Source organism: Capsicum annuum, chromosome 6 (assembly GCF_002878395.1).
Source record: "Capsicum annuum cultivar UCD-10X-F1 chromosome 6, UCD10Xv1.1, whole genome shotgun sequence".
Lineage (NCBI taxonomy): Eukaryota > Viridiplantae > Streptophyta > Magnoliopsida > Solanales > Solanaceae > Capsicum > Capsicum annuum.
The window spans coordinates 116,452,462-116,524,550 of record NC_061116.1 but is presented as its reverse complement, the minus strand read 5'-3'; the positions used below and the strand labels follow the sequence as shown (position 1 = coordinate 116,524,550).

Sequence of the window (72,089 nt, the reverse complement as noted above, 5' to 3'; positions counted from 1 at the left end):
GCCTTTCTCGGGATCCACTCACTTTTCACTCTTTTTATTTATGACCTTATGTCTCCCTTTTTCTTTTAAGAACATTCTAATTGGGCTAGGTGTGGTTTTCTTGAACTTGTTTTTCTTATTCTTTTTCTTTTGATTTTCATTGCAACTTTTCTTTCTTTTCTTTTCAACACACCTATTCAGGTTTCAAAAATTTTCCTTCTACCCTTTTTTTCATACTCGATTTACTCTTATGAACCCCTATAATGGCCACTCTCAACCTAGGCAATTTGCCTGAGTTGAAATACATAGTGTCCAAAGGAGGACCAAGGACAAAACAGGTTCATTGTAAGTTAAATGGGAAGGTGATAGGTGTAACAAGAAAAATTGGTCTATGAAGGCTCAGCTATTTAGATCATTCATTCATTTAGTTAGGGCATTTTAGGCTCAGTTTGACTCACACAAAAAGGGCCTATGATCATCTGCTACATAACTATCCCAAACCTAGGTAAAAGCAACCAGGCAAGTTCTAGATTCTAACACATCGAGAACTCATATATCTCACACATACTTACATAGGGCTATATTACTAAGTACTAGTTATCTAACTATGCAATTGTTTTATCTGTAAATATTCTATCCCTAATCCTAATGCCATTTTCAAATTCACAACAGTCTCACACAAGTATACCAATCACCCAATTATTTAAACAAACTTTTTTGAAGGGTCTTCAACTTTTTTCTTCGATTTAAGCATAACTTTTCACAATAGCATTTCAAATCAGCAGTGTTTCTATAATCACAAATTAAAAATCAAAACAAAATCTTTCAATACAACTGAAAATTTCAAAATTCTCCAAAATCATAATAAAAAAATCATCCGCTGCTATAGACGCGCTGATCTATTCCCTATCTCAACTGCCTGCATCAAACCTATAAGTCATAACAGACTTTCAGTTTTAGCTACATCTTTCTTTTCAACTGCTCCTAAATTTTTTGGAATAACCCTACCCCTAACTAAAAATCATTGCACTGTCCCCAGTGCTACAAAAATTAAAATAGAGTAAGAATAAAGTTCATACCTACGCGCTCGACGCGCTGGCTGAACAATATCCAACACGTGGGCCTACATATTGGGTCCCACTCTTATTACCTACCATCTTATTAACCGAGACTGAATTAATAGTATATGGGGGCAAAATATCAATCCCTACAGTATCAACAACTAGAGCTCTTAATCCACCAGCTCCCATGGCCATCTCATGGACCTTTGTATTATGGTCTCATTCATTCTGAATATTCTCAGCACGAGCCCTCTTCTAAGCTTCTTTGGTTTTCTTTCTCTTTCTCTTTATCTCATTTCCTTACTTTTTAGTCTCCACTATAGGTGCATCATCCAAGTCTAACCAGATATTAGCCACATGGATGGTAAAAAGCACTGTCTCTACAATGGGCTCAGCAACCACCGGTCTTTTATAAAGATATGAGAGCATTTTCTTGATTTATGCAACCTTGATTTTGATATCAAAAACATGGGTGTCTACCCTCATCTCAACTATCGAGTGATCCTTAACTCAGAAGCATCTAAGCACACTTCGACTCGACTATCCTGCTCCTCAAATTTCCTTTCAATCCAGCAGTCATAACCTTGGTCCATGCAGCTTGGGAGATCATCATAATACCAGGAGGCATACCTTGTGTCCTAGGTGGCTTAGAATGGACTGGTGGTGGGGGTACTAGAAGTACCCACTGTATCTATATATGCGTTCTCTATCTGTGACTCTATTTCAGTAGCCACAGATATAGTAGGGGTTTCAGTTTGATCATCCTGAGGGAATAATCCTGCTATAATATTTACAGTATCTCTTATTGGTTGGGCTAGAGGGTTGGCCGCATATCTGCCAATGTTAAATATCCTCCTGACGTCAATCATCTAGTCTATTCTAGGGAGTTCCAACTCTCCCACAGCCAGACGAATCTATGTAATCATGCAGGGGTAGGCCAACAATGCCTTTTGACTCCCAACTAGCCTGTCCCTAAACTCTCAGGACAAGAACTCACCGATATCAAACTCATAACTGACTATGAAGCTAACTATCATAGCAGTCTAGACCAGGATCAGAACATCATCACCTGTCGTAGGACATAATCGATGTCAAGCTAGTGTCTACTAAGCCTTACCCTCAAAGTTGAGGGTACTCTTTTTTATCTGCTGTGAGACCACCCCGAGGCCTCTTACAACCCAAACTAAATTCATGCTAATTGAAGCAATATGCTCTATAATCCACCTAAAAATTTCTATTTTATCTTCATAACCCAATATCCTCTTAGTTATCTTCCTTATCTCTTCTATCCTATATTCCATCTTTGTTATGTTGGTCAAAGCCTGATATTTTGGTCCATATAAGAACTCCCAATGGTTCAGGGATAAATATCAACCCAAACTCTAGGAATCATAAAGAAGGTAATAGGATTACCTCCCTTCCACAATTGGCCCTGTGAATATTGCCTTTGCAGCTCACCTTTGTATGTTACGTAGAACTCACGAACAAGGGCTTAACTATATTTGTTGGGTGCTCTTATCATCTTTTCAAACTTGTACTTCTAGAAGCGCTCTTCAAACTAAGGTAACTCTGACATCCCTGTGGTAGTCATTCTTCTCTCCTAATATAGTATTCTCCTTATCTTGCCACTTGAAGGCTTGAACAACCCACTATTAAATATATCCTATGTTCTAGGGTATCCCTATTATTCAACAATAGGCATCGGGGTAGTGGTCAGTGTAAGTGAGGGGTCATGTCGGGCTATTAGAGGCACTTTATTCATATTCTCCGCATTTTCAGTATGCTCAAAATTTATCTCTTCCAAAGTGGATTCATCCTCATCATCATTATCATCATCAGTAGTAGTATTATCATCTTTGAAAGGTGGTTTAGGTGTGTGGGAAGGAGATACAAAAGATTCTTCCTTTGTGTGCCCTTTAGGGAGATTTTGAGTTTTGGGGAACTACCTTCTTCCCCTTAGCTTTCACAGCTACCTTGCTCTTTTGAAAAACTTTCTATTTAGACGTTCCATCATAAAATTCCTCTCTACTTTTAGATGAATTCTCAAACTCAAAATCACCGATTCTGCACTAGCCATTGGTGCTTGCTTAGCGTCCTTCTTCAGAACTTGCTTGGATGAGGAAGCATTCTTTGGAGGAATAGTTCCTGAAAATACACCATTATTAGTAACTATATAAAGAAAATAAAAGAAAAATTTAAAAATAAAGTTCAATGTGTTTGTTTTGATTCAGGTACGAGTGATGGGTAGGGTCGTACAGTTAGGTATGACTCGTGTAGTCGAGTCGTATTTGTTTAGTGCATAACCTTTGTTCACTGGTTGGCTTATGACTCCTCCTAAACCATCATACCAGAAGGGTATGACTTGTTACCAATAGTTATAAGTTGTTCACAAAAATTTATTCTAACCTAAATTATCCCAAGTGGGTACGACTAAGTGTATACGAGTCGTATGGTCCGGGTACGGCTCATAAGGTTGAGTTGTATCCATTATAGAACATTAAATTTGTTAAAAATCCATGTTTTTAGTGGGTAAGAGTCTTATTACGACTCCGTACAGGTGGGTACGATTCGTAAGAGGTCTCATATCCACTCTAACATAGAAGTCCAATTTTAAAGTTTGAATCCATATCAATTTCCTAAAATATCCACTACAAATTTCAGCTATATCCATCATCTTAGTCCATACAAACAAAGCAAATTCATTTTCCAAACCCTAGTTCTACGCCAATCTTCAATTTCCAACAAAAATACCTAAGCTAGGGTACCAACAATTTAATATTTGTATAAATATAACTCAACTCATGTTCATAATAATGAATACTACTTCATTCCAACTTGAAAAGTCGATAAAATGAGTTTAGGAAATTACTTGATGCTTGAAGAAGTTAAGTTCTTGAGGTCAATGTCTATTTCTTCCTAAATTTGAGTTTAAATCTCACAAATTAAAAGATTTAGAGTTGTTGGTTGTTTGATCAGTTGAATACAAATTGATTTTATAGATTAATAGTTGAAATTAGGGTGAAGAATGAAGTGGATACAAGTAGTTTCAATCAGGTGCCGATCATGTATCCTTTTTTTTTTAATCGAAGAATGGGCTAGGTCAACCCGAGATTTAACCTAGTAAGCATGGGTACGAGTTGTGCATACGACTTGAATACAGGCTTACGAGTCATTTCTTTGAATCATATAGCCCTGTAACTTACCTAGGTTTCTGGAGTGGGTACGACTCAAGGTTATGAATTGTACCTTGAGGGTATGACTTATTCTGAGAATCGTATCCATCCCAGAAACTTTTTTTGAATTTTGATTTTGTTTCTAAGTCAATACAACTCCTACTTATGAGTAGTACCATGTAGATACAACTCCTAAAGAGTCTGTATGACTATTTTTCACCTTCTTTTGTTTTTTCTGTATTCCTTTGTAATACCCCGTACTTTTCCTACCTTGAAAAGATTCCCCAAGAATGTTAGAAGCTTTATTTGAAAGATGAATATACTTTTGTACACATTTTATTTTCAAGATTTTCACTTTTTATCATGTGGGGAATTGAATAATCTTTCCATCGATACCAAATTCACCCAAATCCGACACCCGGGTAAAGAGTTAGAGCCTTTTTAGTGAGACAGTGTATTACTTGAGCCTATAGCGCGTCGCAGAGATAGCTCAAATGGAAATTGTAAATTTCCAGTGTTTCTCTACGATATTGGCACATTGCTCTAAACTTCTAGGTCATATAAAAGGTGGAAACACGATAGCTCCGCGTCGCTCCACCGTGCAATTTCCCATTTGTCACTTTCCAGTTACTTGGCACGATAGTGGCGTGTCACACCAAAGATGGAAACCGGGAAATTTTTTCAAAGATTAAAGATGTGTCCTAGGGTTAAAAAGGTCAATTTCCCACCCTATATAAGCCTTGTAACACAATATTTGGCCATAATTTAGCAGCTTATACTCAATTACTCTCAAAAACTCTCAAGAACAAGCCCTAGGGTTTTCATAGAAGGTTCAATTCCAAGAGAATTCACTATCAAATTTCAAGAATCTCTCCATCAATCTTCATAGAATCACTAGCGAAGGTACGCACAATGTTCATTCATGGACTCCTTTCGTCCATGAAGTCCAAGATTACCTTTTCTAAATTCAAGTTATGGATTTTCTTTGTGAATTTCATGAATAGATTGCTCTTGTTCATGTTGATAATGACTAATTGCATTCTAATCCATGTTTGTTGATAAATTGCATATGTAATCGATTAGTAATGATGTAGATTCATGTAAACCTAGGATTAAAACCCATGGATGTTCAAATTAGAGATGAATCATGATGTTTGATTGTTGTATAATGTAGTTTACACATTCTATGCCTATAATATGTATGATTAAATGCCTAGATGAAGGAACAATTCCCAACTAGTATGATATCATAAAATCCCCATGTATGTACAAGCTTATGCATATCACATATTTGATGAAGTGCTTCAATATATGAATTATGAATTATGTTGTTGGTCATGAGTTCAAGTAAGCCATGCTATGTCAGTTTCCTCTCATCGAGTCCTGGGGGTACTTGTACCCGAACATTTAGCTGTGTGCTTAGAGCCATGTCATATTTTCATGATCTCCTCAGTCAAGCTATGATCCATAGAACTCAGTGAGTCATGTGACTCAGGAAATTTCAGTAGCTCAGTAATCTCAGTAACCTCAGTATTGCCATTCAATCTCAGTAACTTCAGTATTCTCAGACAGTCCTCAAAACTCAGTATATTCCATCAGTCAATGGAACTCAGTAAATTCAGTTTAGCTCCACTAGAAAATACCACTAGTATCCGTTCAGTTTAGTTAATCAGCTCAGTTCAGTTCAGCCAATCATTTCAGTTCAGTGTCTTTCAGATGGGAGTAGGATTCAATACCGAGCGATCCTAGGGATGGGGACTTACCCGCTAGATAGGACTGAGATCCCTAGAAGCAATCCCTAAGTTCCAAAACTATGTAGCCAGCGTAGGTATGAGATATCACCCGATAGATAGGACTGACATACTTAGGGATCACCCATTAGCACATTTAAATGTATAGTCTTGATCCCAGGGGTCACCCGCTAGATTAGGACTGAGTCCACAATAGTTGTCTTTACTAGTGGCACGGTACTGACACCTTTCCAGCTGGGGTTACAGGTTGGACCCCAGTTAGCTTAGTATAGAGCATGTCAGTTAGATGAATACATCCCACAATTTCAGTTACAGAAATCAAGACTGTCAGATACAATCAATTCAGCTCAGTAATACAGATTTAGAACTGTCAGATATAGTCAATCCTTGTCATTATAAATAGACTGAAAGATCACCCATTAGATAGGACTGATCCCAACTATGGTCAATCAGTAGCAGTATAATCAGATTCAGAGATCACCCGCTAGGTAGGACTGATCTCAGACTAAGTCAAATCTTTTTTATTACCAGTATACTCAGAGATCCCTTACTAGATAGGACTAATCTCAGATTCAGTTACTCAGATACAGTATGGAACTCAGCTAGTTCCATCAGATTCAGGACTACCAGATATAGTCACTTATGTTATCAGTTATCAGAATATATGTAATCACTCTTCATCTTCAGGACTGTCAGATATAGTCAACCAGACTAGTTTTTCATAATCAAAACTATTAGACACAGTTATCCATGTATTAGTAACATATTATCATTCCCTCAGTATTCAGTAATATAGTATTCAGTCCCAACACGATCTCAGTTACAGTTACATAGTCATGCATGTATTCTCACATTTATGTAATTCAGTCAGTTATATTTGTTCATGTATATGAACCCCATGCATTTAGCCTACCTCACTTGCATACCTGTATATTCAAAGTACTGACGCATTTGCACTATGGTGTCTTATACCATAGGTTTAGAGACATGAGCTCCAGATCAGTAGTAGATTCCAGTCTCAGTAGTCATAGTTAGAAGTGAGTCCTCATCTTGTAAGGACATGATGATTATATTACTATTTCAGTTTCCAGTTTATTTCAATAGATGGAGTTAGTTGGGGACATGTCCCATTAGCTTCTTATTTAGACAGTTTAGAGGCTTTCAGACTGCAGCATGTCAGGCAGTTATTTTAGATTTGTTTTGGTATTGTTATACTATTTTCAGACATTGTGTTATCATATGATTGTTCAGTATTGAATCTTATGGCTCAGTCCATATTTCTACATTATCATGTTATATTATGCAGTGTACAGGTACAGTTATCAGTCATGGGTTAGCTTGTGGTCCTTCAGGGTCATGAGCACCATGTAGTTTTCCGGTTCAGAAAATCGGCGCATTACATCCTTAGTCCTGCACATTGAACAAACATATTACCCTAAAAATGAAATAAGTAAAAAAAATATGGGTTGCCTCCCAAGAAGAGCTTGATTTAATGTCACAACATGATGCAATTGCCTTGATTACTCATCCTTTATCAAGGTCAATCTCAGATACTTCATTCACACTTTCTATATTTCCCATATAGTGCTTCACTCTTTTTCTATTTACCTTGAACGGGTGGTCACCATTCCTCTTTAGTTCTAAAGCACCATAGGGATAAACTCTTATAATTATGAATGGACCATGCCACCTCAACCTTAGCTTACCTGGAAACAAATGAATCTTGGAATTATATAGTAGCACCTAGTCACCTTTTTTAAATACCCTCTTCTCAATCTTGTGATCGTGATGCAACTTCATTTTTTTTCTTGTAAAGAGATGAACTTTCATATGCCTGGAGCTGAAATATATCCAACTCATTAGTGCTATTCATCCTTGACTTTGCTTCAAACTTCAACTTTAGATTCAGCTTCTTTAACGCCTATAGTGCTTTATTCTCAAGCTCAATTAGTAAATGGCAAAATTTGCCATACACAAGCTGATAAGGTGAAGCACCTATGGGGGTTATGTAAACTGTATGGTAAGCCCACAATTCATCATATAACTTTTTTGTCCAATCTGTCCTATTGGCATTCATAGTCTTCACCAATATGGATTTGATTTCTCTAATAGATACTTTAACCTATCCACTAGATTTGATTTCTCTAATAGATACTTTAACCTATCCACTAGATTTGATTTCTCTAATAGATACTTCACTCCATATTTTTCTAGAAGACTTCTGAATAGATAATTCCATAAATGTGACCCTTCATCACTAATAATAGCACATGACATACTAAATCGAGAAAATATGTTCTTTCTAAAAAATGGAGTGACATTACAAGCTTCATTGTTTGGAAGTGCAATTGCTTCCACCCATTTCAAAACATAATCTACAGCCACAAGTATAAATTTCATGCCAAATGAACTCACAAAAGGTCCCATGAAATCTATGCCCCATACATCAAACACTTTCAATACTAAAATAGGAGTCATAGATAGTTTATGTCTTTTAGAAATAGTACCTTGTCACTGACATTGATCACAAACAAAAGTGAAATCATGAGCATGTTTGTATATGGTTGGCCAATAGTAGCCGCATTATAGAATTTTGTGATCTATTCTGGACATTCCATGATAGTCCCCAACTGGCGATGAGCGACAAGCCTCAAGTACTCTCATCATCTCCGCTTCAGGTACACACCTACAAATGGTTCCATATGTACAAATTTTGAAAAAATAAGGTTCATCCCAGTAAAATTTCCTCACTTCATGCATGAACTTCTTCCTTTGCTGATATAAAAGATCTTTTGGGACTAGATCACTTGCTAAGTAATTTGCATAGTCTATAAACCATGGAATTAGATCTTGCCAAGCTGCTAATATCTGCTCTTCTAGAAAACTGTCATCTATCTCCAACCTCATAGCAACCTTCATCATAGCTTCCTCCTCCAGTCTAGAAAAGTGATCTGTAACTTGATTTTCTGTGTCTTTTCTGTCCTTCACCTCAAAGTCAAATTCTTACAATAATATCACTCACCAAACAAGCCCTGTATTTTCATCATTTCTATCCATTAGGTACCGAAATGCATCATGATCAATGTGTATAATTACCTTTGTCCCAATCATGTAAAATTTGAACATTTCAAAGGCAAAAACCACTGCCAGTAACTCTTACCCCATAATGATTTAGTTTTTTTTAGCAAGATTTAGTGCCTTACTAGCCTAGTAAATGGGATGAAGGATTTTTTATTTTTGTTGGTCTAGTACAACCCTTAAGGCTAATCCACTAGCATCATACATAATCTTGAAAGGTAGGGACCAATCAGGAAATACAATGATTAGAGTAGTCACTAAGTTCTCTTTTATGCTTTTAAAAGCCTTCTTACATGCATTATCAAAACTAAATTTTACCTCCTTCTCGAGAAGCTTGCAAAGAGAATTAGCAATCTTTGAGAAGTCCTTGATAAATCTCCTGTAAAAACTTATATGCCCTAGAAAACTTTGAATTCCCTTTACAGAAATTGGGTGAGGTAATTTTTCAATTACCTCAATCTTCATTCGATCAACCTCTATGCCCCTCTTTGAAATCTTGTACCCAAGGACAATTCCTTCTTTAACCATAAAATAGAACTTTTCCCAATTAAGTACCAAGTTGCATTTTGCGCACCTTTGTAGAGACTTTGCTAAGTGAATGAGACAGTATTCAAAAGAGCCACCAACAACCAAAAAATCATCCATAAAAAACTTCAATGGTGTCTTCAACCGTATTAGAGAAAATAGCTATCATACATCTTTGAAATGTTGTTGGGGCATTGCATAGCCCAAATGGTATTTGATTGAATGCAAAGGTCCTATAAGGACATGTAAAAGTAGTCTTCTCTTGGTCTTCAGGTACAATAATGATCTGATTGTAGCCTGGCTACCCTTCAAGAAAATAATACCATCCTCTTCCTGCTAACCTGTCTAACATCTGATCCATGAAAGGCATAGAAAAATGGTCCTTTAGAGTACATGCATTCAATTTTCTATAATCTATGCATGCTCTTCATCCAATGACTAGCCTCATAGGCACTAGATCATTATTCTTGTTAGGCACAATAATTTTCCACCTTTCTTCGAAACATATTATACCAGACTAACCCACTTGCTATAAGCAATGGGATACATTACACCAGTATCCAACCACTTGATTATTTCTTTCTTAACCACCTCCTTCATAGAAGGATTGAGTCGACGCTGATGTTCAATAGATGAAACACATTCTAGTTCAAGTTGTATTTTGTGAGTATATAAACCAGGTGGAATACCAACAATATCTACAATAGATTATCTGATTACCCTCTTAAATCTCCACAATACTAAAAATAATGCTTCTACTTCTGACTGACTCAGATCACTTGCAATAATAACCAGCAAAGTTTTGTTGGCCCCTAAAAATACATATTGCAAATGAGATGGGAGGGCCTTTAATTCTAACGCTAGTGGTTCCTCAATGGATGCGCGAGCATGTGGAGTAGTTCTATTTCTTAAGTCTATATCAAAATTCTTTGCAAACTTATAACTACTCCCATACAGTGCAATTACTAACTCCTCATACTTTTCGATACTATTAGAGTTAAAAATTTTTATTACGGCTGCCAGTGCTTCGACACCTAGTCTATCTTCAATAGGAACAACTATATCAGAACCATCATCCCACAGATTTACTGCATCAACATCATAGAATGAATCTATTACTTCATCATATACATCAATCACAGATACCACTCTCAATTTATCAAGCTGCTTCATAGATTTGCATACGTTGAATGTCGCTTGTTCATCATTGAGTCTCAGCATTAGATGTCCCTTATCTAGATCAATCAACGTCCCAATGTAGTAAAAAATGGTCTTCCCAAAATCATTGGGACCTAAAAGTCCACTTCACAATCTAATATAACAAAATTAGCAAAAAAATAAAAGAAGACACTTTTACCAAAACATTATAAAGGATACTAACAAGCTTTTTTATCATTCTGTCATCCATCACTAGTCGCATGTTACTTGGTTTGGTAGCTCCCAACCCCAACTGCTTAAATACAACAAAAGGCATGCGGTTGATTCTAGCCCCCTAGTCATATAATGCTCGAGTGAAGTTGAATGACTCAATAGTGTAAGGTATTATGAAAGTGCTACGATCCTCCACCTTCTCTACCAATGATCTAGTAACTATAACACTGCAATGATGAATATTATTGATGGGCTCATAGACGACTGACCTCTTCTTGATGATCTAATCCTTTTTATATTTTTCATATCTTGGCATCTTCTCCTATGCCTCTGTAAGTGGTATATTGAAAGTCAACTCTTAGAACATAGAGAAAAATTTATGATACTTACCATCTTCTTATTTTCTTTTCATTCTTTATGGATAAGGAGGAAGAGGTCTTGGATTGGACTTCAACCCAGGATATGTAGCCTTCTCTTCTCCTTCATTCTTCTTGATGCTGCTCCTAATATCAACTGGCTCATCCTTATTATTCTGCTCATTAACAGTGGGTACTGGTAGGTTTGTAGTAGCCTTTCCACTCTGAGTGGTAATGGCATAATATTAACTATTGTTTATGAGATTTACCACTATATTGCTTAGAAGAGTGCCAGGTTATCTCTGATTTACTGTGGCTAACATTGGGCCAAATTGTTCCTCCAATTGCTTGATTGCTGTAACATGTGACTCAACTTTTTGGTTCAATCTTGACAGATCAACTTTCATATACTTCAGGCAGTTTTTTTGACTTTTTTTCCCTTTGACTAGCTTAGACAATAGGTCCTCCATTCTGGACTCTGTATCTCGACTACCTGGAGGAATATACTTATCACTCTTCTCCTTATAGTTGTCTTTAATCCACCAATCACCATCTCTTTCTCTACACCTATCTCTGTATCTATCATTTTAATAGTTTTAACCTTGGTTCTCTTTCCCTTGGGCTCGGAGATCCACCAATCTACTATCAAGATACTTTGTATTTTCCTTAGATTTAATCTCAAATGGTTTGGAAGCAGATCCCTTTGCCGTACTACATTTACTTTCTCCGCAATCATTGATGCAAATTATTTCGTACACAACCCAATATCTGTTGAAGCTGTACAACCTCTTGTGCTACCATATCATTCGTTGCTCCATAGGTGTTTGTTTATCCAATAGCATATGTACCACCACCACATTTTGAATCTATAGTATGCCATCCCCTGTTTATCATAACGATGTCATCTAGCATTTCCTGCGCAGCATACCAATGAAGACGTAATAATGCTCCTCCTGAAATAGTATCTACCATAGCTCTCGAACTAACGTTCACTGACCTATATAAGATCTCTAACAAGTTAAATCCTTTGATTCTGTGATTTGGTACCATGCTTACCTTCTTCTTGAATTGAAACGATGCTTCATACATAGACTCTGCAGGTAGCTGTTTGAAGTTGTAAATTTTATCCTTCATCTGTAATATCCATGCAGGAGGGAAAAATATACTCAGAAACTATGTCTTCAAATCATTCCAAGTAGTGATACGTCTTCTTGGAAGTTCCCCTAACTATAGTGATACTTCACATGTCAAAGAGAATAAGAACAACCTTAACCTCAATGCTTTCTGATTAACCCCAAGAATAGTATAAGATGTGAAGATCCCTAGAAATTTACAAGGTGCATGTTTATGTCATCCTTAGTTGCACCTAAAAATACACCCTTTAGATTCAACAATTGGATCATAGCACTAGTGATATGAAACTTCACATTAGGGGATAATGTAGGAGGAACAATGGTTCTAGACTCTGTAGGCTCAATATAACCCAGAGTTTCATCATCCTTCTTATATGGGTCTAAGTTTTGATATGACAAAATAAATGGATCTCTGCCTCTTTGAACCCAATAATCAAAAACCTGTCTAAGCTTGACTAGTCTACCTTGCTGAGCTAACTCTACCTCTGCAACAAGTCTAGCCTCTTTGAATTCTCTACGTTTGTGCTCTAACAGTTGTTATATCTATAAATCTGCAATATCCTGTGGATCTAATGAAGAACGTGGGAGTGTCGTATTCAGATCAAAAGGTAAGGGATTTTGAACCATTTCACAGATTTGTGCCGACATCCTTCTCAATGTTTAAAGAATTCTCTCTGGTTTTGGATCAAAATGGAGTAAGGGGTTGCCTCTTCTCCTAGTACTTGGCATATGACAATGTATGCCAATTTAAAAATATAAAAATAAAACCACAAACTTTAGCACTTCAATTCACTACTCAAATTGTCTTTCCTAGCAACAACGCCAAAATTTGATGTCGCCCAAAACTACACTCCAATTAGAAGTATGATGCGGTTGATTTCAAATATAATAATCCAACTAGGTTGGAGTCGACCCCACAGGGAAAATATTAAAATTTGCTTGACTTGATGTAATGCTCGAGTAATACAGGAAAGTAAATAGGGGATTGTGGTATTAATCGTAAGTAGTAACCAAATCTTGAGTGCTTTTGTGTCGTATATAATATGAGATGAACACTAGGTTTGTGCTCCCCCTGGCTTCTCAACGCCACAAATTTCTCGTGATCAACCTAACTATTCTGTTGTTCTATATACAAAGTTGACAAGAGAGGTATTATCAGCTGCCTGGTAAGCATGAAGATAAATTTCACCCTTTACCAAGTATGTCTTAAGGTGTCACCTTGTAGCTCCTTGCTATGACCTCAATTTACTATCACGAGGTAGGATCAAGTGATGAGATGAGATGGCAAGAACTAACAGGTAGAGGTGAATCCCAAATCACTGTCCTAATCTTCTTTTCCCAATAACAAGCTCCTTTGTGAGGATGGATGCGATACAAGCTATCTCGAGTTACTGCAGATACTCGAGATTAGTTATCGTGAAGAAGATTAAGATATATGCAGAAACCCTAGAATAAATGAGTTTCCCACTTTTTCTACTTAGCTAATCTACCAGGATTCCTATAACCCTAGTTAAGAAGATTAGCCGCTCATCTTTGTGCAAGAAACCATGATAATCAATGAACAACACATAAAATCAATTGCACAAGAATAAGATGCTTAAACTCCAAAGTCTTTAATTGAATAAACCCTCAAATCTCAAGAGAAATTATAAAACTATTGTAATAATATGTAAAAGAGTGTAACCTAATAAAAGATAAACCCTAGGGTATTTATAGTATCTCAAAATAACATAAAAATCCTAATAAAAATGAGAAAGGTTAAGTTATGCCGGCAGTCTGTATGACTAGGTCTTCACTCTTATCAGTATCATACGAGTCATATCCTGCCTTCTCGTATCCATTCTAGTGTCTCATCTCCCAAGTATTCAACTTCCTTTTCAACTTAGGACTTCTTCTTATGAGTCATACATTAGTGTACGACTCATGTCCTTCACTCGTATCTACCTGAGATTTTTGTCCTTCCAAGTATTGAACACTAGTTTGTATACGACTTTCCTATAACAGTCATACTCAGACTTCCAACTCGTATACTTCTGACACTTAAATCTTTGAACAACATCTTAGGTTCTATTATGTTTATGACTTCTCTGTAAGACTTGTATCCTGTCTCACGACTCAAATACTTGAGTCGTATCTTCCCCATAGTTGACTATATAGGTTGACCCATGGTTCTGTTGTAAGTATCGTTCAATATACGAGTCATATTGGATGGTTACAATTCAAGCGGTGACTCGTGTATTGCTCAAAGTTGGTTTTTTTCTTTTTTTTTGTTCAAACACTATTATAGACCTGTTTTACCTGCAATTCACACCAAAATGTATCATATCCAACAAAATATTGTAAGTTCATGCATAACTTTTCGGTTTTATGCATCAAAAGTGTCGTGTTTCCATGCCATATCAGGCTTAAAAACTTGAGCAACAACGTACAATTGTGTGTGCGATAGGACACAACAAGTTGGAAGCACAATTGTTGGGGACTTAAAAATTGATAACTTTATAATTTTTAGTTTTGATATTTTGTTTTATGAGCACTGACAACTTGGTATTAGCTTCTAAACTTATAGGTACAGGTATGAATTTCAACTACTCTAGAAAGGAAAAGAAATTTGGTTGAACCATATCCCAAACTTGAGTGATGCTTGCTTTAATTAAGGAGAGAATCAACACTTATCTCCCCATCCCCAAGTTCAAATAAGTGAAGCCATTCTTGCAATCACAGTTGAAGTACAACTAGTCTGCAGGATAGTATCCAAAGTGATAATCCCACTAGCAACTAATATCACCTCTAGCATCTGCAGATCGGAGCCTGTGAGTAGATTTGAGCTAAAGTAGAACATGGTGCAATTGTCACATGAGGATCCACAGGTTCATCTATAGAAATTCTTAGATATTAGTGACACTTTCATTACCACTGGAGTCTTCACTGATTACATAAGGAACACTTTTTTCCCCTTCTCACTTTTGGGGGAAACGAAGAAATGGTTGGAGATAGAACCTTCAAACTCCATCATAACTCTATAGACTTAGCAAAGAAGTTCCTCATCCAATTTTTTCCTTCTGGAAAAAACTGCAAGATTGACTAGTGAGATCTTGACTTTCAAATATAAGCCAAATAAGAATCTCTATCAAACACAGTAGAGATTCAAGTCTCTTCTCAGGGATTGTCCACATCACCAATGGACGAACGAGGTATTAGCTAATACTTTTGTTGAAGATCTTGGCTATAATACAAAAAAATTGCTAGATTCAATTTCAGGTGGTCAAGCTTTGGAGAAAACTTATGATTAGTTTTATACTCTCCTAAATTAAATTGCACAAGGTAATCCCAATTGGGATTGTGATATTTCCAGAAGTGCAGTGAAGAAGCCAACTGGTATTATTAAGGATGACAGTGTCACAATATTGGCCGCTCAGTTAAACTCCTTTAAGAATAAAATAATGACACAATTCAGTAAGTTAAGTGTAAATCAACACCAGGCTCAAGAAAATGTAGTTCAATAGGCTCATTCTTGGTGTGCGATTTGTGGAAATGTTGGTCACTCTGCAAACCTGTGTGGAGAAAATCTAGAGTTGGTTAGTTTTATGGGAAATGCACAAAAGGATAACAAGAATTATGGTAATGCTAATAATCACAATAGAAAGAGTCAACCAATTACCCATAGGGAAATAACCTGGCTCACACTTAGAAATTTCAGCAAACAACATGGTATCCAAAATAACACTCAGGCTAGTAATATTAAAGAGACATTGAAAAAAATCCTGACCAACCAACAACAAATGACTTCATCTATCAAAAATAAACAACTGACTCAAAATAATTTCAAGATACAGTTGGGGCAGTTGGCTCTAGCATAAAAGACTAGAACTTAAGTGGGTTTGCCTAGTGATAGATAAAATCCAAAGTCATGACAATCACCTTGAGGCATGGTAGAGACCTAATTGATAGGCCTCCGAAGAATATTCATGACGTACCGTCCAAGTTGGTCCCACATCAAGCAAATAAGAAACAAGTCCCAACCAAAGAATTTGAAAATTTGTGGATATCTGAATACCCAAAAGCAAAGGCAGTTGAGCAAACACCGAAGAGATTACCACCACCATTCCCTCAGAGGCTTAAAAAGACTAAAAAAGATGCATATTTTAAGAAATTATTTAACCCATTTTAGAGAACTTCACGTTAACCTTTATTTATGATATATGTAGTTTTGATGATGAGTAGATGACTACAAGGGACCAGGTCCCTGGATGTTTGATGCAATAGTATAGTTTGCACGCGTCTGCACAACTTTGTCTATTTGTGTAACAAACTGGACGGTTTTGTTTGTACTAATTAGGACACCTGGTCTAATGAATTTTTAGCCCTAATCATCACTCATCTATAAAAGGAAAAAAATTTTCTTTATCAAAAATTTCTTGCAAAGACAAAAAAAGAGTGCTAAAGAGAGTTATCTGATATTGCTCAAGCTTTTTTACCATATGTGTGTGGTTAATTAGAGAGTGTTTTGAGTGAGTACTAATTTGTAATTGAATTACTCATGATATAAGAGTAATGATCTTTTCTCTTTGATTAGAGAGTGCTTAGGTAGAGTTGCCTATGTTTGATATTGATTAGAGTTAATAAGTTAAGGGAGTGCCTTGGTAGAGTTATCAAGATGATCTTGTAGTAGACGTATTACAAGTGAGAGGAACCTAGAGTTAGGTTCCAATTTGAGTCTATAATCAAGAGGTTGATTGTAGTGAACTTTTGATGTGCTTGTGAGGGAAAACCATGGTTTTTACTCCCTTGAGTAGGGATGTTTCCATGTTAAATTGTTGCATTTTCCTGCACAACCGTTAGTTTTCCTGCACTTTATGGTTTGATTGGTTGTGATTGCCTTTAAAGGACCTGGTTCCGCACTATGTGGTGCAACCACCAAGGGTTCCAACAATTGGTTTTAGAGCCAAAACAGTTTAAAATGTTCACACCGAGAGTAATTTGGTCAGCATAGCTACTCCACTTAACCTTGAAGAAGGGAAATCTACGACTAGACCACCTAGATTTAATTGATAGTACTATGAATGATAGAAAACAAGGATGTTTGACTTCAATATGGCTAAGGATAGTGAACTGATGGATATAATTATTGATGGTCCTAATGTACCTATAAGAGAAGTCAAAAAAGGAGATATTATAAGATTGGTTATCAAAAGCAGGAGGGAGTTCAATGATGAAGACAGGAAAACAATTGAGAAGAACTACAATGCAAACAAAATTGCTAGTTTGTGGTATATGTCTAGAAGAATACAACAGATCCAAGTCAAGTCACTAAGTTACTGATTTAGTTAAGGATCGTCCTAATGACCCATCACAACCCCTAATAACTCATACCACCAAGTCATTACCAAGACCAAAAACCTAATTACCAACCACTGGACACCTAATGACTAGGGTCACCTAACCCGTACCCACCCAATATGACTCATATGGTTAAGTTATCAATAGGACAGTAAGCTCAAAGCTCAAGAAATTTTCAATGGCTAAAACCCAGGGTGTTTCAATTCTCCTCCACTTGGATTATTTGTCATCGAATGATGGGACAAGGAAATGACTAGCATTATTAAATCCCCAAACACCCTTACTCTTAACTTTAAAACAAAAATATAGAATACCAAGGAATTCACAATCTACCTTTAACAAAGACATAGAACAAAGATTTTTAGATCAACACATACCTTAAGCATGATATTTTGGAATGAGAAATAGGAATGGATACTTAGACTTCATGTCCTCTTCAGCTTCCTTGTAGCATCTTCCAACTTGTGGTTCCTCCATAGAACCTTTACCAATGATACATCCTTGGTTCGTAACTGTCAGACCTGCCAATCCAAGATTTCAACAGGGACATCTTCATAAGATAGGGAATCTGAAATACCAATATCTTTGATAGGAACAATTTACAATGAATCACTCTCACACTTCCCTAACATAGAAAACATGGAACAACTGGTGAATGGAGCTCAAACTAGAAGGCAACTCCAACCCCTACACAACATTGCCAACCCTTCTAAAAACCAAGTATGGACCAACATATCAGGGACTGAGCTTCTCATTTTTCCCAAACGATATCACTCCCATCATGGGAGACACTTTTTAGAACACTCTATCACCAACCTCAAACTCTAACTTCCCATGTCTCACATCTGCATAGGACTTTTGGCGACTCTGGACAATGTTAAGCCTATCTCGAATCACCTTCACCTTCTTCATGGCTTGGTGAACCAAATCTGCCTCACCAACCTCGAACCACCTAATGGGAGACCTACATCTCCTACCATACAAGGCCTCAAATGAGACCATCCCAATGCTAGAGTAGTAGCTATTATTATATGCAAACTTAATAAGAGGCAAATTCTAAAAACCACTACCACCATAGTTTATCACGTAAGCTCGAAGCATAGCTTCGAATATCTGAATAGTCCTTTTTGTTTTCCCATCTGACTGTGGGTGGAAAGCAGTACTAAGACTTATCTTAGTTCCCAAACCTTCATGAAACGACCACCAAAAGTGAGATAAAAACTGCATACCACAATCTGAGATAATAGAAATAGGTACCCCATAAAACTTCACAATCTCTTGGAGGTACAACCTTGCATAATCCTCTACAAAAAAAATTGTCCTTACTGGCAAGAAATGCGTAAACTTCTTTATCCTATCCATGATGACCCAAACTGAATCAAACTATTTCTGAGATCGAGGAAGACCGATAATGAAATCCATGTTGATCACTTCCCACTTCCACACAAGCAAATCAATCTCTTAATATAACTCTTCGGGCCTCATGTGCTCAACTTTCATTTATCGGTACACCATGCACATAGCTACAAAACTAGCCACACTCCGCTTTATACTATTTTTTCAATACATCACCATAAGGTTATGATACATTTTTGTTAAACAAGGATAAATATCATAGCATTAATCATGTGCCTCAGCCAAGATCCTCTCTCATAATCCATCAATATCAGGAATGCACAATCTTTCTTGGTACTGCAAGGTACCATTCTACTAACCTCAAAATACATTACTTTCTTCCCACCTATATTACCCTTGATCCTCATCAAGATATGATTGAACACTTGTTTTTCCTTCACCTCAATACCCAAGGACGACTCCGCCATTTTCTGCACAAGTACACCACCATCCTCAAAGTCCAAGAGGCAAACTCCAAGGTTATCCAAATGGTGAACATTTTTCACCTATTCTCACTTTCCCTTACACACATGAGCTAGACTCCTCTTGGATAACCTGCTAATAGCATCAAAAACCATATTATCTTTACCTGGATGGTAGTGAAGACTCATATTATAATCCTTGAGTAGCTTAAGCCATCTCCTTTTCCTGAGGTTCAACTCTTTCTGAGTAAACACATATTGCAGGCTCTTATGATCTGACAAGATATCCACATGCACTTCATACAAATAGTGACACTAGATATTCAATGCGAATACCATAACCAGTAGCTCTAAGTCATTAGTTGGATAATTCTTCTCATACACCTTTAACTGTGTAGAGGCATAAGCTATCACCATACGGGATGCATCACAATAGACTATAAACCCATTAGTGCCTTCGAGTAGAGTCAAGATAGGTGCCAAAGTTAGCTTATTCTTCAGCTTCTCAAAGATACCTTAACAAGCATCAGACCATAAGAACTTTACCTTCTTCTAAGTTAACTTAGTCAATAGGGCAGCTATAGAAGAGAAACTTTCCAAAAACCTTCTATAATAACTATCTAAATTCAAAATGCTATGAATATTGGTTGGAGTCATGGGTCTAGGACAATTGCTAACCACTGCAGCCTTTTGCGGGTCTACCATGATCCTTTCACTAGAAATGACATGACCCAGAGAAGTGATAGTGTTCAACTAAAATTCATATATCAAATATTTAGCATAGAACCACTAATTTTTGAAGGTATGAAACATAATACAAAGGTGATAAACGTGATACACCTCGCTTTTAGAGTACTCCAAAATATCATTTATGAACACAATGATAAATAAATCCAAAAACTAAAGAAAGACTCTATTCATTAAGTCTTGAATACTGCAGGGGCAATATCCAAACAAAAAGACATAATCAGGAACTCAAAATGCCCATACCAGGTATAAAAATCAGTCTTAAGGATATCCACCTCCTTAATATTTAACTGATGATATCTTGATCATATCTTAATCTTGGAGAAAAATATAGCAGCCTGAAGCTGATCAAACAAATCATCTATCCTTAGGAGAGAGTACTTATTCTTTACAATTACCTTATTCAATTATTGATAATCAATACACATCTACAGGGAACCATCCTTTTTATGAACGAATAAAACCAGTGCACCCCATGGAGACATACTAGAATGGATAAAACCCTTGCCTAAAAGATCCTTTAGTTTCCCTTCATGCTCCTTCAACTCAACTGGATCCAATTTATACGGGGGAATAGAAATAGTATGAGTGTTTGGAATAACATTAATCCCAAAATTAATCTCCTTATTGGGAGGAAAGTCAGGAAGGTCATTAGGGAAGACCTCAGGAAATTCATTCACTATCAGGACAGAATGTAAAGAAGGACCCTAGAGTTAGAATCTTTAACCCAGACCATATAATAGAGTCATCCCTTGGATATTAATCTCTGAGCTCTGTGATATAATATGAACCTCTCCTTAAGAGCTAGGGAACTACCCTCCCATTAAATAATTGGCTCATTTGGGAATTTAAAGATAATCTTACAGGTTCGACAGTGTAGAGAAGTATAGCATGAATGCAACCAATCCATCCCTAACATAACATCAAAATCAACCATTTCTAATTCAAACAGATCCACCAAAGTCTTCCGACCACCCACAAATACCACACAACCCCAATAGACTCTCCTAGAAACCACAGAGTCATCCATCAAGGTAGAAATATGAAAAGAGTCCAAAATACACTCGAGAACAAATCCAAAATGCACAACCATAAATTGGATCACATATGAAATAGTAGACCCAAATCAAGTAATTAGTACACATCATGGGAAAAAAGTTTCAACATATCGATAATGACTTCAGGTGATGCCTCAAAATCCTGACGGGTAGTGAGAGCATGGAGTCAGTTTAGACCATTCCCAGAATTAGATGGTGTACCCTTTAGTGTCGGAGCTGAAGAAGAGGCAACAAGAACCTTATTTGCCCCAGTGGCAACCTTACCAACAACACAAATTTTAAGCATATGCACTAGCTGACCATATTTGAAGCACTTTTTCTTTTCTTTATCACAATAAACCCAATGCAATCGACCATAAAATCTATAATGAGAATAGGATAGAGCTGATTGGTCCCTACTAGCCTGAGATTGGGTACCCTATGCCCTATAATTATCGCCACCATTAAAATGCCTGTCACCCAACGACTTTGGGTAGGGAGCATTTGCCATCGAGTAAGACGTAGAATTATCCCACTTATTCTTGGTCCACTTTCTACCATCCCTTCCACTCTACTGTTAGCCACCATCCTACTAAAAATTCTAAACTTATTGCTCTGTCTCTTCTCTATCTTTGCCTACTTCTTCTTCTCTTCCTCAACATATTGTATGTACATAAATAACCTGGAGATGTCCATGTCCTTTTCAACAAGGCAGCCTTACTCCCTAAAATTAAGTCTCGGGATAACCTAAAAGAAAACTTCCTTATTCTAAAAACCAACTCTAGAGCGTACCGAGATAACCAGTGAAACTTTAAGGCATACTCTTTGATTGACATCTTGCCTTGCTTTAATTTAATAAACTCTTTTTCCTTCACCTTCCTTAACTCTCGAGGAAATAATGGTCCAAAAAACCACTAGAGAAATTATCCCATAGGGTTGACTCAACATCATCACCCCTTAACTATTCCTATTTCTCATACCATTGGTATGCTACATCTTTTATCTGGTACATAGCAAACTTCTCACCATTCATGATAGTATCATGCATAACGCAGAATATCTACTCTATCTCATTAATAAAATCTTTAGGATCCTCCTCAACCTTAACACCAGTAAAGGTTGGAAGGTTCAACCTCATAAACTGGTCAATCCTTGTGGCCTCAGATGATGGAGTAAAAGAAAAACCATACTCATCTTGGAAAGCTACTAATTGATCTAATATATGAATAGACTGATGAAACTCAACATTCGTCATATCAGCTTGAGGAGCTCGAGAAGGGTGGAGGGGATCAATGGAACTTTAGGAAGGAACTCAAGAACTAGACCCCCACATTAGGTCTGGACCCCATAAGTAAGACATGTTCCATCAATATTGTCCTCAGGTTAGACAAAGAAGTTTTCTTAAACTTTAGATCATCTAGGTGGAATGGACCAAAAAGCAAATAAACAGGTATTAGAGAAGATTTCAGTACCTTAAACCCTAAATCTCAAAAATAAAACATAAGAAAGAGAAATATTTCTAAATGCCTCGTCGCCTCTCTATTATGAGTGTGGCGCACTACACACCTTTAAAAGAGACCATACTCGACACGACTTTGTTGGAAACCCAATTAACATGAACCTAGGGCACCTGACATACCCAAACCAGGGCCTAGTCATGTTGAGTATCTCAAGTCCAACCATGTTCGGAGACCACCCCTAATACCCAATCATTACCTGCCCTACACCCTTATATTAGGTAAACACCGACCTATACAAGATATGGTAATTTTAAATTAAAGACATGATAGTAATCTTAAATCCAAAGTAAAAAACTACAACTAATTAAACATCCATTACCAATCCCAATGCCACTACCAATACCAATGTTAAAAATAATACCGACACGCCCATGCCCATAGTAGTCTAAAAAAGCCTCTAACCAAAGTTAAAGAATATTAAGTCTAGACATGCCCCCTACCATAGCCAAAACCAAAACCAAAGAAATAACAATATTGAAAAAAAGTTTATAACTTGAATGGGGTCTTCTAGAGTATGAAAGCTCACCACTTCAATCTGACTCAAAAGTTATCCCTGAATCCAAGTCACTAAGTAAGAGTAATAGTATGGCCAGTCCTGCATTGCATGGGGATAAAATACCCAAATATGGTTAGCAGAGTGAACGTAAGCATATACTCAAGGATAAAGATAAAATAATGGCATCATTTAAAATGAAATCAAATAACCATATGTAATCACATGTATACATATATATAGTACAGGGATAGATAACAAGTTAGCATGCATTAAATTCTTAACTTGAGTTGTAGGTTAACCATCATAAAATCTACCCATGGGCTATATGGGTTCAGCTCTTCCTGCTGAATGGGCCCCGGTGCATGTTCGCCTCACGAACAAGGGAAAATCCTGGGATAACTAGTACATCCCCCAAAATATAAGTGTGACATCATGTACATAATCACCTTGACCAAACCTCACATCGACAAACATTAGTTTCTAGTGTCCTTCCATCGGAGTCACACCTTCATGGCTAGCTATCACAACCCACCATTATTGCCCAATTAAACCTTTTACACATAACCAAACCACCAATTCCAGGATTTAATTATTAAGGCATTACAAAGTCATATTGTCATACCAACTATAGATGCACGCAATGTCATTAGCCAACCCTTAGGGGATTCCCATGTACCCCACAGACTTTATTGTTAAAATCACTTGGGGGAATCTTATGTACCCTGCAATATTTTCAATCCAATTCAATTTATACCATCAAAGCCTTTATAAGTCCTTCACTTGTTATTACCAAGGTTATGCCAAAACTTTATTGAAAAACACAATTTTAAATTGGTGAAATTATTATTCTCATTGAAAATTTAACTTTAATCTAATATAATTTATACCATCAAAGCCTTTATAAGTCCGTCATTTGTCATTACCAAGGTTATGCAAAAACTTTAATTCAAAAACACAAATTTATAGTGGTGACTATCATTCTCATTGACAATTTCACAAACAAGTTGAGGGAATACCATTATCAAAATCAAAATCATCTAATTTGGGGCTCAACCATAACCCCTCAATTTAATCACCATTACCATGCACCCACATGTGCAAAACTATAATTTAAAAAAGAAAACCATAATTAAACCATGAGAAATAATATTTATCCATGAACAACCAAAACCCCCAATCTTTATATCAAAGCAATAACAATACGATTAAAACCATACAGTAAACATATTCCTTGAGTGAAATAACAATGAGGGAGGAGTAACATGCCTTAGATACCAAGAAGTATGGAGAGAAACCACCCTTGAAAGCATTAATTGATTATCTTAATGAAACCCTAACTATTGCATGAACAGAGAGTTTGAGAGAGAATTTGAGAGTACTTCAGTAGGAATAATGTGTTAATGAAGTCCCAAAGGGTGTTTTAAGTCGTGGTATCAAAGGGAGTTAAAGGGGGAATTATCCAGAATGTCCCTAACTTAAAATTGTAAAAAGGTCACAAGTAGTTACGAGTCAACCTCTTTGACTCGTGACCACAATATATGACTCGTACCCTTGAGTCGTCACCAAGATAGTGAGTTGGACACCAATACACTATACATCATACAACTCCATGATCCCATATATTACTAGACTATACGATTCGTATGGTCTAATCATATCCAAGATAAAACCCAAAGGGACTTGATACTGGACAACATATGACTCAACCCTACAACTTGTAACCTATCCTCATGGCTCTTAGTGATCCACTCTTACTCAGAGCCAAGTCAAGTAACTAAGTTACTAATTTTGTTAAGGATCATCCTAACGGCCTATCACCACCCCTAATGACTCATACCACCAAGTCATTACCAAGATCGAAAACCCAACCACCACCACTGGACACCTAATAACTAAGGTTACCTAAACAATACCCACACCATATGACTCATATGGTTAAGTCCTCAATAGGACAGTGATCTCAAAGCTCAGGAAATTTCTATGGGTTAAAAACCTAGGGTGATTCAAAGTCTATTCTACTTAGATCACAAAAAAAAAACATTGCCCCAACCACTGATTTGTATGTGATAGAATTACTTAGTAGCTTTGAATTTATTCATCTACCTGCTTTAATGATGGAATATATTCACATATTCATTCATGGAAAAAATTGAAAATATTGCATGCCTTATGGATATTGGTTTAACAAAGTATTTGACCAATTTGGTATTGTCTATGAAAATGGAACCCAAGGACTTGTGCTACAAATTCTTAGCATGAAGACACTGGTCAAAACTGAATGTGTTAAATTAGGTAGCATTTCTCCAAGGGAGATCATTAAGTAAATAAAAGAAATTAAATTAACCTAGCTGCGAAGGATGAAAAATTTAGCAAGCTCTAGGTGACAATTCAATATCTCTCCAAAAAAAGACCATGTATCTCTGAAATACTTAGAATTAAGAATGTTAAACTGAAGAAGAGGGTTTAATCTTAAATGATGAGGTCCTTATCCTTAATGTACAGATAAGACATCTCAATAACCATTTGACCCTACTCCTTCAAAATCTTTTTCCCAGTCCTTCACTTATTAATACTTCTTGATTCCTATGGATTTTCCATTAGAACATTTAAATTATGAACTATAATGATACTTATCCACTACTTATGAATAAATCTTTGTTTTTTGTGTTATATTTGTTCCCTTTAAATTGCAAAGTTATTCTTCATGTTAGTGTTTCCCCAGTGGCTATGAGTTAACTAACCTGTACTTATATTTACCCTTGGCTTACCATTATTCCTTTTCAAGGATAATAAAAGGGAGAATACTGACTTTATGTGTACGGAAAAAGTGTAGTGTAACTGATGAATATGGTTATTATAAGTTGAGTTGAAGATTTAAATGGTATGCTAATAGAGGGAAGTAAGTGATATGCTAAATAGATGAATAAATAATGGCATAATGATAAAGGAAGTGTGTAAATGAATTAAATGAATAATGGTGTGTGATGATAGGGGGAAGAAATTGAATCTTTATAAGCAAATAACAACAAGGGACCAGGTCCCTATGTTACATGATGGTGGAAACATGATAATATGGGAAAATCATCTTTAGTAGTGGTACTCACATTTATTAAATGTGATGAATGCACATTGATTCTCAAAGCTTTGAGGTTGGTTTGTCATCATTAAAAAGGAGAAAAATTTCTATATGTAGTTTAGATGATGAGAAAATAACTGCAAAGGACCAGGTCCCTAGATGTTTGAGGCAATAGTATAGCTAGTACGCATCTGCATAGCTTTGTCTGTTTGTATAAAATATTAGCAGGTATTGCTTGTACTAATTTGGACACCTGTTCCAATGACATTTCATCCCTAATCATCACTCATCTATAAAAGGACAAAGATGCTTCTTCATCAAATAGTTTTTAAAAATACAAAAAAAGTGCTAAAGAGAGAGAAAGGCAAAAACTCCTATTTGATACTGATCAAGCTCTTTTTCCATATGTGTGTGGTGAATTAGAGAGCATCTTGAGTGAATCCTAATTTGTAAACTAATTAATCATAATATAAGAGTAATTATATTTTCTCTTTGCTTATAGAGTGCTTAGGTAGAGTTGCATAAGTTTGATACTGATTAGAGTTAATAAGTTTAGAGAGTGCCTTAGTAGAGTTGTCAAAATGATCTTATAGTAGAGGTATTACAAGCAAGAGGAACCTTGAGTTAGGTTCAAGTTTGAGTCTATAATCAATAGGTTTATTATAGTGAACTTTTGAGATGCTTATGAGGGCAAGTCATGGCTTTCCCTCTCTTGAGTAAGGAGGTTTCTACGTTAAATATTGTGTGTTGTTATTTTCCTACACAACCTTTAGGTTTCATGCACTTTATTGTTTGGTTACCTATGATTGACTTAGAGGGACCCAGTCCCTCACAATGTGGTGCAACCCCCATGGGTTCCAACAATTTGTTAGATGTCTTGGAAGGATGCCTAAGTATACTAAGTACTTGAAAGATGTGTTGACAAATAAGACAAAGCTAGGTGACATTGATTTGGTAGTACTCACTAAGGAGTGCATTTCAGTGGTGATAAGAAAGATGCCTGAGAATCTTAAGGACCTTGGGATTTTAATCCTCCCCATACAAATTGGTGAAAATGACATGGTCCATAATTTGAGTGATTTAAGAGAGAACATAGACTTGATGCCCTTTTTAGTGTGAAACACTCTTGGTTTGTGAAAATTAAGACCTTGTTCAGTGATGCTCCAAATGGTGGATAGAACAAGAGTGGTGCCCAAAGGAATTATAGAGGATGTTGTCATTAATGTTGGCAAGTTCATCATTCCTACTAAATTTATTATTCTTTATTATAATGTAGATGATGAGGTACCAATTATACTGGGACGTCCATTCTTGGTGACTGGAGGAACACTTATTAATATGAGAGAAACTATTCTAAAAATGAGACTAAATGGTGAAGAGGTGGTATTCCAAGTATACAAAGCACTCAATACACCTTCATACTATAAGAACATATGCATGATCACAACTATGCAAATAGCTGATGAGGGATGGAGGAGTTAAAACATCTAATGACTTCTTTAAAATCTCTAATATAGTTATTCAAACCAATAATTACGCCTAAAATTAGGAAACATAAAGAGGATCCTATAAAGGAAAGGGCAGAGAAATATACATACCTTGAGAGTAAGCACTCAAAAGGTCAAAAAATAATTAAAAAATAGTCTCCAATTAAGAGGAAGAGGATGAAAAAATATTGTTGAGAGTTATGATATGAGTCATGCCACGATAATAAACCAAGTGCTACTTGGGAGGTAACCCAAGTTAAGGTAGTCTTTTTTTTAGTTTTTTGTTAGTATCACCTTTGTTTTTGTTTTGTTTTGACTAAATAGGTTGAAGAAAAGTCTGAGTAATGGAAATCTAAACTAAGGAGAATGGCAATGACTGAGTGTGGGGTCCTTCAGACCTCTTTTATGATCATGATTGTACAACCTAGGCCTAGAGTCCTCAGGGAGTATTTCTATCCTCTATTTTAATTTATACTTTAGGGACAAAGTATAATTTTAAGTATGGGGTGGGTAATCTTGCGATTGTTTAGGATGAAATGTTGCTGTATGATTTCCATTTTAAGTATTTTCTAGTTCTTGACTAAATTTAAAAAAAACTATAAAAATATTTTATCTTTGTTTATTTTTAGTTTTTATTAGGGTTAGTCTAGTAGAAGCACACTTCACGTACCCCCTTGGTTTTTCTTTTTGATTCTCTTTTGAGGGGGCACCCTTTGAACCCATTATCCCTTTTTCATTTTAGGAGTACTTTTAATTTTTCTCATTAGTAATAGATGAGATTTTCTTGCTTATTTCTATGTATGATCTATGATTTTGAATATGAAAGCATGTTGAATGACTATTTCTTAGACACCTAGTCTCATTTATGTGACTCTTGTGTGATGTTGGCTTAATTTTGAATTCTTGGTATTGCTTCGTTTAACGTTTATATAGATCCTACTTGAAATGAGCATATTCTAGGCATAAGTAAGGCATTTCATTACATTCCATATTGTATATTAATCTCTAGAGCTTGCCTGATATATTTACAAAGTAGAATAAATAATGTTAGTTTTAGGAGTTAATATAGGCATTTCTTTGATAGCCATATTTATACCCTATTTACCTAACCTACAAAACCTTAGTTAGCCCATTAATCCTTTAGATTATTATTTTGTAGCCTCATGAGTAACTTATTCTCTCTTTCAATTGACCGTAATTTGATCCAAAAATCCTAAGCGATTTAATTGAAAGATTGAGGGGTTAAGGAATGTATGATTTAAGAAGGAAAAAGATGAAAGTTAATCCCAAAAATAGTAGCTATTGGTATGTTGAAAATGTTTATTTATTATTGGTGTGGAGTTGTAATGCCCTGAGTTTTTAGTCCTGAAACTTTTTTTTGAGTTTTGAGCTTTTTGCCCTATCAGTGACTCATCTAATGAGTCATAATGTGTCTTGATGGGTCAGGTGCCCTTAATCGTAAGGTATCCAGTGAATGGTGCTTGAGTTGCCATCTTGTGAACGACTTAGGGATATGAGTCATAATTACTCATATCGAGTCATTGGGATGGAATCGTAACTAAATTAGAAACTAATTGGCAAAATTCTAGTTTGACTATGTGTGGCTCACTATGAGCCATGAGGACTTTTTATAAGTCGTTAGCTGAAAATCATATGATGTCTAGTGCTTACCCAATTAGAGTTTCTGTTGACTATGACTAGACCCTACGAGTCATAGGGTCCCATTATGAGTGGAACTTATTAAATTGTAGGTCAACAGTGTGTGGGGGTCCTAGAGACTTTCTTGGTTAAGAATCATGGCGAAGCGTCATGAGAAATAACTATGAGTCACTGGTTGACCCCTAGTCAATGGCGGTACTTTTGTAGCTTTTAAGTTACGGGCATTCTAGATATCCCCCTCCTATCAAAATTAAAACCCACATCTTATAACCCTTTTAGGCTGTCATTAGCACTCAAAAACAAATCTAAGTAACTTTCCAAACACTCCAAAAGTATGTCTAAATTCCCTTAAGAAAGTCAAGCTAGAGTTTTATTAAATTGGTCATCTAATGGCTTAAGGGTCGATTTCTCTCAAAATTTCTTGGTGTTTAAAAAAGTTACTCTTCCCTCATTGTTAAATTTTTTAAAAAATGTTTTAAAGTATTTTTTATGAGATATTCATGTTGGTTTTATAACAAGGATTGAGGGTTTTGAATGGTTGTTGTTGCACAATGTTTTCCTAAGGTTTACATATGTTTGTCATGCTTTAATTATGGTTTTGAACTTGTGGGTGCATGGGTATGGTGAATGAACTAAGAAATTGTGATTTTTCCAAACTTGTGTCTTTTGAAGTAGTTATGACCCCAACCCCATAATGTGAAACTAGTTTTAATTATGAGAAATGTGGGAATTTGAAAAATTGATCCAAGGGGGTTGTGAATTTCCCCCGAGTGATGTAATTGGTTTGGTATGATGATACCAATAATGTATACCTAAATATGTATTATGTTTTAATGGATGGGATTTCATGATAAATATTTTAATTAGAATTTAATAAGGGTTGTGTAGCTGAGTCATAAAAGTAGAGGTTTGAGTGACCAATACTAGAAATCACATTTGCCGATGTGGGGTCAAAGTGAACAAGGAGGTTCGAGTCCCCCTTATTATTATTTCATGACTAGGAAGGTTTAAATCCCCATTAAGTCATTACATGATAAGGTGCTTAAGTCACCTTAGTATATGATTGGGAGGTTTGAGTCCCCTGTGCATATATAAGAGATTATTCTCTGATTCTTGCAGCTACACACATTGGGGCCTGACTAGGGGGTGAGAGATGGGGCCCATATTGCCCATGGGTACTTGTTATGAAGTTGAGATACACAGTTAGACTAAAGTTTTTGTATCCCCATGCGATACAGGATTTTTTTTACTTCTATTTTTGCTGCTCAGTGACTAGAATTTGGGATCAGCTCGTGAGTTGACATTAAAGTAGTAAGCTTCCATACATCAGAAGTCTATATTTAATGTTTTGGTCTCTTATGTCTTAAACTATTTATACTATTTTTGGCTATAGTCGAGTTTATGTATCGACACTTTATAGATATTCAATTTTGGTTCATTGTTTAAAAGGTTTTGTTTGGACTACTGTGGTTATTCAGCGGTGTTGATCTCTTGTTTGTCCGGTCACCAGTGGTCGGTTATAAACATGTTTTGAATTTTTGTAATCTTATTGCATGCTATATTATTATATGTTCGGAATTCATCCGACCTTGGGGGATGTTGGGTTTCGTTTAGTTAGGCACAAGGGGTAATCTCCAGTCCACGTGGGACTTGAAATACCCATTATGTCTAGGCCCTAGTTTGAGTCATGATAGAGATGGTATCAGAGCCTAGGTTTGGTGTCATTAGATGTACAGCAAACCTGTGTTAAGTAGAGTCTTATTTATGGGTATGTAGCACACCACACTTATAAGGGAGAGTCTATGAGGCATTTAGGAATGTTTCTTTTTCTTGTTATTTTATTTCAAGATATATAGACAAAGGTCTTGAATCTTCTCTAATTCTTTTGTGTTCGATTTTTGGATCTTGCCTCCTAGAAGATCTAATATTCGCACTAATTCTTCTGTGCCATCTAAGGATAATATCGACAGAGCTTATCTAACTTCAAGAGTTCAGATCCGGTCTAGGGTCACTTCTTTTTATTGCACTGAGGGAGCTCCACCTATTCCTCCTATCCCTTACTTGGCACCTAGAGTTGATTTATCTAATGCTGAGTTTCTCTAGTTGATTTACTCGCTTACCCAATTGGTTGCCTCTCAGACTGAGTGTGTTGCTTTTTTTTCTCCATTATCTAAGACCACTAGGGCTAGCAAATTCATAAGGTTGAGTCCTCCTATTTTCATTGGTTCTAAAGTTAAGAAGGATCCTTAAAATATTATTAATGAGATGAAAAATATTTTTTGTGTGATCCATTCTTCTGATGTGGAGGGTGTAGAGTTTGGTGTTTATTGGTTAAAAGATATAACATATCAATGGTATGAGGAGTGGGACTAGTCTAAGGGTGATAGTGCTGAGTCTGCTTTATGGGATAATTTTTCTAGTGTCTTCCTTAACCGATTTTTCCTTAGGAGTTGAGGGAGGCGAAGGTCGAGGAATTTCTAAATCTGAAACAAGGCAGAATATTAGTAAAGGAGCATGCCTTTAAGTTTCATTAGTTGTTGCGTTATGCTCCCAAATTGGTATTTGGCATGAGGGATAGATTAAGAAAGTTTTCTTTGGGGTTATCCCATGAGTTGATCTTTGAGCGAAAGGCTGCCTTGTTAAACAAGTATATGGACATCTCTAGACTTATGGTGTAAACACAACAAGTAGATAAAGAGACAAAAAGAAAATTAAAATGGTTGGGAGGCAGAATAAGAAGTTTCACTATTTGGATCAGTGTAGAGATCAGTAGCAAAGTGGTAGAGACGGTGGGAAGTTATCTAAAAATTAGTGGGGCAATTCTGGTTCCTACTCTACGACTAGTGCTCCTTACCCAAAGCTACTGGGTAAACATCATTCTTAGTATGATTATGTGTTTAGCACACTAGGAGCCCAGTCGCAGGATAGTAGGGATCAGTCAACTCTATCATATCCTCCCTATAGATTTTATGGTTAGATGTATTTTTTTATGGGGAAGGGAAAAAAGAGTGCTTTAAATGTGGTCAATCTTGTCATCTGTAAAGTGATTGTCCTTCTAAGGTTGCTTTTGGGGCTAATAATGTTCCATCGTAGCTTCATCTACTACTGCACCAAAGGGTGCTACTTCTACTTCTATATCTGGCACTGGTCAAAACCATCTGTATGCCATTACCACCCACCATGATTTTAAGGCATCCCCTGATGTTGTTACTGGTATACTTAAACTATTTTCTTGTGATGTATATTATCTACTTTATCTCGAGTCTGCACTCTCTTATAAGAACCTTTATGAGGTGATCCACTTTGACTTTGATCCTGAATGTATTTCAAACCCCCTCTGTATATACACCCTAGTGGGTGACTCTATTATGGCTAAAAAAGTCTATATGGGTTGTGTGATATTAGTTCATGGCAGGGAGACCATGTTGGATCTAATAGAGTTAAACATGTTAGACTTTGTTGCGATTTTATGGATGGGTTAGTTGTATTCATGCTATGTGTCTATTGATTGTCGGACCCAAAGGGTCAGTTTCAATTTCCCAAATGAGACAGTAATCGAATGGGTAGGTAGTTCCCTAAAGATAAAAGAAAGGTTTATTTCGTATTGTAGAGCCCAAAATTAGTTTCCAAAGGGTGCCTCTATCACTTAGTCCATGCTAAGGATTCGAGATCCATAGGTCATTCTATACAGACTTTCCCTGTGGTCTATGAATTTTTTGAGGTGTTCCTTATTGATCTTCCTAGTATTCTTTCCTATAGGGAAATTGATTTTGGGATTGATCTTCTTCCATACACTCATCCTATTTCAATACCTCCTTATAGGATGGCTCCGACTGAGTTGAAAGAACTCAAGGAGCAGTTGAAAGATCATTTTGATACGGGTTTTATCTGCCCTAGCGTATCTCTGTGGGGTGCTCCTATTCTTTTCGTGTGTAAGAAGAATTGTTCCCTTCGGATGTGTATTGATTACCGCCAATAGAATAAAATAACTGCGAAAAATAAATATCCACTTTCAAGGATTGAAGATCTCTTTGATCAGCTTCAAGGTGCTAAGATTTTTTTAAAAATCAATCTTCGGTCTGGGTATCATCAGTTGAAGATTAGGGAGGCGAATATCCCTAAGACTGCTTTTTGAATGTGGTATGGTCATTTTGAGTTTTTGGTGATGTCCGTTGGCTTAACCAATTCCTCAGCCGTGTGCATGGATTTTATGAATCGGGTTCTACATCCTTTCTTAGATTTGGTTTTTATCGTCTTTATTGATGATATTTCATATATTCCAAGTGTGAGGTAGATCATGTGGATCACTTACTCCTTGTATTACAGCTACTAAAGAATCAACATTTATATGTAAATTTTTCTAAGTGTGAGCTCCGGTTGAATATTGTCACTTATTTGGGTCATGGTTTTTCTAGTGATGGGATCATGGTGGATTAGAAGGTTTCTGAAACATCTAGACTTAGAACCATTGAAAAACTTTATCTTTTAGGGTCACTACGGTGGAAACGACTAGGGGATTTAGCTCAACCCCATTGATATGAGTCGTATCCTTCTTCTCCTCCCCTTTCATATCTTAGGTACTATAGTGAGGGTCACTTACTTACCTAGGTATGAGTGACCCTCCTCTCAATCATACCTAAGGGTATGATTCATAGCTAGGGGAGTCGTATGAGTGGGGTCTTAGCTTAGAGTGGACTGTTCTTGTTACGAGTGGAGTATACGAGTTAGGGATGAGTCTTACCCTTTGGATATGACTCATGGGTGTATGTTCATATCCTTAAAAGTGTGTGTGACTTAGGATAAGCCTAGGATATAAGTCAGGGTACCACTCATACCCTAGGGTACGATTCCCTTAGTGAGTTATGTGGTGAGTCATACCCCTGGACGGGTCTATTTTCCAACATGTAACTAAGGGCCTTGTAGTAATTTCCCATGTCTAAGGCCTTAAAACCTCTCACTATATAAGTGTGTGTAGCCTCTTAAACATCTATTTTGATAGTTCAAACACCCTAAGTACTCTCTCAAGCTCATCTTTGAAAGATTAGAGGCTAGGGTTTCAAGGGTGATCTTGAAGAGGAAAAGTGAAGTCACTATTCTTGGAGACTCAAGTTGTCTAAGGAATGTAACTCTTTCCCTTGCTAAATAACTCTAAACCCACGTATTTCACACTTGGATTAGTAAGTGTAGATGGTGGTTTTGAAATCAAATGAAAAGGGTTTTATTGTATGATGAATAATGATGTTTATTGTTTAGACTTTTGTTTATACATGTTGTTGATGGTAGTTTTCACACATGAATGTTTGTTGTATGTGTTCTAACATTGGGGTCTTGAGTAACCCTAGTCTTGATGATTTCTACCATGAAATTATCCTTGGTAAAGGCACGTACACAAGGTGTTTATGAAAATGTCTAATTGAGATGTCTAGTTACATGATGATGATGTTTTGAACTAAGGAAATGGCCCAATATTTATGAATTCTTGATAAATGATATTGTGAAGGCAAAGTGAGCCATGTATTGTATAATTTATGACCTTCATGGTTTTATGAATAAGAAGGGGGTTAAAGTCCTTAATATGAAAATGAACTTAAATTGTGTGTTGAACTAAATTATGGTATAGAATTGCCAATGAAATGGCCTATAAGGGTCTTAAGGACCATAGTTTGAGTTATATGATGAGTTGAATTTAGGCATATTCCTATTGAAATAGTTGAGCAATGAAGGCTCCCATGATGACTATGTGGTCATGTATGGTGTTGAAATTGGCTATATAGGTTAATGTGCTCATGTGTGGAATTGAATGTATGTAGATGCATGGATAGAGAATTAGAGTCCCAATGTCTACTAATAATAGCCATGATGGCTTGAGGTTAAACTCCCTTGCCTAATAAAATCACTTGTGGTTAAAGTCCCTTGCATAATGAGATCTTATAAGGTCGAAGTACCTTTCCAAATAAATTGGCTTAGGGTTAAAGTCCTCTATCTAATATGAAATGAGGTTAGAGTCCCTTTTTTAATATATGAGTATGTGGTTAGAGTCCCTTGCTTGAATGAATGTGTATGAGTGGTTAGAGTCCCTTACTTATATGAATATGTGTGAGTGGTTAGTGTCCCTCACTTGAATAGATGCGTATGTGGCTAGAGTCCCTTACTTTATGATATGTGAATATGGTTAAAGTCCTATTCCTAATAAGAAAGGCTTGAATATATAAGTATGGAAGGTTAGAGTCCTCTATTGCATGTATGATGAAAGAGTGTTTCCAAATTATTCATAAGACTTGCCCCATTGGTTAGCATGTGATATGTCTATATTTATGGATAAGGTTTTGAATGTGATTGAATATGTTATATATTGACTTGTTGTTGAATGATGATGTTATTTTATCTTTATCCTTAAGTTACATGCTAGAGTTCTAATGTCTAACTGTCTCCAGATGCTATGTCTCCTTGTGATATAAGGGCTGGAGCATTATTTTCTCTTCCTGCATAGTGATTAGGTGATCGAAGTAGTTCGTGCATTGGATACGAAGTGGTGAGCATCCTTATTTTGGAAGGCATTCATTCTTGGTCCTCTATGTTTAGACTTAGCCTTATTTTGACTTGGTTTGGATATAATCGTATACATTTTTAAACTTCAGTCGATATAAAGGTAATGTGGATGACTGTGGACTTGGAAATGTTGGTTAGTCTAACAAATCTAATGAAGTGATTAGCCATGTTTAAGTCACAACTTCTAGTATTATTTCCACTATCTTATATGGTCAGGATTCACCCAATTTATATGATTGATATGATGATTGTGATGGGCAACCTCCGATTTATGTGGGCTTGAGGTGCCACATGATTTGGCTCAGTTTTGGGGAATGTCAGTTGTGGTGGTTAAGAAGTGGCTTAGACCCATAAATCCATCTAAAATGCAGAACGTCTGGGTTTAATCGATTATTATAGATGGTTTATGGAAAGTTTATCTTCTATTGCTGGCCTATTGACTAAGTTGACTCAGAAGAAGGTGAAATTCTTATGGTCTGATGCTTGTGAGGGTAGTTTTGAGAAGCTAAAAGATAAGTTAACATTGGCTATGGTCTTGACTCTGCATAAAGGCACTGATGGTTTTGTTGTCTATTGTGATGCATCTTGGGTGGGCTTGGGTTGTGTGTTGATGCAGCATGGCAAGGTGGTTGCTTATGCTTCTAGACAGTTGAAGGTTCATTAGAAGAATTATTCGACCCATAATTTGGCATTATTACTGATGGTGTTTGCATTAAAGATCTGGCAGCATTATTTGTATGGGGTCCATGTTGATATTTATTCTAATCATAAGATCAAGCAATAGTATTCACCTAGAAAGAATTGTATCTCAGGAAAAGAAGGTGGCTTGAGTTGCTAAAGAACTATGATATGAGTCTCCACTATCATCCAAGTAAAGCTATTGTGGTTGATGATGCTCTTAAAAGGTTATCCATAGGAAGTTTATCTCATATGGATGATGAGAAATGGGATTTATTGAAAGATATTCACCATTTGGCTAATCTCAAAGTTCGTCTCTTGGATTTTGAAGATGGTGGTGTGATTTTTCAAGAGGTGGCAAAGTCATCTCTTAGTGCTGAAGTAAAGAAGAAGTAAGAGTTAGATCCTATTCTAATACAAATCAAGAATGATGTAGGTAGGTAGAAAGTAATGGATTTTGAAATTAGTAGTGATGATATCTTGAGGTACCAAGACAGATTGTGTGTTCTCGATATTGATGTGTTGTGAGAAAGAATTTTGTCTGAAGATTATTAGTCGTGATATACTACTCATCCTAGTTCAATTAAAATGTATCATGATCTTAAATAAATTTACTAGTGGAATGATATGAAGTGGGATATGGCCAATTTTGTGGCTGAGTACATGGTGTGTCAGCAAGTGAAGGTAGAACACTTGATTACCGGTGGGTTGACTCAAGAGATTGAGCTATCAATGTGGAAATGGGAGATAATTAATATGGATTTTGTTACTAGTCTTCTTCAGTCTCACCAGTAATTTGATTCGACATGGATCATCATGGATAGAATAACTAGGTTTGCTCACTTCTTGCCAGTAAGGACAAATTTCTCTTCTAAAGATTATGCCAAGTTGTTCATTGAAAAGATTGTGAAGTTGCATGTACTCCAATTTCCATCATATCCGATTGGGGTACTCAATTCTTATCTTACTTTTAGAGGTCATTCCAACGATTACCCTCGGTACTGCTTTTCACCCGAAGATGGATAGGTAAGCAGAGAGGATGATTCAGGTCATAAAAGACATGCTTTGGTCTAGTGTGATTGATTATGGGGATGGTTGGGTTGACTACTTGCCTTTCATAGAATTTGTCTACAATAATAGTTATCACTCTATCATTAGTATGGCTTCGTTTAAGACTTTATATGGTAGAAGTTAAGGTTGTTGGGAATAAGATGATTGGTCCTAATTTGGTTCACCAAGATATGGAAAAAGTGAAGGTGATTCGGGATGACTTAAGGCCACTCGAGGCTGTCGAAAGTCCAAGGTGGATGTGAGGTGAAGGGTGCTAGAATTCAATATTGGTGATTTGATGTTCTTAAAGGTATCCCCTATGAAGGGGGTGATGCAATTTGGAAAGAAGGGGAATCTTAATCCCCATTATGCCACTCCGTACTTGGTGTTGAAGAGGATTAGTAATGTTGCATATAAATTGGAGTTGCCTTCTAGTTTGACCTCCATTCATTTGGTGTTTCATTTTTTGATATTGAGGAAGTGCGCAGGTAATCCTTTGACGGTTGTTCCTTTAAATGAGGTGGTTATCTCAGATTTCTTATCCTACGAGAAGGTCCCAATTAAGATTTTAGATCATCAAGTCCGTTGATTGTGAACAATGGAGTAGCTTTAATAAAAGTTCTATGGAAGAACCACAAAGTTGAGGAATCTACTTGGGAAGATGAGGAGGACATGATGTTCAAGTATCCATTTCTGTTTTCCCGTTCTTGATAATCGTGCTTAAGGTAAGTGTATTCCTTAACATATTTGTTTTCTAACTTTGTTAAAGAAATTGGTGATGTCTATGGCATCCTTGTTTTCTGTCGTTGTTAAAGGTAATATTTGAGGTATGTGAAGTCAAATCGTGCTAATAAATGCCAAGTCCTATCATTCGAAGACAAATGATCCTAAGGGGGGAGTATGTAATGCCCTGGGTTTTTGGTCCATGAAAATTTCCTAAATTTCTAGTTTCTAGAATAGATACGACTAATGAGTACCGGTCATATATTAGGCTACAGTTCGTATGGGTTGGTCTATGCTGACCAGTATTGGTTGGTGTGTTGGATTGGTTTCTAGAATGGATGCGACTTGGTGGATACGGGCCATCTTGTTTGGGATTTTTTTTCACTTAATCTTAGACTTGTTAGCTTAATGTGGATCTGAGTAGAGTGGCTCACCATAAGCCATAGGTTTGGATATGATTCGTACCATAGACTCGTATGGTAGACAATGTTCAATCCTCTTTGATTCTATTCTGCCAAGGGTCCAGATCGTATCCTTATGGTATAACTTGATTTAGGTAAGTCATACTTTAGATAGTGTTGGGTCTAAGGGGGAGTCCTATGGTACGAGTGGTGTGTACCACTCATATTAGAGGGTACGACCGGTATGTTTAAACGTACCCCCAGATGGGAATTTTATGCAATTTAAGTGAGGTCAATCTAGATATTTCCCCACTTAACGTATTAAGGTCCCACGACTTTTAACATACTTAGGAGGTTACTTTCCCTATTATTCTATTCGTTGACACTTAGAAAACACTCTATAATCCTCTCTAAGGCTTTTGGTAAATGAGGTTTTTGGTAAATGAAGGCTAGGATTTTATTAAGGTGATCAATTTGGGGCTTGCGTTAGTGATTTCTCTCTATCATCTACTCAATTTAAGGCATTTACTCCTTCCCTCATTGTTAGTTTCAACTAAAGGCATATTTTGTATATTGTTTTCATGGAATAATTGTTATATGATTTTGTGTTTTCAAATAAATATTGGGGGTTTTGGTTAGAATGGCTTGGTTATGGTTTTCTGATGTTTTAATTATGTATTTGCATGTTTTAATGGTGGTTTGGATACTTTGGTACATGGGAATGGTTAATTGGTATTTGATTTTGTTTTTGGATATACTATGCCCCCAACATGTTTGATAAAATGCCTATGAGAATGCTTTTACTAAATTGTTGGACTTTTTAATAGAACTATTGCATGGTATGGTTTGGTAATGGAATCCCAAATGGTATAAATTGTTTAATTGGTTTGTAATGATTAAATAGAATGGTTTAGTGGTCATGATTATGGTTAAAAGAACTCTTTGTGGGGTACAATGGAATCCTTCAAGTAAACATGTTAATGAACAACTTGTGGGGTTCATGGGACTCCCCCAAGCAAACATAAGAATGGAACACTTGTGGGGTACATAGGACTACCCCAAGTTAAATTGTAAATTGGTAAACGAGAATTCCTTAACCTCTTAAGGTTCGGCTAAGGACAATACTTGCAAGTTATAACCGGTATGATGATACCACTATTAATAGCCTTGGTTAATAATATATAAAATAATGGATTTGTTGGTTGGAAATGGTTTTAATTGAGAAATAATGGCGGGGTGTGATAGCTAAACATGAAGGTGGAAGTTCAATGAACAATCACTGGAAACTCATATTTCTCGACATGAGGGGTTAGTCATGGCAACTATATGTGATACTATGAGGTACGCAGAGTCCTCTAAGTACACTGTACATATGTATCATGGAGAGCTAAGGGTACTTGGGAATCCTTTACTCTTATGGTATCTTTGATTTGTGCACCACATGCATCGGGTCCCATTCAGGGGGTTACACTTGACCCATATATCCCATGGGTGGTTTTAGGATAATTAAGCTACACATACCTAGGTTAATGATTTTAAATGTATGCTAAACCTGGTTCCTTTTTCTGACATGGTTATATATATATATGTATGGTTTGTATGGATATGGTTGGTTTACTTGGTTTTCATAGATGACATTATTTTATCCTTATCCTTAGTTCATTCTAGCGTCCACCCACTAACCCATCTTAAGGGAGTTGTATCCCCACACAATGTTAGAATCATCCATTCTACTCTTCCCGCATAGTGATCGGATTTTGGGATCAGCTTTTTGATTAAAATAGTGAGCTTTTAACTTTTTGAAAGGCTCCATTTCATGTTCATGGATGTTTTTACACACTTTGGTTCATTTATAGATATTGATTTTTTCTATGGTTGGGGCATGGCCCAAACGAATATATGTTTTCTTTTTGTTAGAGGCTTTTACGGAACTACTATGGGTTGGATCGGTATTGGTGTCAGCGTTAGTATTTGCATTGGTATTGGGGCTGATATTGTTGGACTAAATTTCTCATTGTTCCATCCTTTTATATTATGTTATGGAACTTAGTTTTGCTATTATTTTGGCTTTGGCTTATAGTTTTGGTTGATTATGGCTGTTGGTTGAGTTTATTTAGGTTGGTCTCGGTTATAGACCCATCCTAGAGTCTAGATTAGTACTATTACATACTATCTTGTTATATGTTTCGAATTTATCTGATTCAAGGCATATGCTGGATGGTTGGGTTGGATATCAGGTTAGGTCTCCAGTTTTGGTTAAACTTGAGATGCCTATTACGACAAGGCCCTTGGTCGGGTCGGGTCAAGTTGGTATGAGAGCCTTAGGTTTATGGTCTATTGGGAGTCCAAAAAGTCATGTCAAGTAGAGTCTTATTTAAGGGTGTGTAGCGCGGCACAGTCATATGGGAGAGGCTACAAGGCACTTTGGAATGTTTCACTTTCTTGGTATTCTATTCTCAAGCTTTGAGTCTACGTCTTGGAATCTTCTCTAATCCCAATTTGTTTGTTTTTCAGATCATGCCTTACCAAACTAGAACACAAAAAAACTCTTTTATCCCATCTGATGACAACATAGAATTGAAATAGGGGATCTATACTCAATTTAGAGGTCTAGTCCCTCATATTTCTATAGTTCCACCAATTGCTACTAGTCCTCTTCAACGTGAGGTGATGAATGCAAAATTTCATCAATTGATTCATACTATTACTTAGTTGGTTACTGCTCAAGCTGAGCGGGATGCATCTGGCATTTCATCTGCTGAGGACACAAGGTTTGACTGGTTTATGAAGATGAATCCTACTACTTTTACTATTATGAAAATGGAGAAGAATCCACAAGGTTTTTTGTATGAAATGGAGAAGATATTCAAGGTGATTCAAGCCATAAAGTTATTTTTATAGCTTATCAGCTCAAAGATGTTGCATACCAGCGGTACAAAGAGTGGGTTAGGGATAAAGGTAATGCTGAAGAGATGTCCTTATGTGAGACTTTATCAAATGCTTTTCTAGATCGCTCTTTCCTCAGGATCCGAGGGAAGCGAAGGAGGGGAAATTTGTCAATATGAGACAAGGAAAATGTCAGCTAAGGAATATGCCTTGAAATTTTATCAGCTATTAAGGTATGCTTCAAAATTGGTGTCTGATATTAGGGTGAGGATGAGAAAGTTTACTTCTGGACTATCTTGAGAGTTGATCCTTGAAAGTAAGATTACGTTGCTGATCAAGGATATAGATATGTCGAGGTTGGTGGTTCATATGCAACAGGTGGAGGAAAAAAAAGAAAGCAAGCTGAATTTGGGAAAGGCAGAGTAAGATATTCAGGTCTTCTGAATAAGGTGGTGGGCAATATTAAGGTAGTTAGGATGGTGGTAAGTGGCCAAAGAAGAAGTAGGGGAGTTTTGGTTCCTTTTTTTTATGCTAGTGCTCCTTACTCGAAGCCTTTGGCTGATAGGAGTCAGCAGGGTAATGATAATTTTTAGGCACAGAGTGCCCAATCTCAGGCCAGCAGGGTATAATTGGCTTTTTCATACCTTCCTTTTTGGCTGGCTCTATGTTTGTCTTTATTAGGAATTTTATGATGAAAGGAGGGACAGGTGTTTTAAATGTGGTCATCCAGACCATACGCTCAAAAACTGTTTGGTTGGTAAGTGTGCTTTGGGAGCGGTCAAAGCTCCGATTGCTTTATCTTCTGCTCCTGCACCTAGTAGTTTTGCTTTGGCGTCTACTCTTATTTCTAGTGCCGGCACTAGTTGGAATAGGCTATATGCTCTTGCATCTCGATAGGACTCCGGGTCATCATCTGATATCATCATCTGATGTCATGACTGGTACGGTATAACTCTTTTAATGTGACGTGTATTGCTTGTTTGATCTGGGGTCTACATTCTCTTATGTGACCCATTTGTGGCTGTATATTTTGGTTTTAATCCTGAGGTAATTTCAGATCTTGTTTCTATTTCTACCCCGGTAGGTGACTCTGTTATTGCTAAAATGGTCTATAGGGTGTGTGTGGTATCTATTAGTAGTAGAAAGACTTTGGTGGATTTATTTAAACTGGATGTAGTGGATTTAGATATTATTTAGGGATAGATTAGTTACACTCTTGTTATGTGTTCTTAGATTATCAGACCCGTAGTGTCGTCTTTAGGTTCCCTGGTGAACCAGTTATGTAGTGAGAGGGTGGTTCCCTAGCTCTTAGGGGAAGATTTATTTCTTATCATAGAGCTTAGAGATTAATCTCCAAAGGGTGTCTCTATTATTTAGTCTGGATAAAAGATTCTAACTCGGAAGGTCCTTCCTTACATTCAGTTACGATGGTAAATGAGTTTCCTGAGGTCTTTTCGAATGATCTTCCTGGCGTTCCTCTGAATAGGGAGATTGCATTTGGTATTGATTTGGTTCCAAACACTCGTCCAATATATATTTCTCCATATAGAATGGCTCTGGCTTAGTTGAGGAAACTCAAGGAGCAACTTAAGGATCTTCTGGATAAAGGGTTTACTCATTGTACTGTATCCCCATAGGGTGCACCTTATTATTTGTGAGCAAGAAGGATGGTTCCTTTTGGATGTACATTGACTATTGGTAATTGAAAAAGGTAACGGTTAAGAACAAGTATCCTTTTCCAATGATAGATAACTTGTTTGATCAGTTCCAAGGTGCCAAGTTCTTTTCTAAGATAGATCTTTGGTCTGGGTATCATCAGCTTAATATTAGGGAGGAGTATATCCCTAAGATGGATTTTTGTACTCGGTATGAGCACATTGAGTTCATAGTTATGTCATTTGGTTTGACTAACTCCCCAACGACATTTATGGATTTGATGAATAGGGTTTTTAGGTAGTTTTTGGATCTTTTTGTCATTGTGTTCATTGATAACATTCTGGCTTATTCTAAGAGTGAGGTGGAACATGATAATCACCTCTGTGTGATATTACAGACCTTAAAGGAGCAACAGTTGTATTCCAAGTTCTCTAAGTGTGAGTTTTGGTTGAATACTGTAACTTTCTTGGGCGATATTATTTCTAATGAAGGGATCATGGTGGATCTGCAAAAGGTGGTTGTGGTGAAAAGTTGGCATACACCTACGACACCAACTAACATTCGGAACTTCTTAGGTTTGGTTGGATATTATAGGGGGTTTATAGAAAGATTCTCAATGATAGCTTCCCCATTCACTAAGTTGACTTAGATGTACATGTTTATTAAGAAAGACCCAAATCTTTGCTGAAAAGATGGCTTGAGTTGTTGAAATATTATGATATAAGTGTGTTATATTATCCGGGTAAGGACAATGTGGTGGCAGATGCCCTTAATAGGTTGTCTATGGGTAGTGTTGGCCATATAGAGGATGAAAAGAAGGAGTTAGTCTGTGAGGTTCATCAACTTGCTAGATTAGGTGTTCAGTTGGTTAATTCGGCTGGAGGTAATACATGGGTTCTGAATAGTTCATAATCTTCTTGGTTGTCAAAGTAAAAGAAAAGCAAGATAGGGATCCTAGTTTAGTTAAGTTGAAGGAGGCAGTTAGAGATCAGAAAGTTGAGGTTTTCTCCCAAAGGGAAAATGGTGTACTTCGTTGTCAGGACAGGTTATGTGTTTCAGTTATTGATGATCTGAGATAACAAATTTTAGCAGAAGCGCATGATGTGGGTACTCTATCCACCCTAGTGCCACTAAGATGTACTGTGACTTGCAAGAAATCTATTGGTGGAGTGGTATGAAAAAAGATATTGTAGAGTTTGTGGTTAAGTATTTGAACTGTTAGCAGGTCAAGGTTGAGGACCAAAGGCCTAGTGGTACATTGCAGGAGTTTAGCATCCCCACTTTGAAGTGGGAGGTGCTGAATATGGATTTTGTGATAGAGTTGCCTCGTATACATCGTCATCATGATTTGATTTGGGTTATTATTGATAGAAGACCAAGTCATCCCATTTCTTACCAATTCATACTTTATACTCAACTGAGGATTATGCTATACTCTAACTCAGAGAGTTGGTTAAGTTGCATGGATTCTATTGTCTATTATTTCTGATAGAGGTACTCAGATTACCTATCACTTTTGGATGGCTTTTTAGAAGGGCCTTGGTACCCAAGTTCATCTCAGTAAAACTTTTCATCCTCAGACTATTGGTCAGGTAGAGAGGACCATTCAGACTTTAGAATATATGTTGAGGGCCTATGTTATTGACTTTAAAGGTAGTTGGGATGACCACTTACCTTTGATTGAGTTTCCATACAACAATAATTATAACTTCAGTATTCAGATGGCTCAATTTGAGGCTCTCTATGGAAGGAGATATTGATTTCGTGCTGGTTCATTTGAAACATGTGAGGCTTTTATGATAGGGCCAGATTTAGTGTTTGAAGCAATGAAGAAAGTTCATTTGATTTAACAGAAGCTAAAGACAGCGCAAAGTCATCAGAAATCTTGAGTTTAATGTTTGTGACTTGGTCTATTTGAAAATTCTATGAAGGGAGTGAAGTGATTATTGAAGAAGGGGAAGCCCAGTCTCCACTATGTTGGCCCTTATAGAATCTTGAACCATTTTTGAAAGGTAGCTTATGAGCTTGAGTTGCCTGTGGATTTAGCATTAGTACATCCAGTGTTCCATGTTTCTTTGTTAAAGAAATGCATCGGTGATTCAGCTGTTGTTGTTCCTTTAGAAAGTATGAATGTTCAAGATTGTCTTTCCTACCAAGAAGTTCCTGTTGATATCCTTGATTGTCAGATTCATGGCTAAGGAATTAAAAAAGTTCCCATGGTTAAAGTTTTATGGCGGAATCAGCCTATTGATGGAGCTACTTGAGAAGCAAAAGCAGATATGCGAACCAAGTACCCTTATTATTTCTGTGCAAACTCAGATTCAGTGTGAGGTAATGATATTCCTTATATTGACTTTTTTTTGTTCTCTACTTTAGCTATGTAACCATTCTCATGTCATTGCATGCGTTCACGAAATCAGTTCAGTTCATGTATCGTGCTTCAGACTCAGTTATGTAATCATGTTCCAAGTCATGCAAGTTCAGTATACGATCTTAGTTGCCTTAGTGTTATCAGTATAATTAGCGTCATTTAAGGACGAATGTTCCCAAGAGGGAGATATTGTAATACCCCATAAGATCCTAATCTCGGTTCAGTTGTAGTTGCATGGTTAAGGGATCCAAGGCTTAATATTTTCACTAAGCCTTAAGGACTTAGTCATTTTCAAGACCCCTAAACTTCACAAAAAAATTTTTTTGCTTTCCCGGCCCTGAGACGTTGGTTTTTATGTTGAAACATGATTGAGGCAGTTAAAGGTGTGGTCCGGAGGAGTTTTAGGATTTTTGGAGGGGATTTGGGGTGTGTTTGGATAGTTGAGGCTGAGAGACCTCGTGATAGGCCCGTGATGCGAGGGTGGCTCCATATGTGAAGAGGGTTGCAATGCGATGGTGGCTTCACCAAGCAAGGGTAATGGCGCGAGGGCTACTTCACCCAAGCAAGGGTCGCGGCGGGCCAAGGGTATTTTCGTCAAGTTTTTTGTTAATGAAAATCAAAGGGCAGTGGGGTCTTTTCTCCTCATATTCATGATATTCGGAAAGATTTTTGTTCATTCGCTTTACTGGCAGAGCGGTATACCGAAAAAACCCAAATCATCCATAACATAATTAGGGAATTCTTAAAAGCATTATTTGCCCCTTTCTCTCAAAATTACTCTCAAGAAACCCTCCTTATTTCCCAAAAATAACATCCAAGCCCCTTTCTTAAGAAATCAAGAGTTCAATCTTCCAAGTTCAAAAAACCGTCATGAAATCTTTAAGAAACTATCTATTGAGGTATGCGGGCATTCATTAATGGGTTCCTTTCACCCATTGATCCTAACAACCATATTTTTAACTTAAAAGTATTAATCTCATCCTACTTTGTAAAATTAATCTATGAATCTCTTGCTAAATCAATTACAAGCCATGTTTACAAGTGCCTACAAGTGAATTAAGCTATTTCATGTTTTGACTTGCAAGATTTTATGTTATGTTCCATTGTTTTCATGTCAAATCCCCAAGTTATGAACTTAGCCATGTAATCATGTTGTTTTCTCATGCCTAACCCTTCTCCATGTTCAAATTCATGCTTCTCACTTATTGTGTGAAATATTTATGTCTTGAGTCTTTGAACCATGATTCCATACTATAGTTTTAAGCTTGATATCGTATTTTAGGATCATTCAGTGCTGGCGGGTTAAAAACACCCGATACCTATGTATTTACATGATTTCAGATTTTCAGATGATAAGTCAGTTACACCATGACTCCTATCATTTTACTCAGTTGTTATGATAATGTTTAACACTATCAGTTTTTATGTTCAGTGAAACTTAAGTCAGTACCAACGTCAGTTAAGTTGGAAGTAGGATTTAGTACCGAGCAAATGTAGGAATAGCGGCTTCCCTATCAGTTTAGGTAGAGTCATTAGTGCTCGTCCCTGAGTTCAAGAACTATATAGCTAGCATAGGATATGAGGGGTCACCCATCATTTTAGGCTTGACTTCCTCTCAAGGGTCACCCATCAGTTTAGGCTTGTCACCCTGATCCTTTGGGACAGCAGATTAGTGGATCCACACAGCCGGCGTTAGTACCTATGGCACGGTAGAAACACCCTTCTAACTAGAGTTACAGGTTGGACCCTGATTAGCTTAGATTGGGTTATGTCGGTTAAATGATAACTCTCACAGTTTTAGTCAATATTTAAATATATCTCAGCTCAGGTTTGCTTGACTAAGTGCACAGATTATTAGTTATTCAGTTATACAAATTTAAATCTTTCAAATTTCAGATTATCTCAGTAGCTTGTTTATGCTTGGTCTTGTATTTTCAGAAATTACATGTTTATGCATTCATGCCCAGTTATCTCATACATTTCAATCAGTACTTATCTCACATAACAGTACATTCAAAGTACTGACCAGATACTTTTTCTTTGTGCTGTGTTGTCTTATAACATAGGTTCAGACGCTGAGTTTCCCGGTTGTTCTTAGACAACTCAACATTACCTAGCAGCAGTAGTGATAGTCCTCATCCATCAAGGACAGGATATGCTTTTATAGTTATTTTTGCTATTTCTTATATTCAGTCAGTTGGAGTTAGTTGGAGGTTTGTCCCATCAACTTCTTATGATGTTTAGAGGCTTTCAGACAATCAGTTAGATAGTTAGTCAATTCTTTCAGTTTTATCGGTTATTGCAGACATGCCAGCACTATGTATTTTAGTATTTCCAACTTACAGTAGCTTATCAGGTTATATTCTACACATATTTGTTTAATTACTCTTTTATTCAGTGCTCACAGCAGGTACCAACTCATGGGTTAGCTTCTAGTCACTTATGACCATAAGCACCATTATCGCGACTAGGGGGTAGCCTTAGGTTGTTACATATATAAAGGAGAGGCTACGAGGCATTTAGGAATATTTCTATTTCTTGTTGTTCTATTTTTTATCTATAGAGTCTAAGGTCTTGAATCCCTATACTTCTCATTTGTTCTCTTTCATATCATGCCTCTATGAAGATTTGATAATAGTGGGAAGTCTTCTGTCCCATCTGAGGACAATGTGGATGGAGCTCGTCCAACTCTAGGAGTTCAGATCCGGTCTAGGGTCGCTACTTTTGATTGCCCTAATGGAGCTTCTCCAGTCCCTTTTATCCCTTCCCGAGCACCCCTTGCTGGAGTGTCTAGTGTTTAGTTTCGCCAATTAATTTATTTTCTTACCCAGTTGGTGGCCTCTCAGACTAAGTCTGTTGTTTCTGTTGCTCCATCATCCAAGGACACTAGGATTAGCCAATTTATGAGGTTGAGTTCTACTTTTACTGGGTCGAAAGTTAAGGAAGTCCTTAAAACTTTATTGATGAGATGGAAAAGATCTTTCATATAATGAATGCTACTGACATGGAGGGTGTAAAGTTTTCCTCCTATCAGTTGAAGGATGTGTCATATCAATGGTATGAAGAGTGGGAGAAGCTTAGGGGTAATGATGCTGAGTCAGATTTATGGGATGACTTCTCTACTGCTATCTTGATTGCTTATTTCCTAAGGAGTTAAGGAAGGCAATGGCTAAGGAGTTTGTAAATTTAAAGCAAGGCGGGATATTAGTAAAAGAGTATCCCTTGAAGATTCATCAGCTGTCATGTTATGCTCCTAAATTAGTTTCTAGTATAAGGGCTAGAATGAGAAAGTTTACCTCTAGGTTGCCTTGTAGTTCATTTTAGAGAGAAAGGTTACCTTGTTAAACAAGGATATAGATATCTCTAGACTTATGGTGTATATGCAAGAAGTGGAAAAAGAAAATAAGAGGCAATCAAAGATGAGTGAAATATAGAATAAGAAGTTTCACTACTCGAATTAGGGTGGATGTCAGCAGCAAAGTGCTAGAGATAGTGAAAAATGGTCTAAGAAGAAGTGGGTTAGTTCTAGTTCCTATTCTACGATTAGTGATCCTTATCTGAAGTCATCGATTGATCTTTATTATAGTATGATAGTGGGTTTAGAGTACCAGGAGCCCAGCCTCAGGCAAGTGAGTCTCAGTCAGCTCCATCATATCCTCTTGTAGATTTTGTGGTCAGGTGCACCATGGGGTTTGTGAATAGTGGTAAAAAAAGTGCTTTAAATATGGTCAAATTGGTCATAGGCAGAGGGATTGTCCTTCTAAGGTTGCTTCTAGGGCAAATAAGATTCTTGTTGCTACTTCATTAACTCCTACCCCAAAAGGTGCTACTTCTGCTTTTGGCTTCGGCACTGTCGGAACCGTCTATATACTCTTCCCACTTTTCAGGATTCTAAGGCATACCCCGATGTTATTACTGGTATTCTTAAAGTATTCTCTCTTGATGTATATTTTCTTCTTGATCTCGGATCTACTTTCTCTTATGTGACCCCATGTATGGCTATCCATTTTGGTTTTGATCCTGAATGTATTTCGAACCCTTTCTCTATGTACACCGCAGTGGGTGACAACTTTATAGCTTGAAGGGTTTATAGGGGTTGTGTGATTTCAATCTATGGTAAAGAAACCTTGGTAGATCTGATAGAGTTTGACATGTTAGACTTTAATGTGATTTTGGGGATGGATTGGTTGTATTTATGCTATGCATCTCTTGATTATCCAACCTGAAGGGTCAGTTTCTATTTCCCTAATGAGCTAGTGATCGAGAGGGAAAGTAGTTCCCTAGTTCCTAAGGGAAGGTCAATCTCGTATTTTAGATCATGAAAGTTGGTTTTTAAAGGGTTCCTTTTTCACTTAGTACATGTTAAGGATTTTAGATACGAAGTCTGTTCCTATGGTTCGTGAATTTCTTGAGGTGTTTCCTAATGATCTTCCTGGTATTTCTCTAGATAGGGAAATTGATTTTGGGATTGATCTTCTTCTGGATACTCATCCCATTTCTATCCTTTCTTGCAGAATGGCTCTGGGCGAGTTGAAAGAACTCAAAAAGCAGTTGAAAGATCTTATTGATAAGGGTTTTATCCACCTTAGTATGTCTCTATAGGGTTTTTTGCTCTTTCATGCGTAAGAAGGATGGTTCCCATTGGATATGTATTGATTACCAATAATTGAATAAGGTAATCATATAAGTACCCGCTTTTGAGGATTGATGATCTGTTCGATCAGCTTCAGGGTGCTAAGTTCATATCCAAGATTGATCTTCGATCGGGTTGCCATAAGATTAGCTAGGCGGATATCCCTAAGTCTGCCTTTAAAACCCATATGGTCATTTTGAGTTTTTGGTGATGTCCTTTGGTTTGACCAATGCCCCATCAACATTCATGGATCTTATGAATTGGGTTTTTTTTAGTTCTTGGATTTTTTTATGATTGTCTTAATCAATGATATTTTGGTGTATCCTAATAGCAAGGTGGATCATGCCAATCACCTCCACCTTGTATTACAGATGCTACGAGATCAATGTTTGTATGCAAAATTTTCTAAGTGTAAGTTTTGGCTTAGTATTGTGACTTATCTAGGACATGTTATTTCTAGTGAAGGAATCATGGTGGATCCACGGAAGGTTGCGGTAGCAATAGGTGGCCTAGACCCGTGACTCCAACCGACATTCAGAGCTTCATGGGTTTAGACAATTATTATTGGATGTTTGTGGAGATTTTATCTTATATTACTTCCCTCTTTACTAAGTTGACTTAGAAGAAGGTGAAATTCTTGGGGTCTGATGCTTGTGAGGGTAGTTTCGAGAAGCTAAAGGTTAAGTTGACTACGATTCTAGTCTTGACTCTGTCTAAGAGCAATGATAGTTTTTTTGTCTATTGTGATGCATCTAGTATAAGGTTAGGTTGTGTATTAATGCAACATGGCAAGGTGGTTGCTTATTCTTCTAAATAGTTAAAAGTTTAAGAGAAAAATTACCCAACTTATGATTTGGAATTGTTAGTTGTGGTGTTTCCATTAAAGATCTTGCAGCATTATTTGTATGAGGTCTATTTTGATATTTATTCTGATCATAAGAGCTTGCAATAAGTGTTCACTCAAAAAGAATTCAATCTCTGGCAAAGGAGATCGCTTGAGTAGCAAAATGACTATGACATGAGTCTTCACTATCATTCAAGTAAAGCTAACGTGGTTGTTAATTCTCTTTGAAGGTTTTCCATGGGAAGCTTGTCTTATGTGGATGAGGAGAAGCGGGATTTGGTGAAGGATATTCACCGTTTGGCTAACCCAGGAGACTGTCTCTTAGATTCCCGGAATGGTGGTGTGATTGTTCAAGAGGTGGCAAGGTCATCTCTTGGTGCTGAAGTGAAGGAGAAACAAATGTTGGATCCTATTTTGATTCAAATTAAGAAGGATGCACGTGAGCAGAAGGTGATGATTTTCAAGATTGGTGGTGATGGCATCTTGAGATACTAAGGCACAATATGTGTTCCTTATGTTGATGGGTTGCGAAGAAGAATTTTGGCCGAAGCTCATGAGTTATATTATACTATTTATCCTGGTTTGATGAAAAATGTATCATGATCTTAAGGAGATTTATTGGTTGAATAACATGAAGCGGATGTGGACAATTTTGTGGCTAAGTGCATGGTGTGTCAGCAAGTGAAGATAGAGCACTTGAGGCCTGGTGGGTTGACTTAGGAGATAGAGTTACCAGTATGGAAATGGGTGACAATTAATATGGGTTTTGTTATGGTTTCTTTCACAGTCTAGCCAATAGTTTGATTTGATTTGGGTCATCATGTATTGAATGACTAAGTCTTCTCATTTCTTGCCTGTGAGGACTAATTACTCTTATAAGTATTATCCCAAGTTGTTCATTGAGGTGATCGTGAAGTTGCATGGTACTCCAGTCTCCATCATATCTGATTGGGGTACCCAGTTCTTATCTCACTTTTAGAGATCATTTCAGCGAGGTTTTCGAACTTAGGTAGCCCTTAGTACTACTTTCCACTCGCAGACAAATGTGCAAGAGGTAAGGAAAATTTTGGTCTTGAAAGATAAGCTTTGGGCTTGTGTGTTTGATTATAGTGGTGGTTGGGTTGACAACTTGCCTCCCATAGAATTTTCTTACAACAACAGTTATCACTCTAGCATTGGTATAGCTCCATTTGAGGCCTTATATGGTAGGAGGTGTAGATCTCCTATTGGGTGGTTTGAAGTTGGTAAAAGTAAGTTATTTGGCCTTGATTTGGTTCACCAAGCCATTGAAAAGGTGAAGGTAATTCGGGATAGACTTAAGGCCGCCCAAAGTCACCAAAAGGCCTACGCAGATGTGAGGTGAAGGAAGTTGGAGATCAGTGTTGGTGATTAGGTGTTCTTGAAGGTGTCCCCATGAAGGGAATGATGCAGTTTGGAAAAAAAGGGAAGCTCAGTCTCCGTTATGTGGGTCTGTACATAGTTTTGAAGAGGGTTGATAATGTTGCATATGTCGTGCCCCATTTTTCTCGCAAAAAGCGAGATTCGACGTGACTACTCTTTTTGGGATTGTTTTAAAGAGTCAGAAGAGTCACCACCTAACGTGTTACGGTGCATTAGGGCACCAGTCTAGGATAACTACGAACCTATTTTGGTATTTAGTCTTACTTCACCAGAAATTTGGGTAAGGGTTCAAATTACCTCGAAAGGAAGGTGTTAGGCACCTTTCGAGGTCCACAAAGCTGGTTCCCGGATGAATTTGTATTTTACGTAGGGATTCTATGTGATCAAATAAAGGTCGCTTATTATTAACTTAATGTTAACTAAATGATAAAGCAAGAGACAAACATGTAATTTAATTATTTCTATTTATTAACTAGGTGGAGATAATAAAACAAGACAACAAAAATGTAAAGTAGATAAGTGAGGAGAGAGAAAGAAAATAATTTATAACAAAAATATTTATTAATTTAAAAACCTAAACTACCCCAAGAAAATAAGCATGTAAAGTAAATGTAAGAAAAGAACAAATCCAAAAAAATCAAACAAAGGAATATTATGGTTTCATTCGGATCAGAACCCCAACTTGTTAAACATTATCTGACCCACTAGCCGAATTCTTAAACAAGTAACAATGTCAAATGTCGTGTAATGTCTCTGGGTATCATCACTTCTGAATGACTACCCTCCCCACCCAATCTAGGCTGGTTATTGACTTAAAGGCGTTCTAAAATAAAGGCATTAGACTTTGCTATTTTGGATTTGTGGGCTAAACAAATAAAGATAGGTTTCCTAAGACTCAAAGCGCGTAAAACACAAAGGACGTCATGTAGCACATAATGGTCTCAAGTTGGCCTCCGTGTTAATTAAAGTGATTAATGTGATTGACATGCAAACAATTATTTATTTATTGTTAATTAAATCTATAGACATGATATCTAAGCATCACATAATTGTCATCGACGAAGGATAATTGTAAATCAATTTAAAATAATGTTGTAAAATTCCCAAAAGAGGATTGTCAAAGTTAAACAAACGTGAGAGAATAAAAATGTTAATTTATTATGTAAAAGATAGTTAATCATGATGTCTAAGTGGAAAGTAATTGTTTATTGATGGAAAGTAATTGTCAAATCGTTAAAAAAATAATGTTGTAAAGTTGTTAAAACAAAGTATGTCAAAATAAAGTAAATATGTTGAAGCGTGATGCTTGTTAATTTTGTTACATGAAGCACAGTGTAATAAATGTTGGAAATTAGTTTTAGGACACTAGCAAAACATGTTCACTTGCTAAAATAATTAACATGTTAAAAACTACTTTTGAAAATTTATAAAAACTACTGCTGAAAGTTCATTTAATTCAATATGCTGAAAAGTCATTTTTATTCCTTAATATGCTGAAAATCAAATTTATATACTGAAAAATAATTTTGGATGCTGAAAATTATTTTTTAGGTGTTAAGAAGATGAATTAATGTGTTGAAAAAGGATATAACAATGCAGAAAACTATTAATGTTGTTTTTAATGCTGAAAAGTGATTTCTTGTGCTACTAAAAAATAATAAACTGCTGGAACTTTATTATTAAAATTGCCGAACTACCAAAATTGATAAAATGATGTGAAATTGACTTCAAACCACGAGTTACTTAACCGTTCCTAAAACATACTTTCTAGGTGGCCACATAAATTCATTGTTCATCCTATATTATAGTTCGCCCAAGTGGTTTATGTAGCATATAAACATATAAAGCACATAAATCCCCACCCCCCAAGCAGCCCCCATTTTATTACTATATCAATAGGGTTTATACATTATTACATACCAATAAAAAAGAAAGAATCAACTAAACTAAAAGGGAATAACATGATCCCTCTTAAACCCCTGGGTGACTCTCCCAAGCCTGTTAAATAAAGTGGCATAGCATGGAAAGCACAAAGAGACTAACCAAAATACCATGACATGATTGTGAACATAATATGACACAACAATAATCAAACAAAATACCAAATAATTCCTGTAGGCATACTTTCTAGATATTGAATTATGTTGATAGAAAACTTACTGATGAGTCGCAAGTAAAATAACAAAGAAAACCTTACATAAAGCAATTGAAGTAGTGACGCCTTCTTTAAAACTTGTAATGCAAAAGAACTTGAAAGGAGATTGTTAATGTTTTTGTGTAGAGAGAAATATATTTAGTAGTCAGTAGTAGTCATGAAAGTGTAAATATCAATAAGAATATGAGGATTTTATATAGCAAAGAGGTTCAGAAAATAAAAGGAAGAAAATATTTTTGACTTGTAAATTAGGGAGATTTGTTTCTTAAATAAATAATACCATCAATCATGTAAAATCAGCTAAAGAATAACGGGAAAAGCCAATATTTGGAAGAATCAATCAAAATATAAAAAGGAATTATATTTACCATAGACAGACATATGAAATATGTCAGGTACTATGAAAAAGGACTGTCAATTACCATACAAAAGAAAAAATAATAAAAAGGCAGTTCATAACATAGGAATATTCCTTAATCACAACATTAATTATGCATCAAAGCCAACACAAATTGTCAAGATTACACACGAAATCATGTGCCATAATATTCAGTCAAAAGTGAAAAAAAGCAATATCATAAACCCCCAATGTCAATGTCACAGCTAAAAAAGAGTGGAAATATAAATTTGTTAATCAAATTTTGTCAATGTTAAAGAAAATGTCACCTTCAAAAAAGAACAATGATTCCACAAGCTGAATATGAATACCAATCAACCAATAATTCAAAAAATTAAGGACATAATTAAACATCACTAAGCTTTGTATGACGATCTAAGCATGTTAACAGACCCACATTATAAGAAATTAGATCAAAACTCTCAAACCAGTTTTGTCAATTCCAGATCGCAATTATATCTTAAGAAAAGAAAAGAAAGATGATAATATTGGATATAAAATTAAAATAATAAATCAAACCTTTGAATCTGTCATGAAAATTTTGTGGATTTGACCGGAGCAGTGGCAGCCAGGTATTATTATTTTTGTGGTGGCGGCGTTGGCTGTATGACCGTAAAACTGTGGGATCTGACGGAGAGAGCAATGGAGGCGATGTCGATTGGAGGCATTTCGCCAGCCAGTGGTGGCTGGCCGCAGAAAAAGGGATGATGGAGAGATGGTGGAGAGGCAAGAATTCAGTAGGTTGGCTAGATTCGCCAGCGGTGGGAGATGGTGGAGATGATGAGGCGGCAATGACTAAATGGTTTTAGAGAGAAGGAAGAGAAGAGAGAGAAAGAGGAAAGGGTTGCAGCTGTTTTGGGGAAATAAAAGATTAGGGTTTGAGGGTGGTTTAAAAAGGCAAGAGTTTGAAGAATTAATCTCAGCCCTTAGATCAATTTGATCCATGACTGAGATTTAAAGTAATAAGATATTTAAAATTAGACCACAATTGAATTAAAGAATTAAAATTAAATTCATGTGGGCAAAATTAAGGATAAAATTGTCATAGATTGTGTTCAAAGAATGGCTAGAATTTAAATAAAATTGAGAAGATAATTGAATTGACTTAGGACTGCTATTTTAATAATTGTAATAATGAAAATAATAAGATGTCACTATTAAAGTAGTTATGCATGTAAAATTTATGTCATTATATACAATTATTGATAATAATAAAAGATAATGCATTTGTAAATTGTGAGTGTGCATATTTACGAAAAAATAATAATTTATTGAAATTATGTAAAACATCTAATTTCAATTAATAAATGGTAAAAGTTATATTAAAAAGTAATAAAATAATTTGTAAATTTTTTAATTCATGAATGTACTTGTCAAAAAATATTTAAAGCAAAAATAATGTGTAAAAAATATTAATATTAAAAATTAAAAATTTTAATAAAATTACAACCTAAGAGGGGTATTGGGTGATCAAAATGGGATGTCAACAGTTGCCCCTTCATTGCTTGGAAAGGATAAAAGAATGTCAAGCAACGAAAGATGACGTAGTAACCAATTTTGTTCAACCGAGAGGTTTTGCTAGAATGAAAGCCACCGAGAGTTGATTTTAAAAATAGTGTGGCCGAGACTTTGGTTTTAAGTCGCCTACATATCTCTGGTTTTAAGAGAATCGGGCCTTGTGTAGTTATAGATATAGGAACGAACAATATTCCTAGAGAATGTCAATGATAAAGGATAGGAGCATCAACAATGGTATCATGGGTCGATGAGACAGGAATGTGTATAATTTGGGAATAATGATATGAGGAGAGGTGTAACAATGAAAGGTAGGTGAGTTTTGGGTGGAATTTACGAAATGGGTAAATAAATGGGTAATATCTCAAAATAGGAGAAAAAATTGTTCCTATTTGTTAATCTTTCTCTATTAACTGCGTACTTTATAGTATACTAGATAACAAGGTTAGAGTATGTAAATGATAAGCAATTGATAAACATAAAGTAAATATGTGAGTAAACAAAGTGTATCTGTTGTATTATTGGATTAGCCATTAGGTTTCTCGATATGATGTTAGATCAGTTGTTTGGCTTCTCTATGCAAGGTTGGATTGGTTGTTGGGTCTCTCGTGATGGAATAATTCCTATCATCTGTACCTGTGAGTCCTGCCACTTTTATCCTAACTAGATAAGAATGGTTGGCACATATATTAATGTATATATAGAAGATTAAACAATGTAGTGAGAAAAACATAACAATAATGATAAGAGGAAATAAGGAAGTGTATTTGTCATGAGAGAGCAATGCCTTGTTCATATAAATTTAAAGATGTCGTGTTTAATCCAACCCATATCAAGTAAAGCAATTGCATTGAATAACACCGAGGCAGTTGTGCTTAGCATGTTCAGTATTATAAAACAATAGTAGTCTTTAAGTAACCCAATTGATTTCCAGAGGACAATCCTTAGCCTCAGGCAGTTTCTTGATAGAGTCGTGCTTAAATCCATTGAATTACCAAAATAATGCTTAACTTTGGATAATTTATCGAGAGAGGGTAGTGCTTAACCCAACTAACTTTCAAGAACAATGCTTAGCCTTAGTCAGCTTCTCGAAAGAGGGTGATGCTTAACCTACTAACTTTTCAAGGACAATGCTTAGCCTCAGAGAGCTCATTATAGTGTCGTACTTAACTCTATCAAATTTCCAAAACAATGCTTGGCTTTGGATGATTTCTCGAGAGAGGGTAGTGCTTAACCCAACTAACGTTCAAAGACAATGCTTAGCGTTAGTCAGTTTTTCGAGGATGCATAACCCAATTAACTTTTTGAGGACTATGCTTATCCTTAACAAGTTCTTGATAGAGTCGTGTTTAACTCTATCGACTTTCAAAACCATGCTTATCTTTCGATAATTTCTCGATAGAGGGTAGTTCTTAACCCAACTAACTTTCAAGGATAATGATTAGCCTTAGTCAGTTTTTCGAGGGAGGGTAGTTCTTAAGACAATTAACTTTTTGAGAAAAATGCTTAGCCTCAAAGAGTTCTTGATAGAGTCCTTCTTATCTCCATCGAATTTTCAAAAAAATGCTTAACTTCAGATGATTTCTCAAGAGAGGGTAGTGCTTAACATAACTAACTTTCATGGACAATGCTTAGCCTTAGTTTCTCAAGATAGGGAAGTGCTTAACCGAATCAACTTTTTAGGACAATTCTTAGCCTCAAAGAGTTCTTGATTAAGTCGTGCTTAACTCTATCAAACTTCTAAAACAATGCTTAGTTCGAACGATTTCCCGAGAGAGGGTTGTTCTTAACCCATCTAACTTTCAAGGACAATGTTTAGCCTTAGTCAGTTTCTCGAGCGGGGATAGTTTGAGATGGTGGTGCTTAACCCAATTAACTTTCCAAGGACAATGCTTAGCCTTAGTCAGTTTCTCAGGAGGGGGTGATGCTTAACCCACTCAAAATATAGAGCGACAATACTTAACCTTATATATCCTTTGATATTGTATAGGATACTCAAGATTATACTCATCACTCTATTCCTAAACTAAGAAAAATTATCAGTTTTAAAAAAAGAGAAGATTGATTCGTGCCTCTTCCAAATTTTTTGCTTCAAGTTTTGAATCCATTTTCATTATATTGCTTTCTTAAGATGCGGTCTTTGATGAATTTCTTGAGGATTCCTCAAAAATTTTTGCCCCAAATTCATGGTCTTAATCTTGCTAGACTTGAACTTGTAAAAATGGTTCTCGATAGAATTTTTTAGAGGATTAAAAAAATTTCCCCAGTTACATATCTTGTCAGTTTTAAAACTTGTAGAAATGCTTCTCCATAGAATTTTTTAGATCCCTTCAAAAATTCTTCCCCAGTTATATGCTCCGAGAAAAATACAAAAATTTTATTATGATAAAACCGAATTCTATAGGAGCACCTACGTATCCCTCTTAAACGGGAATCAGGTCAGACGTAGTTCAAATTACATAGAAGAAATTCATATTATTCTAAGCGTATGTAAAAATTATAGTAACCCAAGTGCTTGAGAGCCTAAAATGAGGAAACAATGTGATATTCCTTCATTAATGTCAGATAGATGCCAATGCTTAATCAACATCAAGATATGGACCATCACGTTTATCTCCTTGGTATTAATTAGTGCTTAAATTTTGTCTATTAAAGAACAACATTCTTCTGTGGTGTGGCCTGTCATTCCTGAATGATAAGCACAAACTTTGAAATGATAAATCCATTTTGCAAATGTATTCATTACAATTGCAGGAATCAGAGTAATGTATCCATCAACCCTTAATCTCTCATAAAGTTGGTCTATAGGCTCAACCAAAGGAGTGTACTATCTTGATGGATTTTTTTGAAACTTAACTCGAGGTCTGACAAATTGATTGGATCATTTATGTGTTAGTGGATTTTGATAAGCTAATGTTGCTGAAACGTAGTTGTAGAAATTTGAAAGTACGCAAGTTGTGCAAGATAGTTGATAGGATAATATGATAACATGGGGTAATTGTATTGATATGAAGGTGCATGATGTATGAGTGTTTGGTATTGAGGCAAAGGAAGTGGTGTTTGGTAAATCGGAGGTGTTTTAGGATCTAGCATACTCAAGACAACATTTACTTTCTTCATTTCATTAGTATCACTAATCTCACCGGCCCGTGAAGTCCAACTAATTGCTTGCAGCTTCTCTAAGTTTATTATCATGCCATTTTTAATGCCTTCTTTAATTCTCTCAACCAATTTGATGATGTCAATAACCTTTCGATCATCTATAAGCATCATCTTTCCATAATACTGTGGCTCTTGGGCATGCATGAAAAAATTGTTCATTTGACTTTCCTCTAAAGGAGGGCGTACTATAAAAGCTTCACGTATCCATCTCATTCCATATTCTCAAAATGTTTCTGTTGGTTTCTTCTTTAACTTTTTAATGAAAACCAATCAAGCGAATTCTCAATATTAAACCCAAACCTTTCTATAAAAGTAGATGCCATGTCGGTCCATTTTGATCATTTTGTTGCATCTTGTGTGACATGCCATGACAAATCATCTCCAGTGAGACTCCTCATGAATAGCTTCATAAGATCTTCTTGTTTTTACCAACTCCTACCAACTTGTCACAGTATAATTTCAAATAGACTTTTAGATCTCCAGTCCTATTATACAATTCAAGTCTAGGAGTTCAACATCAGGGTATATACACAGTCCTCATAACTTAGTCTGTTCAATCCCTTACTACATTCAAGTTGTTCTAACCTCTCAACCAAGGATTGCATAAAGGCATATTTTCTGGAGGTTTGGATTTATATTGTGGTGGGTGAATGGAGTTGTTTTGACATAACTCCAATCTAAAGTATGGCTTCTTGGATCATGAAAATGGGGCATATTTGTGGTAAACATTGGCAACATATTGAGGACATATGATGTTGTTTGCGAATTTAGTGGAGCTAGACATGTGTGGTATTGTGGCAGATAAGAATGTGGATATAAGTTATTTTTAGGAAGCGTGAATATGTGACTTGGATTATTTTGAGGTAGTGAAATAAGAAGTAGCGACCCCTTCTTTAAAACTCACAATGCAAAAGAACTTGAAAGAAAATTGTTAATCTTTTTGTATAGAGGAAATATATTTAGTGGTCAGTAGTAGTCATAAAAGTGTGAATGCCAATAAAAATATGAGGAGTTTATATAGCAAAGAGGTTTAGAAAATAAAAGGATGAAAATATTTTTGACTAGTCAATTAGGGAGATTATTTCCTTAAATAAACAATTCTATCAATCATGTAAAATCAGCCAAAGAATAATGGGAAAAACCAATATTTGGAAGAATCAATAAAAATATAAAAACGAATTATATTTACCATATACAGGCATATGGAATATGTTAGGTATTACGAAAATGGACTACCGATTACCATACAAAAGAAAAAAGAATAAAAAATACAGTTAATCACATAGGAATATTCCTTAATTATAATGTTAATTATGCATCAAATCCAATTCAAATTATCAAGATTATACCCGAAATCATGTACCATAATTTTCAGTCAAAAGTAAAAAAAAGGAAAATAAAATTTTTTTATCATAAACACCCGATGTCAATGTCACAGCTAAAATAGAGTGAAAATTTAAACTTGTTCATCAAATTTTGTCAATGTTAAGAAAATGCCACCTTCACGCAAGAATAATGATTCCACAAGCTGAATATGAATATCAAATAACCAATAATTTGAAAAATTAAGGACGTAATTAAACACCACTAAAATTGAGGCTTTATATGATGATCTAAGCATGTTAACAAGACCATATTATAAGAAATTAGATCAAAACTCTCAAACCAGTTTCGTCAATTCCAGATTGCAGTTTATATCTTAACGAAAGAAAAGAAGAATGACAATATTGGACTTGAAATTAAAACAATAAATCAAACCTTTGATGGATTCTTAAGAATATGTCATGAAATTTTTGTGGATTTGACCAGAGCAGCAACGACGAGGTATAATTGTTGTTGTGGTGGCTGTGCTGGCTGCATGGCGAAAAAAATATGGTGGCTGACGGAGGAAGCAGTGGAGGCGACACTGTTTGGAGGCATTTTATGGGCCAGTGGTGGTTGGCCATGGTTGGAGGGATAGTAGAGGGATGGTGGAGAGGAGAGAGACCAGCAATATGGCTTGTGGTAGTTGAGCAATTGTGGGAGATGATGGAGATTATGAGGTGGCAGAGGCTGAATAGTTTTAAAGAGAAGGGAGAGAAGAGAGATAAAGAGGGAGAGGTTACGACTGTTTTAGGGAGCATAAAAATTAGGGTTAGTTGGTGGTTTTAAAAGGCAAGAGTTTGAAGAATTAATCGCAGCCCTTGGATTAATTTTATCCATGATTGAGATTTAAAGTAATAAGATATTTGAAATTAGGCCACAATTGAATTAAAGAATTGAAATTAAATTCAAGTGGGAAAATTTAGGCTAAAATTGTGATAGATCAAGTTCAAACAATGGTTAAAATTTAAATAAAATTGAGAAAATAATTGAATTGACTTAGGACTACTATTTTAATAACTGTAATAACTAAAATAATAAGATGTCGCTATTAAAATAACTATGCATGTAAAATTTATGTCATTATATAGAATTATCAATAATAATAAAAGACTATACATTTGTAAATTGTGAGTGTGCATATTTATGGAAAAAAACAATTTAATGAAATTATGTAAAATGTCTTATTTCAATTAGTAAATGGTAAAAAGAAAAATAAAAAGTAATAAAATAATGTATATTTTTTAAAATCATGAGTGTGACTTGTCAAAAATTATTTGATACCAAAATAATACATAAAAAATATTAATATTAAAAATTAATAATATTAATAAAATAACAGCCTAAGAGGGGTATCGGGTGGTCAAAATTGGGTGTCCACAACTGCCCCTTCGTTGCTTGAAAATAATAAAACATTGTCAAGCAATGAAAGTTGATGTAGTAGCCAATTTTGTCCAACCGAGAGGTTTTATTGTAATGAAAGCCATGGGGAGGTGATTTTAAAAATAGTGAGGTCGAGACTTTGGTTTTAAGTAGCATACATATCTCTGGTTTTAAGAGAATCAGGTTGTGGTAGTTCTAGATTTAGGAACGAACAATATTCCTAAAGAATGTTAATGATAAAGGATAGGGGCATCAACAACAGTATCATGGGTTGATGAGACGGGGATGGGTATGATTTGGGAATAATGACTTGAGGAGAGGTGTAAAAACAAAAGGTAAGTGAGTTTTGAGTTGAATTTACGCAACGGATGAATAAATGGGTGATATCTTGATACAGGAGCAAAAATTGTTCCTATTTGTTATTCTTTCTCTATTAGCTGCGTACTTTACAGTTTACTAGATAACAATGTTAGAGTATGTAAATGATAAGAACTTTATAAACATAAAGTAAATATTGGAGTAAAGAAAGTGTATCTATTATATTGTTAGATTTGCCGCTGGATTTCTCGATATGATGTTGGATCTGTTGTTGGGATTCTCAATACAGAGTTGGATCAGTTGTTAGACCTCTCGTGATAGACTAATTCCTATCCCCTGTACTTGTTACTCCTGCCACTTTTAGACTGACTAGATAAGAATGGTTGGCACGTACATATATGTATATATAGAAGATTAAACAATATAGTGAAAAACCATAACAATAATGATAAGAGGAAATAAGAAAGTGTATCTGTCATGAGAGAGCAATGCCTTGTTCGTATAAATTGGAAGAGGTCATGTTTAATCCACACCATATCAATCAAAGAAATAGCCTTGAATGACATTGAGGTAGTTGTTCTTAGCATGTTTAGTATTATAAAACAATAGTAGTCTTTGAGTAACCCAATCGACTTCCAAAGGACAATCCTTAGCCTCCGGCAGTTTCTTGATAGAGTCATGCTTAACTCTATCGAATTACCAAAATAATGCTTAACTTTGGATAAATTATTGAGAGAGGATAGTGCTTTATCCAACTAACTTTCAAGGTCAATGCTTAGCCTTAGTTTCTTGAAAAAGGGTGATGCTTAACCCACTTAACTTTCCAAGGACAATGCTTAGCCTCAGAGAGTTTTTGAAAGAGTCATGCTTAACTCAATCGAATTTCTAAAATAATGCTAGGCTTTGGACGATTTCTTGAGAGAGGGTAGTGCTTAACCAAACTAACTTTCAAGGAAAATGCTTAGCCTTAGTAAGTTTCTTGAGGGAGGGTAGAGCTTAACCCAATTAACATTTAGAGGATAGTGCTTAGCCTCAAAGAGTTCTTGATAGAGTCGTGCTTAAATCTATCGACTTTTGAAACAATGCTTATCTTTGGAAAATTTCTCGATAGAGGGTATTTCTTAAACTAACTAACTTTCAAGGACAATGCTTAGCCTTAGTCAGTTTCTCGAGGGAGGGTAGTTCTTAACCTAATTAAATTTTTGAGGACAATGCTTAGCCTCAAAAGTTCTTGATAGAATCGTGTTTAACTCTATTGAATTTTTGAAACAATGCTTAACTTCAGACAATTTCTCGAGATAGGGTAGTAATTAACCCAACTAAATTTCAATGACAATGTTTAGCCTTAGTCAATTTCTCGAGACAGGGTAGTGCTTAATCGAATCAAATTTTGAGGACAATCCTTAGCCTTAAAGAGTTCTTGATAGACTCGTGCTTAACTCTATTTAACTTTTGTAACAAAGCTTAGTTCGGGCGACTTTCCAAGAGAAGGTAGTGCTTAACCCAACTAACTTTCAAGGACAATGTTTAGCCGTAGTCAGTTTCACGAGAGGGGGTAGTTTGAGAGGGTAATGCTTAACCAATTAACTTTCCAAGGGCAATTCTTAGCCTTAGTCAGTTTCTCAAGAGAGGGTAGTGCTTAACCCACTCAAAATATAGAGCGACAATACTTAACCTTATATATCCTCGGATGTTGTATAGCATACTTAAGATTGTACGCGTCACTCTATTCCTTCACTCAAAGAAAAATTGTTAGTTTTAAAAAAGGGGAAGATTGATTTGTGCCTTTGATAATTTTTTTACTTCAAGTCTTGAATCCATTTTCATTATATCTCTTTCTTAAGATGCGGTCCTTGATGAATTTTTTAAGGATTCATCAAAAATATCTTCCCCAGTTTCATTATCTTAATCTTACTATCCTTGAACTTGTAGAAATGGTTCTCGATACAATTTTTGAGAGGATTTCAAAAATTCTGCCCTAGTTACATATCTTGTTAGTCTTAAACTAATAGAAATGCTTCTCCATAGAATTTTTGAGATCCCCTAAAAAATTCTACCCCTGATATATGCTCCAAGAAAAATATGAAAATTTCATTATGATAAGATCAAAATCCATAGGAGCGCTTACGTATCCCTCTTAAACGAGAATCAGGTCAAACATAATTCAAATTACATAGAAACATTCATATTGTTCCAAGCGTATGTAAAAATTATTATAACCCAAGTTCTTGAGAGCCTGAAATGAGGCAACCAGGTGATATCCCTTCCTTAATGTCAGATAGATGCCAATGCTTAATCAACATCAATATATGACCCCATCATATTTATCACCTTGGTATCAATTAGTGCTTGAATTTTTTCCATTAAAGCACGACATTCTTCTGTGGTGTGGCCGGTCATCCTTGAATGATAAGCATAAACTTTGAAATAATCAATCTATTTTGGAGATGTATTCATTACAATTGTAGGAATTGGAGTAATTTAGCCATCAACCCTTAATCTCTCATAAAGTTGGTCTATAGGCTAAGCCAAAGGAGTGTACTATCTTGATTAATTTTTCTAAAACTTAACTCGACATCAGACAAATTGATTGGATCGTTGATATGTTGGTAAATTTTGATAAGCTAATGGTTATTGGAATGTAGTTGGAGAAATTTGAAAGTACACAGGTTGTGCAAGATAGTTGCTAGGATTATAAGATAGCATGGGGTAATTGTATGGATATGAAGGTTCTTGATGTATGGGTGTTTGGTATTAAGGCGAAGAAAGTGGTGTTTGGTAAAGCGGAGGTATTTTTCGATCTTGCTTAGACAAGACAACATTTACTTCCTTTATGTCATTAGTATCACTAATCACACCGGCCCGTGAAGCTTCTCCAAGTTTATTATCATGCCATTTTTAATGCTTTCTTCAATTTTCTCACCCAACTTGATGGTGTCAATAAGATTTCTATCGTCTATAAGCATCATCTTTTCATAATACTGTGGTTCTTGGGTACGCATGAAAAATTCCTTCATTTGACTTTCTTCTAAAGGAGGGCACACTTTAAAAGCTTCATGTATCCATCTCATTCCATATTCTCGAAATATTTTTGTAGGTTTCTTCTTTAACTTTTGAATGTAGAACCAATCAGGTGTATTCTCAACCTTAAACCAAATCTTTCTATAAAAACAGATGCCATGTCGGTCCATTTTGACCATTTTGTTGCATCTTATGTGATATGCCATGACAAAGCATCTCCATTTAGACTCCTCATGAATAGCTTTAGAAGAATCTGCTCGTTTTTACCAACTCTTACCATCTTTTCGTGGTATAATTTCAAATGGACTTTTGGATCTCCAGTGCATTATAAAATTCAAATCTAAGAGGTTTTTACCCCTCCAGTAGTTCAATATCAGGGTATATACTCAAGTCTTCATAACTTAGTCCATTCAATTCCTTACTACATTCAATTTGTTCCAACCTCTCAACCACAGATTATATAAGGGCGTCTTTTTTGTGAGGATTGGATTTATATTGGTGGTGGATGAATGGAGTCATTTTGACATAACTCGAATCTAAAGTATGGTTGCTTGGATCATGAAAATGGAGTATATTTGTGGTAAATATTGGCGGGATAATGTGGAAATATAATGTTGTTTGCGAATTTAGTGGAGCTGGATATGTGTGGTATTGTGGCAGTCAAAAATGTGGATATGAGTTATTTTTAAGAAGCATGTATAGATGACATAGATTATTTGGAGATAGTGAAATAGAAAGTAGTGATGCCTTCTTTAAAACTCACAATGCAAAGGAACTTGAAAGAAGATTGTTAGTCTTTTTATGTAGAGAGAAATGTATTTAGTTATCAATAGTAGTCATGAAAGTGTGAATGTCAATAAGAATATGAGGAGTTCATACAGGAAAGAGATTCAGAAAATAAAAGAAAGAAAATATTTTTGACTTGTCAAATAGGGAGATTATTTACTTAAATAAATAATTCCATTAATCATGTAAAATCATCCAAAGAATAATGGAGAAAGCGAATATTTAAAAGAATCAATCAAATTATAAAAAGGGATTATATTTACCATATACAGGCATATTGAATATGTCAGGTATTATGTAAAAGGACTGCCAATTACCATACAAAAGAAAAAATAATAAAAAGGCAGTTAATCACATAGGAATATTCATTAATCACAACGTTAATTATGCATCAAATCCAATTCAAATTATCAAGATTATACCCGAAATGATGTGCCATAATATTCAGTCAAAGGTAAAAAAAAAGAAAATTAAATATTTTTATCATAAACACCCAATGTCAATGTCACAGCTAAAAGAGAGTGGAAATTTAGACTTGTTAATCAAATTTTGTCAATGTTAAAGAAAATGACACCTTCAAGCAAGAACAATGATTCCACAAGATAAATATGAATATCAATCAACCAATAATTCAAAAAATTAGGGACGCAATTAAACATCACTAAAATCGGGGCTTTATATGACGATCTAAGCATGTTAACAAACCCATATTATAAGAAATTAGATCAAAACTCTCAAATCAGTTTCGTCAATTCCATATCTCAGATTATATCATAAGGAAAGAAAATAAAGATGATAATATTGGACATGAAATTAAAATAATAAATCAAACTTTTGACGGATTCTTAAGAATCAATCATGAAAATTTCATGGATTTGACAGGAGCAACGGTGACGAGGTTTTATTATTGTTGTGGTGGCGGCGTTGGATGCATGGATGAAAAACTTTGGTAGATGATGGAGGGAGCAGTGGAGGCGGCGCAAGTTGGAGGTGTTTCAATGGCTAATGGTGGCTGGCCACGGTTGGAGGGATGACAGAGGGATGGTGGAGAGGTGAGAAACCAGCGACATGGCTGATTTTATCAGTGGTAGTTGAGCAGTGGAGGGATATGGTGGAGATAATGAGGCGGTGGCGGGTTAGTGATTTTAGAGAGAAGGGAGAGAAGAGAAACAAAGAGGAAGGGTTTGCAGTTGTTTTTGGAAGAATAAGGATTAGGGTTTGAGGGTGGTTTAAAAGGCTAGAGTTTGAAGAATTAATCTCACCCCTCGGATCAATTTAATCCATGGCTAAGATTTAAAGTAATAAGATATTTAAAATTAGGGCACAATTGAATTAAAGAATTGAACTTATATTCAAGTGGGTAAAATTTAGGATAAAATTGTCCTAGATTGGGTTCAAACAATGACTAGAATGTAAATAAAATTGAGAAGTTAATTGAATTGACTTATGACTGCTATTTTAATAACTGTAATAGTGAAAATAATAAGATGTCTCTATTAAAATAACTATTCATGTAAAATTTATGTCATTATATAGAATTATCGATAATAATAAAAGACAATGCATTTGTAATTGTGAGTGTGCATATTTATGAAAAAATTACTCCCTCCGTTTAAAAAAGAATGACCTACTTTGACTTGACACAAAGTTTATGAAAATAAAGAAGACTTTTGAATCTTGTGTCCTTAAATTAAAGTTGAGTCAAATGTACCAAAATGCTCTTTAATCTTGTGGTCCTAAACATGCCATGTGGAAAGCTAAAATTAAAGTATTGCCAAAACAGAAAGGCGTCATTCTATTTTAAACGAACTAAAAAGGAAAGTAGGTCATTGTTTTTGAAACGGAGGGAGTAATAATTTAATGAAATTATGTAAAATATCTTATTTCAATTAATAAACGGTAAAAATGATACTAAAAAGTAATACAATAATTTATACATTTTTTAAATCATGAGTGTGACTTGTCAAAAATTATTTGATACCAGAATAATGCGTAAAAAATATTAATATTAAAAATTATTAATTTTAATAAATTAGCAACCTAAGAGGGGTATCGGGTAGTCAAAATTGGGTGTCAACACCATATGAATTGGAGTTGCCTTATATTTTAAGCTCCATTCATCTAGTGTTTCATGTTTTGATTTTGAGAAAGTGCGTGGGTGATCTTTCGACGATTGTTCTTTTGGAGGAGCTAGGTATTTTAGATTTCTTGTTCTATGAGGAAGTCCCTGTTGAGATTTGGATTGAAAAGTCCATTGATTACGGACTAAGGGTGTGGCTTCGGTGAAGGTTCTTTAGAGGAACCAAAAGTTTGAGGAAGCTAGATAGGAAGCCGAGAAGGACATGAAATCCAAATATCTGTTCCTGTTCCCTATTCCGGATAAGTACTTGAGGTAAATGTATTACTTATCATCTTTGTTTTATGTCTTTGTTAATGGTAAGAGTAGTAGTGTGTGGAGTCAAATCATGCTAATAAATGTCTTTTACTATCATTCAAGGATGAACGATCCTAAGGAGGAGCATATAACGCCTCGGATTTTTGGTGCTAGAAAATTTCTAAAATTTAATCATCACTGTCTTAACTACGACTCACCCTATGAGTCTAATATGTCTTGACTAGTCAGGTCTAGTCGTTAGGTGTCCAGTGAATGGTGCTTAAGTTAATGTCTTAAGTACGACTTGGGGGTACGAGTCGCAGGGAGTCATGACAGGTCTTATGGACCCAATCATAACCAAATTAGAAATTAAGTGGTTAAGTTTTCCTCTGAGTACGAGTGACTCACAATGAGCCATAAAGACCTACTATGAGTTGTTGGGTGTAATTCATAGGATGTCCATTGTTTACCCAATTGGGTTCTGTGTTGACTATGATTGGACCCTACTAATCGTAGGGTCCCATTGGAGTGATACCAGTTGGGTCATAGGGTCAACAGTATGTGGGTGTCCTATGAACTGTTTTGGCTATGACTCAGGGTGACGAGTCATAATATGTCCTTACGAGTTTTATAGTGACCCGTAGTCACTGACGTATAAATTTTACTTTTTCAATTGAGGACATTTTTGACAATTCTCTCCTTACCCAATTAAAACCCCACTCTCATAAAGTACTTAATGGGGTTATAATTCATTCTTAGCATACTCAAACACTTAAAAGACTCTCTCAAATTCTCTCAAGCAACAATACTTAGGGTTTCCAAGTAGTAGATTATCCAAGGGCTCAAAGGTTGAATTCTTTTTTGTAAAACTTAGTTTTTCTGACATGTTACTCTTCCCTCATTGTTAATTTGTTAAAAGAATATGTTTTAAAGTATTGTTCATGAGATATTAATGCTTGTTTTGAAATAAGGTTTAGGGGTTTTGAATGCTTGTTGTACAACAATGTTTTTCCATGGTTTTGAACTTGTGGGTGCATGGGTATGGTGAATGAACTATGGAATTGTGATTTTCCCAAACTTGTGACTTTTGAAGTGGTTATGACCCCAACCCCATATTGTGAAATTGGTTTTTAGTTATGAGAAATTTGGGAATTTGAATTATACTTGAACTATTGTATTATGATTTTGAATTAAACCTTATGGGGTTATCTAATTCCCCAAACTAATGTGTAATTGAACCAAGGGGGTTGTGAATTCCCATAAAAGAAGATAATTGATGTGGCATATCGATGTTACCTTGTAAGTGTAGTTGTTATAACGATACCAACAATGTATACCTTAATGTGTAATATAGTTCAATGAATAGGAATGGGTTACTGGTTTTAATTGGGCTTTAATTAGGACTGTGTAGTTGAGTCGTGAAAGTATAGGTTTGAGAGACCAACATTGAAAACCATGGTTCCCAATGCGAGGGTCTATATAACCGGTTGATTCCAGTCCCCTTTAATATTATTCTCATATGATTGGGATATTTAAGTCCCCCATATCTTATTACATGATTTGGTGTTTGTGTGACCTTGATATGTCTGGAGGTTTGAGTCCCCCGTAGTGCATATGTATATCCTCTAGTTCATGTGGATATACACACAGGGGTCCTATTAGATGGGGGAGAGATATGACCATATAGCCTGTGGGTTCCTTCATATGCTATGACGATTTAGCTGCATAATCTAGGCTAAAGGTTGAAAGAACATGTTAAGCCTTATTCCCTATCTCGCTATGTGATATATGTGTGTGTGTGTGTATTTATTTGATTATGTGCATTTGATTATGTGCATTAGTTTTGAATAATTTTTAACTATTGATCATGGCATTAATTATCCTAATCCCTAGATACATGCTAGTGTTCACCCCATTAACCATCTCCGGACGCTGTATCTCCACATGATATAGGCACCGAAGATACTTCTACTTTTCCTACACAAAGTTAGGTCATTCAACTTGGTTCGTTGAGTTGTGGTAATTTGGTGAGCTTCTACCTCCATAAGGCTTAGGCATTTCAGCAGTTCTCATTCTTAGATTAGTGTTGATAGATACTTTCATTATCATCAACATTATCATTTTCATTCTCATTGTCATCTGTCAAAGACGGGGACATGTCCCGACTAAGACTAGACTTGGTTCTTTATTTAGAAGGCTTTGTTAAAATTATTATGATTATTTGGCGATGTTGGTGGTTGTTTGGTCGGTCGCCAGCAATTTGTGATAGACATGTTTTGAATTTTCCTTAAGCTTGTAGCATGCTATCTTGTTATATGTTTGAAATTTATTCGCCAATAGGGATATTGTGTTTTTTGGTTAGGTGTAAAGTGGTGGTCTTCGGTCCACGTGGGACTCGACATACCCATCACGACCAGGCTTTGGTTCAGGTCGTGACATCTTATGCCAAGATTATTATTGTTATCTCCTTGTAGATTCAATAGGTCTTTATACATTATCCTACATTCATTCTTGAGCCCAAAGAGGATTTAGATATACTATGGCTTATTCTCTGTTGGTACTTAGGAGGTATTAAAATAGGTTTAAGTCTAATGAATTATGATTATTAAGAACGGTTTAATTTTGGCATCGTTGATGATATTATTTTAGGTTCTAGTTTGATATCCATGATATTACTTCTATTTCAAATTCTGCATATAAGATACTATTCCCGGTTCTTGTTTGGTATTGAGAGGTTACTTATGGAAATTATGGGATCGGTTCATGTTTGATATTTATTATATGGAAATATCCACAGTTATGGTTTTGAGATATGGACTGA

General features: G+C 35.9%; 1 long non-coding RNA gene across 1 annotated transcript; it reads right to left on the bottom strand.

Annotated features, from left to right (window-relative positions):
* Positions 1 to 14,534: 14,534 nt before the first annotated feature.
* LOC107873205 lies at positions 14,535 to 62,217 on the bottom strand. The gene is made up of 3 exons (XR_001675174.2): positions 61,783 to 62,217; positions 23,412 to 23,480; positions 14,535 to 15,978 (listed from the first exon to the last, which is right to left on the bottom strand). It is a non-coding gene; the product is annotated as an uncharacterized LOC107873205 (long non-coding RNA).
* Between the last annotated feature and the right edge of the window lie 9,872 nt (positions 62,218 to 72,089).